Source organism: Trachypithecus francoisi, unplaced genomic scaffold (genome assembly GCF_009764315.1).
Source record: "Trachypithecus francoisi isolate TF-2019V2 unplaced genomic scaffold, Tfra_2.0 Lachesis_group14, whole genome shotgun sequence".
NCBI classification, from domain to species: Eukaryota; Metazoa; Chordata; class Mammalia; order Primates; family Cercopithecidae; genus Trachypithecus; species Trachypithecus francoisi.
In genome coordinates this window covers 40,716,239-40,787,796 of record NW_022681459.1, presented here as the reverse complement: position 1 = coordinate 40,787,796, position 71,558 = coordinate 40,716,239, and the positions used below count along the sequence as shown (strand labels likewise).

Genomic DNA, 71,558 nt, shown 5'->3' with positions numbered 1-71,558 from the left:
TGGTAGGGTTCGGGATTTATGAAAGTCATATATTAAAACATGACTTCATTATCTCTTTGAATTCAACTTTGATTAATGTTTGATCCTATTTATTAACTTAGACCATGAAATTCCCTTAAGTATTTTAAATGAGATTAATATATATCATATATTTGATTTTTCTTTTCATATACCAGTTGTTTGGCTAGCAAACAGACCTTCCAAACATTTAAACCATGCTTGTAAATCTAATAAATTAACCAAAAAATGTGAAGCATCTTTAATTTTCTGGATTTTAATATACTTTGTGAGCTTAGTAACATTTTTCTATTCCTTTTAAGATAAACTTAAAAAAAAAATTGGGGAACTAGGCCAGGTGCAGTGGGTCACGCCTGTAATCCCAGAACTTTGGGAGGCCGAGGCAGATGGAACACCTGATGTCAGGAGTTCAAGACCAGCCTGGCCAACATGGTGAAACCCTGTCTCTACTAAAAATACAAAAATTAGCCAGTGTGGTGGCACATATGTGCCTATAATCCCAGCTACTCAGGAGGTTGAGGCAGGAGAATTGCTTGAACCCAGGAGGTGGAGGTTGCGGTGAGCCGAGATTGTGCCACGACATTCTAGCCTGGGCAACAAGAGCAAAAGTCTGTCTCAAAAAATATATATTTATATTAATATTAAAGAGCACAATCTAAAGTGTAGGGGTGGAATGAATGAATGAACCCTTTAGGCAAGCGAGCAAAGGCTTTCAGGGCAGGTGTCCGTCATTCCCTTGAGCCAGGCCTCCGCAGGCTGAGCACTGAGCGCTGTCTGACCAGGACGTCATCCACTCGGGCAGCGCCCTCCTGGCCCCGGCCACCAGGGCGGCGTGGGAGCAGATCCAGTGGTGCGAGGGTGGCACGGCACAGCTGCTCCGGTGCCTCAAGGGCGACTTCAGCAACGTGGCACACAACATGCAGTGGAGGTACCTGTGGCCCTTTGTCATCGTCACCGCCAACATGAGTAAGGCACAGGCTGTGTGGGGGCTGGAGGCCTGCAACCCTCAGGGGTGCACCCAGGAGCTGGGACCCCATGGGTGGAGCACGTAGGCTCCTGGCCCCCGCTTGGCCATGCTCTTAGAAAAATGATTCAGAGGCTGGGTGCGGTGGCTCATGCCTGTAATCCCAGCACTTTTGGAGGCCAAGACAGGCAGATCACATGCAGTCAGGAGTTCAAGACCACCATGGGCAACATGGGGAAACCCCGTCTCTACTAAAAATACAAAAAGTAGCCAGGCGTGGTGGTGCGTGCCTGTAATCCCAGCTACTTGGGAGGCTGAGGCAGGAGAATCACTTGAACCTGGGAGGTGGAGGTTGCAGTGAGCCAAGATTGCACTCCAGCCTGGGTGACAGAGCGAGACTCTGTCAAAAAAAAAGATTCAGCAGCTAGGCCTCCATTTCCTCATCTGTAAATGGAGCCTTTGGGAAGACAGTCCGTGATGACACACCCATCACTCCCTCCCAGGGACAGGTCCTGGGCTTGGGAGATGGTGGGCCATGATCTTGGGGGTCCAGCAACCGTTCCAGACCCTCAAGTGTGAGACTCTAGAAGGGTGAGTGTTGAGGGTCCTGCCTCACTCCAGGCTCACTGCAGACAGGTGTGGGTACAGGTGGGAGGCAGGAAGTTGGAAGTCAATTCTGTTCTAAAGATGGTCAGTCAACCGGATGTGGTAGTTCACACCTGTAATCCCTGCACTGTGGGAGACCGAGGCGGGTAGATTGCTTGAGCCCAGGAGTTTGAGACCAGCCCAGGTGCTATAGTGAGACCCCATCTCTATTAAAAAAAAAATTGCCAGAGGTGGTGGCATGCTTCTGTATCCCCAGCTACTCAGGAGGCTGAGGTGGGAGGATCGCTTGAGCTCAGGAGGTTGAAACTACAGTGAGCTGAGATTGCACCACCGTACTCCAGCCTGGGTGACACAGTGAGACCCTGTTTCAAAAAATACATATAAATAAATAGGCTGGGCACGGTGGCTCATGCCTGTAATCCCAGCACTTTGGGAGGCCAAGGGAGGCGGATCACTTGAGGTCAAGAGTTTGAGAACAGCCTGGCCAACATGGCGAAACCCCATCTCTACCAAAAATACAAAAAATTAGCCAGGTGTGGTGGTGCGTGCCTATAACCCCAGCTACTCGGGAGGCTGAGGCAGGAGAATTGCTTGAACCTGGGAGACTGAGGTTGCAGTGAACAGAGATCACATCATTGCACTGCAGCCTAGGCAACACTGCAAGACTTCGTTTCAAAAAAATTAAGAATAAAATATAAATAAATAAATACATAAATATGGCCAGCCAGTGTCAGTGTGACAGTTGTGGTCATTTTGAAAACAGCAAGTGTTCAAGAAAGCCCTGAGAGTTATGTCTGATTAAAGGAACTGTCCCCTAGTTCTTGCTGTCGACATCTTTGACAAGTTCAGCTTCACGCGAGCCAGTGTCGCGCGGTTTGACGCCCTTCACAAAGAGTTCCCCGGGGACCTGGAGTCCTCCATCTCCTTCCCAGCTGACTTCCTCAAACCACCTGAAGAAAAAGGTAGAACTGCTTAGAAACCTGCTACTTCCCTCGGAGTCCCCAGCGTTCAGGGAGGGGAGGGTCCCACCTGCAACATCCCAGGAGGATGAACATGCCGTACTCCCTGCACTGAATGTCCGGGCCGGAGTGTTCCAAGTGTTCACTGGCACCAGGTCCTGTTGGTGACAGCGGGTTGTTTCGTCCAAGTGCTTAGGTGCAGGTTCGGCATCCTAATCCTGAAATCTGAAATGCTGCAGAATCTGAACCTTCTTGAGCACCAGCCTGACACTTAAAGGAAGTGCTCATTGGAGCATAAGTATGAAATGATACTTAAAAAAAAAAAAAAAATCAAAATCCAGGCTGGGCACGGTGGCTCATGCCTGTAATCCCAGCACTTTGGGAGGCCGAGGCAGGGGGACCACCTGAGGTCAGCAGTTCGAGACCACCCTGGCCAACATGGTTAAACCCCGCCTTTACTAAAAAAATACAAAAAATTAGCCAGCTGTGGTGGTGGGTCCCTGTAATCCCAGCTACCCAGGAGGCAGAGGCATGAGAATCGCTTGAGCCCAGGAGGCGGAGGTTGCAAAAAATCCAGAATGTTTCCAAGCATTTCAACTAAGGGATACTCAGCCATGTAACTAATAATGTGAGAAAGAAAAGATAACTGAAATTTGTATGTGAGCTGATTGTCTTTGATGTGCAGTGAAAAGCTGCTTCTAACCGGCTGCGATGGCTCACACCTGTGACCCCAACACTTCAGCCGGCTGCGATGGCTCACACCTGTGACCCCAACACTTCAGCCGGCTGCGATGGCTCACACCTGTGACCCCAACACTTCAGCCGGCTGCGATGGCTCACACCTGTGACCCCAACACTTCAGCCGGCTGCGATGGCTCACACCTGTGACCCCAACACTTCAGCCGGCTGCGATGGCTCACACCTGTGACCCCAACACGTCAGCCGGCTGCGATGGCTCATACCTGTGACCCCAACACTTCAGCCGGCTGCGATGGCTCACACCTGTGACCCCAACACTTTAGCCGGCTGTGATGGCTCACACCTGTGACCCCAACACCTAAGCCAGACGTGATGGCTCACACCTGTGACCCAACACTTTAGCCGGCTGCGATGGCTCACACCTGTGACCCCAACGCCTAAGCCAGACATGATGGCTCACACCTGTGACCCCAACACTTAAGCCGGGCGTGATGGCACACACCTGTGACCCCAACACTTTAGCTGGGCGCAATGGCTCACGCCTGTGACCCCAACACTTTGGGAGGCCGACACGGGGAAGATCACTTGAGCCCAGAAATTTAAGACCAACCTGGACAACATAGGAAAACCCCATCTATACTAAAAAAGTTTTTTTTTTTAATTACCTGGGCATGGTGGCGCATGCCTGTAGTCCAGCCTACTAAGAGGCTGAGGCGGGAGGATCGCTTTAGTCCAAGAGATGAGGCTGGAGTGAATTGTGATTAGGTCTCTACAGCCCAGCCTGGGCAGCAGAGCAAGAACCTGTCTGGGTGTGGGGGAGGCAGGGGAGGCTGCTTCTACATAGAAATAGAAATTTTGGAATCGCCTTCCCTTCCCTGCAAAAACAAACCAGAATGCTATCCATGTATGTACAAATCTTCAATCCTGGGTTGAGATTATGACACAAAACAGTTTGAACATTTTGAACTTTCTTAAGGTGCTTTTTTACAGATCCATGACAATTACTAAAAACTTCCCCAAATAAAAACGACATGAAAAGGTAAACTCCATAATGGACAGTTTAAAATTGGAAGCCTTGGTAGTAAATGGATTTTGTCAGGTATATGGTGTTATCTCCTGTGTCTTTTTTTTTTTTTTTTTTTTGAGATGGAGTCTCACTCTGTCACTCAGGCTGGAGTGCAGTGGCACGATCTTGGCTCACTGCAAGCTCCGCCTCCCAGGTACACGCTATTCTCCTGTCTCAGCCTCCCGAGTGGCTGGGACTACAGATGCCCGCCACCACGCCCAGCTAATTTTTTGTATTTTTAGTAGAGACGAGGTTTCACTGTGTTAGCCAGGATGGTCTCGATCTCCTGACCTCATGATTCACCTGCCTTGGCCTTCCAGAGTGCTAGGATTACAGGTGTGAGCCACCGCACCCAGCCCTCATGTGTCTTAAAAAGAGGAGTGACTCTGATGTGGGGTCATGCTTGAAACTGAGAGGACGAGGTCTCCGACTCTCCATTGCAGCCAGCTCTCTCTGGAACTAATAGAGTGAGAACTCGCTCATGACCAAGGGGAGGGCACCCCCATGACCCAAACAACCCCGACCAGGCCTACCTCCAACACTGATCACATTTCAACATGAGATTTGGAGGGTCAGACATCCAAACTGCATCAGATACATTCATGTCTAAGCGGTCTGTCCCCAGAACTTTTTTCAGCCTGCAGATCTGAAACTCTAGCCCACAAAACACCAACTCCCCTCCCCAGCCCCTGGTGCCCACCGTGTTGTTTCTGTCTCTGAATATGACTCCTCTAGGGACCTCCTATAAGTGGAATCACACGATACTTGTCCTTTTGTGATTGGCTTATTTCCCTGAGTGGAATGTCCTCTGGGCTCACCTGCGTTGTAGCAAGCATCAGACTTTCCTTCCTTTTGAAGGCTGAGTAATACTCCATTGTGTGGATGGACCGCGCGTTGTTTATCCACTCACCTGTTGACCCGGGCCTGGGTTGTCGCCACCTTTTGGCCTGTGTGAATGGTGCTGCTGTGAACGTGGGTGTAGAAATATCTGGGTCCCTGCCTTCAGTTCTTTGGGGTGTAGACCCAGAAGTGGGCTTGCTGGGTCATGTGGTAAATCCTATTGTTGATTTTTTGAGGACCCACCATACTGTTTTCGGAGGGACATCTGTTGGTTTTTGAAAAGCACCTGCTAGCACTGACAGCCGTCTTGGGGAACGCAGCTGCTCCTGCCGGAGTCCTCATGCCCTGCTCATGTTGCAGAAGACCCCTTGGTAAGGCCAGCTGGCCGGAAGACCACCACCCTGCAGACCACACACCCAGGGCCTGGCACCGTGGGGGAGACCCCGATCAGCAGGTGAAGTCGACACCCTGATGATGCTGGCCAGTTCACCTTCACTCTGGTCATTTACTGTACCCTGGAGCAGCTCCTGCTTGAGTGCTATGACCCCAACCACTGCAGCCTCCGGTAAGGCCTGGGCACAGGGCACATGGGGAGGGCCCATTCCGGAGGCTCCTAAGGCTCCCACAAGTCAAAATCCTGATCCTGATCAAGCACAGGTCTTCACAGTGACATGTCACCATGACCCTGGCCCAGAGACAGAGACCACTGCCCCGTGGTGTCCCTTGGAGGGAGGTTCTGGGTCTGCCACAGGACACCACACCCTGGAACATTGCACACCCTTTGCCTGGCCTTATCCCAGTGTTTCTGTCAAAAATGCCCCCTCCCCAGCATACACCCCATCTTGTGCCCCGAGGGACTCCATTCTCTCCCCACACACCTGATCTGAGGCTGTTGTGGGTAGTGCCTGCTGCTGGCCCCGGGATTAGGGCTGCTCAGCCAGTCCTGGCTGGAAAGGATGAATGTCCCAGAAGCAGCTTTGTGGCCTGTGCGGTGCGAGCGGCCCGAGGCTCTGCCCTTCCTCCTCCTGCCATTTCCCAGTTCCCTGGCTCTGGGTCCTCGTGTTCACGTTGTTCTCAGTGACTGGGTGATTCACCCCCATGAGCTGTCATTATTTCGGTGTCTTTTGCTGGACATTTAAGCCATTCCCTGTTTCTGCCATTAGCTATTATAGGCTGTAACATCTTTGCACCTGTGCCTTCTTTCTTTTTATATTTCTGAAGTACCAATTTGACCCAAAAGTGACACATCTCCCTGTATGTCCTGTCAGTGATAAAACCTGCTCTGAGGATGAAGATGCCGCAGGGCCCATGGGTCCAAGCTCTCAGAGTGTGATTCTGTCTCCCCTAGAAACACATCCATGTCATGTCCTCAGTACACTTGTGCATGGGATTAAGCAAATGTTTCCTCATCATGTTTGTCCCTGTGCTCTGACTTCTTGACCTCAGGCTGCCTCACTGGTCCATCATTAATACCCCGATGGTGAGCATGCTGGTATACAGTGAGGGGGCTCTGCTCCCGAGACCCCTGGAGAGGCCTGTCCTGGTGGAGTTCACCCTGCTGGAGATGGAGAAGCGAACCAAGCCCATCTGCGTGTTCTGGAACAATTCCCTGGCGTAAGTGTGATGCCGGGAGCCCTGCATCTCTATGTGAGGGCTTTGCCAAGGCAGAGAGAACCTGCAGGGTCGGAGGCTCTGTGGCACAGCATCCCACGGGGACAGTCTCGTGGTCTGTGTCTCCCATTTCAGTCCCCCATGGGGCAGTGAGCCTCCTGCTCTGCTTCTGTGGGAGCATCAGAGCCCCCCAGATGCCCACACACAGACGCGCACAGACCTGCACATGGAAACACAGACGTGTGCACATGCAGGCCCACACATAGATGTGCACAGACCTGCGCGTGGAGACACAGACATGCACAGACCTGCACGTGGAGACACAGACATGCACAGACCTGCACGTGGAGACACAGACGTGCTGCACGGTTTATGTGAGGTGTAGACTTACTTGAGTTACTCTGTCTTTACAGGGAGCTTGCTTTTTCTCTGCTGGTTTGTTTTCACTTTTGCTGTCTCTGTTTAGAAGAAAACATTAGAACCGGGGTGTGGATGGGAGCACGATCTGGGAGGGGAAGACCTGCTGTCCCTCCACATACCAGGAGGGAGTGGCAGGAAGGGGAGACACTGCACCGGACTCCGGGAGTCAGAGCGTGAGCACCCCCAGGCTCGAATCTGCTGAGCATTGTGCGCCCGTGCAGCAGGAACACTCTGCCCATCACAATTCCTCTGGCAACAGTGGAGAGCTGTGAGTGGGAGCTGTCCTGGGCACTGTGCTATGGTGAGCGAGCCCACGCCAGTGGCCCGTTCAGCCCAGCCTCATTCTCCTCCTGCTTCTGTGCTTTCCAAGTTCTAGTTAATAAGCAACCAGCACGGTACCTGGAATGTAATAGGCGCTTGTCTTATGAAAGAGAGAATAAAGGAACCCCTTTCACCACGAGGGACATCAGGCCCAGCCCTCTGTCCCGGGCATCCATCTTTGTTCTGGCAATTAGCTCCAGCTCTAATGACCTGCTCGCTGGTTTATGTTGCACCTATTGTTTCCAGATTGTAAAGCTGGTGGCAAATGTACTAATGTTCACATCCCATTTACAGATTAGCAAACTAAGGATCTGAGAGGTTATGTGACTTTCCTAGAGTCCGGTGGGGGGCAGGGCCCTGTCTGAAGCTGAGACACACCTCGTAACAGCTTGTTATTTGAGGCTTCCCATCAGTGAGGCGGGAGTCATAATGGGGCCCTGGCTTCTGGGCAGTTCCCATAGAACATTGTGCAATCTGAAGATGGAAGTGTCAGAGGAAGGTGAGGTGTTATTTCTGAAAGATCTGCCCTCAGAAAGAGACAGGAGTGCATCGCAGCTGGGTGAACCCCGGGTGGTGGTTCCAGCAGCAGGGCATGTGGTGGACGCGAGAGGGCCACGTTTGAGTTTTGCTGCTAGATGACACATAGAACTTGAACTTCAGAGGGTGCTCCTTGGAGGCCCTGACCAGACACAAAAAGGAAGGGAGACTGTTCCCATGGTCTTGCCTCTGTAGCAGCAAGCCTGCTGTTCTTGCAGCCAGGTGGCTGTTTGGTGCAGGGGGCTGGTGAGGAACACGATGGGGAGCAGCCTGCGAGAGTGCCGGGCTTTCAGCACTCATGTCACCTGCTGTTTGGTTTGGCCAGGATGGCCTGGGAGTCCCCAGGGCTGGGCAAAGACTGCCCCCAACAGACTCATGGACTGAGGTAACTATCTCTCCCTGGCCCCTTCTCCCTTCTCTCTTCTCTACGCAGTGTCAATGGGATGGGAGGGCGGTCTGCCCAGGGCTTCGAGCTCCTGTCTAGAAACTGGACACACGTTGCATGCCAGTGCAGCCACACAGCCAGCTTCAAGGTGCTCATGGACATCTCCAGGTGTGAGGTGGGCATCCTCCTGTGGCCACTATGCCCACCGAGCCTACCCCCAAACCTGCCCCTCCTCAATCTAAATCTTCCATTCTAAGCGCTTTGAACAAAGCAAATCAACCGATTAAAAATATATATTCCAGGATTGGCCAGAGTCTTTGATGATTTCCATAACAAAGCGTCGTTACAAGGGTTTTCAGAGAGCCCTGGTTGTGCATTAAACCCCAGGATGGCAGACCCCAAACTCAGGTTCTGAGGAGCTCCTGGAGTCTGCCCCTCACTTCAGAGCTGGTCTGTGCAACGGTGCTGCTATCCACCACTTTGATCGCTTTGATCATAAGGAAGGTGACAGCTGCTGGGGATGGTAGGTGCTCCCCCTCAGGGCCACATGCAGGGCCACAGGATAAAAGGCTGAGCAGCTGATGTTTAACCTCTGGCATTTTAAGCAGCCTGGGAGTGTGAGCCGGCCATTGTGGGCCTGCAGATTAATTGGGGAGTGGACCAAGTGCTGTTCTGTTATCCAGCCAGGAAGTGGATGGGAGCCAGCCTGGGCGTGGCCTACGTGGGACCTGGTGTCTAGGAGTCAGAACTAGAGGCCTGGGTGGCCTCCCCTGGCCCCTCCCCGGGGCTGCGCTGTAGCTCAAGGGCCCAGGCCACTGTCCTTCCTGAGGGCTTTCTGATGGGAAGTGGCCCTGGTTTCTGTCATATTCTTGGAAGGGTGAGTCAGCCCTGGGGCAGGGCTGGAGGAGGGCTGTGGCCTTCTGTGCAATGTGCAGGTGAAGCTGCCCTGCCTGTGCCCCCGTCTCATGGGCAAATGGCACTCCCCAGCAGGACCCACCTGGAGAGGGGTCAGTGATTAGTGGACTTTGTTCATACAAGGGTGGGGTTGGGAGTTGTCTCATGGCCAGGATGCCGGGCGACATCTGGGCCAAGGAAGCTGAAATTGAGGCAGAAGGAAGGAGGCTGGAGTGGGAGTCTGAGGCTCCCATGTCCCGGGTGCCCCAAAGCCAGTGGTCTCTGAACAGCCCCAAGCCAGTGGAGGGAGGCTGTGTTGCTGCTCCTGGCCCCAGGGACGCCCAGGGTCCAGGTCATTGAAGGGGCCTCAGGAGGGGCAGTTCCAGGCCCAGGGCCATGAGCACTTGGCCTCCCTGGCCCAGCCAGATCTTGCCTTCCCAGCTCATAGTTCCACATGGTAAGCAACACCTTCTAGAAGTTACCAGAGAACCAGAGCTTGTCGTTCCCCAAATGCAGAAACTCCCCAGGGACCTGGGTCCTGGACAAGTGTCCTGGTTTGTGAAAGCACAGGAAACACAGCAATGTGAACATACACACTGCTGAACTGTGCGCTTCAAAGTGGCCAAGATGATATGTTTTATGTCATGTATATTTTAGCACAACTTTCCTTTTTATTTTTATTTTTTTATTTTTATTTTTTTAATTTTGCTCTTTTCGCCCAGGCTGGAGTGCAATGGCGAAACCTTGGCTCACTGCAACCTCCGCCTCCTGGATTCAAGTGATTCTCTTGTGTCAGCCTTCCAAGTACCTGGGATTACAGGCTTCAGCCACCATGCCGGGCTAATTTTTGTATCATTAGTAGAGATGGGGTTTCACCATGTTGGCCAGGCTGGTCTCAAACTCCTGACCTCAGGTGATCCCCCTGCCTCAGCCTCCCAAAGTGCTAGGATTACAGGTGTGCGCCACTGCACCCAGCCTGTTTTTTAAAGACATGTTCACTGCCCGTAAGAAATGCATAATAAGGTTGGGTGTGGTGGCTCACACCTGTAATCCCGGCACTTTGGGAGGCCGAGATGGGCAGATCATTTGAGCTCACAAGTTTGAGACCAGCCTGGGCAACATGGCGAAACCCTATCTCTACCAAAAATACAAAAATTAGCCAGGCATGGTGGTGCATGCCTGTAGTCCCAGCTACTTGGCAGGCTGAGGTAGGAGGATGGCTTGAGCCTAGGAGGCGGAGACTGCAGTGAGCTGAGATTGCACCTCTGCAACACAGCCAGACCCTGTCTCAAAAAAAAAAAAAAAAAAAAGCATAATAAGGGATCTGGAATTTAAAAAGTAAGACCATATAACGAGCTATAATAGAGACGTGTGCAGCTGGCACAGGACATCCATCCGCTGGTGATAATGATAGAACATGTCATATTGCAGGATAAGTAGGAAAAACAGAACGGATGGGAAGGGTGTGGATGACCAGCGCCATAATAATCTGAAGCATTGAGTCTGCCAGTCCGCATCACTGAAACCTGAAGCTCTGCCCCTGCCCAGCTCTGTGACTTCCGGCAAGTTGTTCAGCTTCTTTAAGCAAGCATTGATTTTCTCACCTGGAAGATGAGGGGCGCATTCACACTCTCCTCATAGCTGTGATCTAAGGATGATATGAAACGATGCCCTTGGCAGGTCTATCAGAACCCCTACCACATAATAAGTGCTCAGTAAAAGGTTTTGCTGAACAAAGGAAATTACATTCATGTTGTATTACCACAATTACCCACTTTCTTTGTAAAGCGGGAGTAGGTCTTTCAGCCAAAAGAATAAGTCCATGATGGGATTAAGTGAAAGTCCAAGAAGCACTGCGTGCACCTTGCGGTGGGGATGTGTTTATGTTTTGCATAAGCTGAGGATGTATTTGGAAGGTTTCTGCCAGCCCAGAATTTCGGGTGGACAGGCTGAGCCTCTCCCGATAGCAGGATTCACTTGTGGGGTTGGTTTTGGGTAGACAGGCTGAGCCTGTCCCGTGGAGCTGTAGGAGCTCGAGATGGCATTTCGTTTGGGGAAGGAGCTCATCCAGGAGGACTGGGATCTCTGGTTATATGTGACTTTTGACCTCTGGGGATGGAGGTCTCTCTGTAGAGGCCCCGGCCTGGGCACGAAGGGAGAGAGGCCTCCATTGTTCTGCAGGGGTCTAAATGCAGATGGTGCATCCCCAGCGCTCTCAGAGACCCTTCTCTGATCATCAGGATTCTTCTGGACCCTGGGGTCCTTGTCCTGCTCAGGCATCCCTGCCCTGCTCTCCTTGAGGGCCATCAACACTATCTTCTCTGGACAGGAGCCTGGCACACAGCCTGGTGTTGTGGACCCCAAAGGGGTGACTCCCTGCTGCTGGGCCCCACAGAGATTCCTTGTGCTCAGTGCACTGGCTGAGCTGCAGGACACCCTGGAATTGCGAGCACACAGCGCTGGCTTGCTGTGGTACCTGTGCATTCAAATTGAAGGCAGGATGGCCAGCAAGGAACACAGGGCTTGCAGGATCACGAAAAAACCCTTGGAGTTGTCATGGCACACCACTGATGCCAAGTGTACACCACTGATGCCAAGTGTCCGGGTGCTTGTAGGATGGCCTGCCACTCCGTCCAGGGGTGGGAACAACGGGGAGATCCCACACGCAAAGTGAACTGGGGGATGGGGTGGGCGGGCTCCAGGCAACTGAGCCCTACTGGCAGGTCCTTGCCTCCCGGGCAGGGACAGGAATGAGGGGCACAGAGTGCCAAGGTAACCGCTCCTGGGAACAGTGGGGAACTATTGGACACTCAAACTCTCCAGAGCTGGGCTCTGAGCGTCCTCGTGGAGCTACCAACTAGGTCAAAGGCTAAGCGAGCAGTTTCTTCTGTTGCCAGGCAACGCATCTTTTAAACCTGAGCGAGTGGGTGCGTGTGCAAAGAATGGGCGCAAGTGACAGAGCGAACTTAACGGATTAGCGCGGCAAGGTACGCATGCAAGTCAGCTGCTGGCAATGTGGGGGTAGGGAGGGGGAGGCGCGCAATACTACTGGAAGGAGAGGCAGGCGCACAAAGGACTTGGGAAGAACACGTGCGCACAATGACATAATGGCTGCAGATCTGCCCGTGGATCACTGAAGATTCCTGCTCTCCTGCTGAGGCGGAGATTGCAGTGAACTGAGATCACACCATTGCACTAGAGCCTGGGTGACAGAGCAAGACTCGGTCTCAAAAAATAAATAAAATAAAATATGTACAATAAAATTACAAAATAAAATAAAGTAAGGGGAGATGACGTCTGGTCATGTTTTACTGCCATCTGGTAAGCTAGATTCTTCCCTTTGGTTTTGTTGCCAATCAGTGATTTGAAAGAAGCAATTTACTGTTGGCTTGTTTTTCCCCTCAACTAAATGTAAGAAAAGAAAAGAGTTGGCGGGGTGCGGTAGCTGACGCCTGTAATCCCAGCACTTTGGGAGGCCGAGGTGGGCGGATCACAAGGTCAGGAGATTGAGACCATCCTGGCTAACATGGGGAAACCCCATCTCTACTAAAAATACAAAAAAAAAAAAAATTACCCAGGCATGGTGGTGGGCGCCTGTAGTCCCAGCTACTCAGGAGACTGAGGCAGGAGAATGGCGTGAACCTGGGAGGTGGAGCTTGCAGTGAGCCGAGATCGCACTACTGCACTCCAGCCTGGGCAACAGAGCGAGACTCCTTCTCAAAAACAAAAAAAGAAAGAAGAAAGAAAGAAAGAAAGAAGAAAGAAAGAAAGAAAGAAAGAAAGAAAGAAAGAAAGAAAGAAAGAAAGAGTCAAAAATACTGAAGCTAATTTAAAAATGTATATATAGAGAGACATGGTCTTACTTTGTTGTCCAGGCTGGAGTGCAGTGGTGCCATCACGGCTCAGGGTAGCCTCGACCTCCTGGGCTCAGGCAATCCTTCCACCTCAGTCAACCAGATAGCTGAGACTACAAGTATGGGACACCACACCCAGCTAATTTCGTGTATTTTTTGTAGAGTCGGGGTTTCACCTTGTTGCTGAGGCTGGTCTCCAACTCCTGGGCTCAAGCGATCTTTCTGCTTCTACCTCCCAAAGAGTTGGGATTATAGGCATGAGCCGCCATGTCCCGCCTAAATATTTTTGAGATTCATAGAGATGAGTAGGTCATAATAACAGTTCACAACTTGTAGTTATATTTAATATCTTTTGAACTTACTCGGCCACCCCCGTTGTAATTTAAATGATTTGTTCCTGACCTGGTTTTACTTTGTTGGTGAGGGTTGCAGATCCCTTGAACAACATTCCCCGAATGAAGCAGTGATAACAAGCCTGCAGCTGCCCCGAGGGGGCGCTGTGTGGAGGTTCACAAAGGGACCTGGTGCTCCCTGGTGCAGAGGCAGGCGCTGCCTCCATTCTGCTTTCTGACACCGCCACTGTGGGGCCAGGCTTGATGTGACCCCATCACTGCTCAGTTCACTACACAGTTGCATCTTTTGATACGGAAGACTTGACTCCATCCACGTTCCTTAGGAGGTTACTGGAAATGACAGCGCTGTAAATTCCTGGGTAAATGAGCAGCCAACAGTTTTGGGAGCTGTCACACATCCACACTGCCTTTCCCACTGCCTGAAAACCTTTAGGCCTGATTGACCCGGAGAAAACCCACTAAACTCAGCCCCCACTGACTTGTTCATTCCCACTCAAACGTTTCTGACAGTCCCGACACGAGGCTTGTCCTCCAAGGGACAACTTGTAAACACTTCTGAGAGAGAGGGTTGACTGGGCCCGGTGGCTCACGCCTGTAATCTCAGCACTTTGGAAGGCTGAGGAGGGCAGATCACCTGAGGTCAAGAGTTTGAGATCAGGCCATGATCTTGGCTTGAAGAGGTAAGACCCCATAGTTTATTGAACATTTTAAGCCCACTCCTTGATCCATGAGCTGCAGAATGATGTTGTATTAGCAAAAATGAAAACAACTTTTATCTCCTTGTATCATCATTAGAGCTCCTGGCAGACTGGTTACATTTTCAATGAGCAGTAATATTTTGAAAGGAACAGTGGGCTTAAAATGTTCAATAATCTATGCTGTCAGCAGATGTGCTGTCATCCAGGCTTTGTTGTTCCATTTACAGAGCACAGGCAGAGTAGATGCAGCGTAACTCTCAAGGGCCCTAGGATTGTGGGACTGGTAAATGAGCATTGGCTTCCACTTAAAGTCACCAGCTGCTTAGCCCCTAATGACAGAGACAGCCTGTCCTTTGAAGCTTTGAAGCCAGGCATTGACTTCTCCTCTGTAGCTATGAAAGTCCTAGGTGTCATCGTCTTTTAATAGATGGCTGTTTTATCCACATTGAAAATTGTCGTTTAGTGTGGCCACCTTCATCGGTGATCTTAGCTAGATCTTCTGGGTAGCTTTCTGCAGCTTCTGTATCAGCACTTGCTGCTTCACCTTGCACTTGTATGTTATGGAAATGGCTTCTTTCCTTCAATATCATGAGCCAACCTCTGCTAGCTTCAAACTTTTCTTCTGCAGCTTCGTCACCAATCTCAGCACTCGTAGAATTGAAGAGAGTTAGGGCCTTGCTGTGGATTCACCTTTGGCTTAAGGGAATGTTGTAGCTGGTTTGACCTTTTATTCAAGGCACGAAAACTTTCTCCATATCAGCAATAAGGCTGTTTTGCTGTCTTATCATTTGTATATTCATTGGTGTAGCATTTTTAATTTCCTTCTAGAACTTTTCCTCTGCATTCACAACTTGGCTAACAGGCCTAGCTTTCAGCCTTTTGGCTTTTGCCATGCCTTTCTCAATTAGCTTAAGCATTTCTAGATTTTGATTTAAAGTGAAAGATGTGCGAGTCTTCCTTTTACTTGAACACTTAGAGGCCTTTGTAGGTTATTAATTGGCCTAATTTTAATATTGTTATGTCTCAAGGAATAGGGATGCCCAAGGAGAAGAAGAAAGACAGAATTGCTAGTCAGTGGATCATTCAGAACACACAGAACTTTATAGATTAAGCTCACTGTCTTATATGGGCACAGTTCATGGCACCCCAAGACAATTACTATAGTAGCATTAAAGATCACTGGTAATACATCACCATAACAGTTACAATAATAAGAAGAAAGTTTAAAATATTGCAAGAATTACCTAAATGACCCAGAGACATTGAAGTGAGCACATACTGTTGGCAAAATGGTACCAACAGACTAGTTTGATACAGGGTTGCCACAAACCCTCAATTTGTAAAAAACACAGTATCCATGAAGCACAAGAAGATGAAGTACAATCTGAGGTGCATCTGCATTTTCTTCCACATCGTTAGGTGTCTTCTTATAACCTAAGTTTTAAATTTTCCTAGACAATAACTTAAATAATTTTAGAACATTATAAATTACTTCTCCCTTGAAGGATCGCTTGCTTGTGCTCAGGAGTTTGAGACCAGCCTGGACAACATAGTGAGATCTTCTCTCTACTAAAATTAAAAAAAAAAATAGCCAGGCATGGTGGCAATCCTCCCACCTCAGACCAGCTACTTGGAGGGTTGAAGCAGGAGGATTACTTGAGTCAGGAAGTTGAGGCTGCTGTGAGCCATTATCACGCCACTGCACTCCTGCCTGGACAACAGCACAAGACCCTGTCTCCGAAGGGGAAAAAAAAATTACTTCCCCTTTGATTATAGAACTTTGCGATGTATCAAGTTTTTTAAATGGAGATAATTCAGGCATTAAGTATTTCATGCCTCTTGTGTTCTTCTAGTTTAAGTTCTATGATTCTATGATCTTAAGATATTTACCTTAATATATAGAGAGAAATATATATGCACACAAATTATTTCAATTAATAATTTGAAGTTTTTTTCCATTTACTTGGTACTTAAAATGCAAGGAGAAATATTATATAGGATGGTTAATCATACATAAGGAAAATTCTTTTTGTACACTTGACAGTCTGTGCTACAAATCCAATTCTCTGCTTTCTTACTTCCTTTGGACACTTCTTTGATGATATATATGTATGGCTTGGGGGAGGCATTTGGCTTTTGTTTCCTGTAAGACAGATATCTGAGTTCAATAGATATCTGTTCCTTCTCTTTCGAAGCAAAGAGAATACTGGTTCTTTTATTTCAAGATCTGTAAGTTAAAATTGGACAGTTTGAAATGCATAATCTTTTTCTTTTTGAGACGGGGTCTCACTGTCGCCCAGGCTGGAGTACAATGGTGCAATCTCGGCTCACTGCAGCCTCCACCTCCCAGGTTCAAGTGATTCACCTCCTCAGCCTCCAGAGTTACTGGGATTACAGGTGCCTGCCACCATGCCTGGCTAATTTTTGTGTTTTTAGTAGGGACGGGGTTTCGCCATGCTGGCCAGGCTGGTCTCGAACTCCTGACCTCAAGTGATATGCCTGCCTCAGCCTCCCAAAGTGCTGAGATTACAGGCATGAACCACTGCACCTGGTCTGAAATGTATAATCTTTTAAAACTGAAAGCCATGTCTAATAGCGCTCTTAATTTGTCAAGAATCATTTAAGAAGTGCCAGCGCCCTTTCCCTGTCTAGCTATAAATGGACGATCATGCCCATCCTTTGGAGCCAGCAGTTTTGGTACAGTCCTCTTGTCTCTGACTACTCACAGTCTGCAGGAAAGAGCAGGTTGTGACACTTGACTGGTTTATGAGAGCAGAAGCTGTTACGTGACACTTAGCACATACTGCTCCCAGAGGCTCCAGATGGGTCACTGATGCTTGGAACGTGCGTGCTTTATGAAGAAGCCGTCTAATCAATGGAGATAGATTCCCTAATACCCATATCATCTTTCATTAACTCTCTTAAGAGTCACCCTAAAATTACTGTGCTGATCACTGTAATTTCATTAAGCATCCATTACAAAGCAAGCCTTTATGAGTTTAGCTTTTATTTAACAAATACATTTTTCTCTTTTAACTTGTGCCCTTTATAATCCATTGAAGCTTTAGAATAGTAGAATATTCGTGTTGAAAACGTCTTGGCATTCTGGTTTATCATCAGGTTTACAGATCTGGGACTGAAACCCCCACAAGGATAAATGGCTGCCTCGAGGCTGTCTTGTGAGTCCAGGGCATTATGTAACCAGCTTTCAGCACTATTGCTCTAAGGGTTGGGTCTGCCTTTTTTTCTCTTCTTAAAAAATCAGTGCCTCTGCTTATACACAATTATGTTTTTAATTTAAATATGGAACTAACTCTTATAATTTTTACATGCTTATCATGAGAAGTGGTCATCCAGTTCCGTTTCCTTACCTCTAAAATTTCGCTGTCCAGAGACAACCACTTTTAATTTTTCTAGCTGTTGTATTTAGGGGTTGGTGGTACAAGACTGATAATACAAGAATAACTAACCGGAATAGAGAAAATGTTTATACATTCAGTAAACTTTTCTTTGGTTTTAGATTCTCTATCTATGAGCTTTGGTTGTGTTATCGTTTTCTTGCTCTGGAAAACCGTAACTGAATGTGATCAAGATGCCTCTAAAGGTTCAGCTGAGAGGGCTTTGTTTTGAATGAAAAATCTCATTGTTTCCTGATAAAACTCTAGACCTAGAAATGGATTGGTTAAATCTAAAGACTAATGAAATCACTTAATCTAGTACAAAATAGTTTTAATAAATGAACAAAAGATGTTAGTACTACTCTCTAAGGTAATTTAATCTCAGATTAACATTGAGAATGCAGTTTTATTAGGGGATGTCCTTCATTAATATGTGGGCCACAGAAGAAAATATTGGCTGTTTCTTTCTGGAGATGAGTGGAATTAAAAGAATTGATGGGCCGGACTGGTTTAGCAGGCACATATTTATGTGTTATGCTTTACTTGCATTCTAAGCTTTTTTTCCTAATATAAAAGTTAATAATTCATCAATGAGTAACCTCTGTGTCAGGTAGTGTGCTGAGTGTTTAAGTAGAAGTTAGGGAATAAAAATAGTTTCTATTCTCAGGAAGTTTATAGACTAGTCAGCAAAAAATACATCAGTAATTAAAACTCAGTAAAGTAAAACTTTTGTTTCTGGTTACAACAGAGTATCAGACCAAATCTCTGATGAGACTACTGTAAAAACTGTTTAAAATACAAAAATAAATATCTTTGAAGGCACTGGGGACTATCCAAGGCAGCCAGGTCAAATTTGGCAGGAGCCAAAATTGTAGAGAAAAATCCTATTGAGTTGAGCCATATTTATCCCTGCTTTTTTCCCTTAGGGTGGTGGCCAACTCTACACATAGGGTAGAGGCCAGACAAAGCAGTGGTCCAGTTTGTTTTGGAATCACTGAGTAGTGGGAGTAAAATTTGAATTGAGGGATTCTAAGGCAGCCAAGATTTGAGGGCTCAAGATCCTAGGAAAAAGACAACCTCAAGAGTAATAAACTCAGCCAACATGGTGGCACATGCCTGTAGTCCCAGCTACTCAGGAGGCTGAGGCAGGAGGATTGCTTGAGCCCAGCAGTTCGAGGTTACAGTGTGCATTGATCACACCACTGCACTCCAGCCTGGGCAACAGAGTGAGACACCATCTCTTTGGGAAAATAGAGAGAAAGAGGGTATTAAACTCAACATCTGACTTAGCTTTTACTGTTCAGGTATTTTTCAAATTCAGAAGGAGAAATTCAGTAGAAAATTATTACCAAAACCTAAAAAACTTAAGCACAGCTTTTGTTCTCACAGGAGTAGGTAGACAAAAAATTAGATTTCAAGGCCAGCCAAAGAGGAATGACAATGGGAAATATTCCAGGCCTTCGGTTGAGACCGCAAAAGAATTATGTCCTACAAATAAAGGTTGATCAGAAGTTATCCGCTTGAAATCCAGCTTCAAAACTTTGATTGGATGAGGTGATCAGCCCTTATTCTAGTTACCTGCCAGAAGAAACTTAGCCCCTATACTCTTTGAAACATAGTATCCTGCATTCCATCAAAATACTAGGCATGGCCAGGCGCAGGGCTCATGCCTGTAATCCTAGCACTTTGGGAGGCCAAGGTATGAGGATTACTGGAGGCCAAGAGTTCAAGACCAACCTGGCCAACATAGTGAGACCCTGTCTCTATAATTAATTAATTAATTAATAAAAATGCCAGGCATGCCCATAAGCAGGATCAAGTGAATGAAAATCAAGAGAAAGAATGAGTAACAGGAAAAGAACTTGAGGTGATCCAGATATTGGAACTCTTAGATAGGCTTTTAAAATAACTGATTTATGAGTTTAAGGAAACAGATGAAGAGATGGAGAGTTTTACCAGAGAACTGGAATCTATACAATAGAATCAAACAACAATTTTATTTTATTTATTTTTTATTTTTTGAGATGGAGTTTCACTCTTGTTGCCCAGGCTGGAGTGCAATGGTGCAATCTCAGCTCACTGCAACCTCCACCTCTCGGGTTCAAGTGATACTCCTGCCTCAGGCTCCTGAGTAGCTGGGATTACAGGCACCTGCCACAAGATCCAGCTAATTTTTTTTTTTTTTTTTTGTATTTTTAGTAGAAACGGGGTTTCGCCATGTTGGCCAGGCTGGTCTCGAACTTCTGACCTCACTGATCCACCTACCTGGTCCTCCCAAAGTACTGGGATTACAGGCATGGGCCACTGCGCCTGGCCAAATGACAATTTTAGAGCTAAAAAATACATTAGCTTGAGTTAGGAACTCCCATACATGTGTTTCACAACCACTCAATACAGAAAAGATTTGTGAATTAGAGGATTGATCAGTAAGAAATATCCACAGTGAAGCACTGAGAAATGAAAGGCTGAAAAAAACATAGTGTAATGGAGACAAGGGACATAATAGAAGGGTTAAGACACATACAGTTGGGTTCTACTAAGAGAAAAGAGAGGGCTCGGAGTGTCATAATAAAGTGCTAAAAGTCAAGGACAGTGAAAAAAATCTTTAATTGCTAGAGAAAAAAGATATTAGGTTAAGAGGAATAATAAGATTGGCAGCTGATTTCTCAATAGATAACAAAAAGAGGATTTGTCACCAGCAGGCCCATTCTGAAAGACAAAGGAAGTTCTTGTAATACTTGATTCATCCAAAAGACAAAGAAAGAAAATAATCCCACAGGGAAACAAAATTTCAGGAAGGAATAAAGAACAGTGGAAGAGGAAATGTGAAGGTAAATATATATGAATTTTGACTGCAGTGTAATAAAAATGTCTTATTTAAAGATACATGTAGGTTGAAAATTTAAGATAAAATGGTTCAGAAGTTAGGAGGGGGATAGTAAATGTAATTAAGGTGTTGCAAGGTCCTTGAATTGTTCAGAAGGTTAGGAAATTAATTTGTCATAGACTCTGAATAAGTGAAGGGCTGCACATTGTCAGGGCTACACTCTGCTACAGTTGACATCGGCTGCATGGAGTTATTGAGAAGTATAATGTGGCTATTCTGAATTGAAATGTGCTTTGATTATAAAATAAACACCAGATTTTGAACACCTAGAAGACTTAGTATAGAAAAAAAAGAATGTACAATACTTCATTAAAAAAATACTGATTACATGTTGAAATGATCTTTTTTTTTTTTTTTGGAGACAGAGTCTCGCTTTGTCACCCAGGCTGCAGTGCAGTGGCACGATCTCAGCTCACTGCAAGCTATGCCTCACAGGTTCACGCCATTCTCCTGCCTCAGCTTCCCGAGTAGCTGGGACTACAGGTGCCCGCCACCACGCCTGGCTAATTTTTTTTGTATTTTTAGTAGAGATGAGGTTTCACCGTGTTAGCCAGGATGGCCTCAATCGCCTGACCTCGTGATCTGCCTCCCAAAGTGCTGGGATTACAGGCGTGAGCCACCGCACCCAGCTGAAATGATTGTATTTTTAATATATTTTATTAAATAAGACACATTAATATATATTTTTAACTTTTTCAATGTGGCTACTATAATATTTAAAATCACATATTATTGAACAAAGTAATAAAATAATGGAAAACAAGAGGCTAATAGAAGATAAATGGAATATTAATACTTGATTCATCCAAAATGAAGCAGGAAAGGAGAGACAAGGAACAAAGAACTAAGGCTATAGTAATAGATGTAAACCCAAATATGTACAAATCACATTATAGGTAAATAGGCTGAATATTCCAGTTAAAAGACAAAGATTTTCAGATTAAAAACAATAGACCCAACCATGATTTTGAGACCCACTTTAAATGGAAAGACTGAAAGTAAAAGAGTTGGAAAAGATGTACTATGTGAGCACTAACCGAAGGACTGCTGGCAGAGCTATACTAATTTCAAAGCATCATTTCTCAGAAAGAAATATTACTAGAGATAGAGATTGTCCATAATGATAAAGGATTAAAACAATAACAATAGCCAAGGCACTCTTAGAAAACAGCATTGGAAGACTTCACACTGCCCAGTAAAACTTTAAAGGCACTTACAGCACATCACAAATTCATATGTATCTAGAAATACAGCCCCAGAGAATATAAAGGGAAACTGATAGAACTAAAAGGCGAAATAGGCATATTTGGAAATTTTAACACACTTCTCTCATTAGCGAGTAGAAAAAGCAAATGAAATTTAATAGAGTTATAGAACATGTAAGTAATGCTATTAACTACTTTGTCCTGACTGATACATAAAACACTGCACCAGACAACAGCAAATTGCACATTCCTTTTTTTTTTTTTTTTTTTTTGAGATGGAGTCCTGCTCTGTCACCCAGGCTGTAGTGCAGTGGCATAATCTCGACTCACCACAACCTCCGCCTCCTGGATTCAAGCAATTCTCCTGCCTCAGCCTCCTGAGCATCTGGGATTACAGGAATCACCACCGCACTTGGCTAATTTTGTATTTTCAGCAGAGACAGGGTTTCTCCATGTTGGTCAGGCTGGTCTCAAACTCTCGATCTCAGGTGATCCGCCCATCTCAGCCTCCCAAAGTGCTGGGATTGCAGGCGCGAGCCACTGTGCGCGGCCTGCACATTCCTTGTAATTGGCCACAGTATATTCATCACAATTGGCCACATGCAATCTCAAAACATTTCAATGAATTAAAGTCCTTCAGAGTAAGTTCTCAAAATGGAGGAAAAAATGTGATCTAATCAAAGTGATGAACAAAAGCATTTGATAAAATTCAACACCTGTTTATTAGTTTCCAAAAAAAATCCCACACAATAAATTTCTAACAAACTGGGAATAAAGGGACTTTTAAAAAGATGACAAAGGGCATCTACACAAAATAATATTTATGGTGGACATTAAGCTTAATGGTTACTTATCGAAAGCTTTCTTTCAGAGATGAGGAAATAGATAAGACCCTGCTCTCATCACTTCTATTCTGTGTAAAGCTCTATTGGGAGACTGAGGCAGGAGGATCCCTTGAGGCAAAGAGTTCAAGACTCACCTAGGCAACATAGTGACACACCCATCTCTACAAAAAGTTAAAAAATAAAGTTCTAGTCAGGGCAGAAAGGCAGAAAGAGAGATAAGAGGTATAATACTTAGAAAGAAAGAAATACAATTCTAGGCCAGGTGCGGTGGCTCATGCCTGTAATCCCAGCACTTTGGGAGGCCGAGGTGGGCAGATCACAAGGTCAGGAGATCGAGACCATCCTGGCTAACACAGCGAAACCCGTCTCTACTAAAAATACAAAAAATTAGCCAGGTGTGGTGGCGGGCGCCTGTAGTGCCAGTTACTTGGGAGGCTGAGGCAGGAGAAAGACGTGAACCCAGGAGGCAGAGCTTGCAGTGAGCCGAGATCATGCCACTGCACTCCAGCCTGGGTGACAGAGCGAGACTCTGACTCAAAAAAAAAAAAAGAAAGAAAGAAAATTCTATTTGCAGACATGATTATGATGTAGGAAATACTAACAAAGAAGCATGTAAAATATGAGAATTAATAGCAAGTGAAAAAATTTCAGGATCTAATTTTTATTAACATTTAAAAAAGGCCAGGCGCGGTGGCTCAAACCTGTAATCCCAGCACTTTGGGAGGCTGAGACGGGTGGATCACGAGGTCAGGAGATCAAGACCATACTGGCTAACACGGTGAAACCCCATCTCTACTAAAAACACACACAAAAAAACTAGCCGGGCGAGGTGGCGGGCGCCTGTAGCCCCAGCTACTCCAGAGGCTGAGGCAGGAGAATGGCATAAACCCGGGAGGCGGAGCTTGCAATGAGCTGAGATCCGGCCACTGCACTCCAGCCCAGGCGACAGAGCAAGACTCCATCTCAAAAAAAAAAAAAAAAAAAAAAAAAAATTTTAAAAATAAAGTACAGCCGGCCGGGCGCGGTGGCTCAAGCCTGTAATCCCAGCACTTTGGGAGGCCGAGACGGGTGGATCACGAGGTCAGGAGATCGAGACCATCCTGGTCTACACGGTGAAACCCCGTCTCTACTAAAAAATACAAAAAAAAAAAAAACTAGCCGGCGAGATGGCGGGCCCTGTAGTCCCAGCTACTCGGGAGGCTGAGGCAGGAGAATGGCGGGACCCGGGCGGAGCTTGCAGTGAGCCAAGATTGCGCCACTGCACTCCAGCCTGGGCTACAGAGCGAGACTCCGTCTCAAAAAAAAAAAAAAAAAAAAAAATAAAGTACAGCCAGACTTTGCTATGCCTGCAGCAGATTAGACACAGAATGCCTGATTTTAAAAGCTGATAATACCAAGTGTTGGCAAGGAAGCAGAGAAACAAAAACACTTGCACCCTGCTGAGAGGGCTGTAAACTGTTCTCGCCAGTTTGGAAAACTTTGGCAGTATCTGCTGAAGTTGAATAGTCTTCATAAGAGTCAAAAGCTGGAAACAACCCAAATAATCATCAAGACGTGAATGGATAAATGAATTGTGATAGATAAGGTACTACAAAACAAGCAAAAAAAAGAATAAACTGTTGCAACATGCAGCAACATGGATGAATCTCACACATGTAAAATTGAGCAGAAGCAGCCAGATGCACAGGAGTCTAAACTATGATTCCATTTAAATGAAGCCAAAGCAGTGGTGGGAATTAACCTATCATAATATGTCAGAATAGTGGTTATCTTCAGGGGAATCGAGGGATGCTTTCTGGGATTTGGTTACATTCTGTGTATCTTGATTTGGGGGAGGCGGCTACATGGTGTATTCACTTTGTGAAAATTCTTTTAGCTGTACTTGTCATTTGGGTACTTCATGTATATTATACTTCAGGAAAAGTTAATAAAAAAAATGGTTGGGATGGCCGGGTGTGGTGGCTCAAGCCTGTAATCTCAGCACTTTGGGAGGCCGAGACGGGTGGATCACGAGGTCAGGAGATCGAGACCATCCTGGCTAACACGGTGAAACCCCGTCTCTACTAAAAAATACAAAAAAAAAAAAACTAGCTGGGCCTGGTGGCGGGCGCCTGTAGTCCCAGCTACTCGGGAGGCTGAGGCAGGAGAATGGCGTGAACCTGGGAGGCAGAGCTTGCAGTGAGCTGAGATCCAGCCACTGCACTCCAGCCTGGGCGACAGAGCAAGACTCCGTCTCAAAAAAAAAAAAAAAAAAAAAAAAGATCCATTAGATTCATTTTCTTTTCTGTATAAAACAAATAATTTATACTATAGTGTATTGGTTTTCTATTACTATTGAAATTACCACAAATGTAGTAGCTAAAACAACACGTATTTTTCATCTTAGAGTTGTGTTGGTTGGAAGTCCAACACGGCTCTTACTGGACTAAAATCAAGGTGTCAGCAGAGCTGTGTCCTTTTCTCAAGGTTTTAGGGGAGAATCTATTTCCTTGCCTTTTTCGGCTTGTAGAGGCAACCATGTTTCTTGACTTGCAGCCCCTTCCTCCATCTTCAAAGCCAACGACACCTGGTCAAGTCATCCCATTGCATCACTCTGACCATAGGTTATCTGCTTTTAAGGCCTTGTGTGATTAGATTGGGTCCACCTGGACAATTCAGGATCATCTTCCTCTCCTTAAAATTCTTCATCACGTCTGCAAACTCTCTTGCCATGTAAATAAACATGTTCATAGATTCCAGAGATTAAGACATCAACAGCTTCTGGGGCTACCACAGATGATACCTTATAAAGTTATCTCCTGAAAGTTGGGTTTCTAGGATTTAGTTGTGTTTTTTTTTTTTTTATAACTTGCATGCCACACAATTCGCCAAGTTGGACAGTTCAGTGGTTTTTAATATACGCACAGAGTTGTGTAACCATCATCACAATAAATTTTAGAATATTCTCACCACCTCACAGCCTTAGGCAGCCACCATATGTTTGTCTGTCCCACACATTTCATGTAACAGGAGCCATTTGTGGTCTTTTGTCACAGGCGTCTTTCACGTACCGTATTTTTGAGGTTCTTCCATGAGGCATGTGTTAGTACTTCACTCATTTCTATGACTGAATGATTTTTTTTTTTTTTTTTTGAGACAGAGTTTCGCTCTTGTCACCCAGGCTGGAGTGCAATGGTGCGATCTCAGCTCACTGTAACCTCCGCCTCCTGGGTTCAAACGATTCTCCTGCCTCAGCCTCCCGAGTAGCTGGGACTACAGGTGCCCACCACCACACCCAGCTTATTTTTGTATCTTTTTTTTAGTAGAGACGGGGTTTCACCATATTGGCCAAGCTGGTCTTGATCTCCTGTCCTTGTGATCCGCCCGCCTCCACCTCCCAAAGTGCTGGGATTACAGGCATGCCCCACCATGCCCAGCCAATTAATCTTTTCTTTATGGGGTATATGTGTCTGTGTATGTGTGTTCGTGTGTGTGTGTGTGTGTGTGGTGTGTGTATTTTAAGAAATCTTAACCCATCCCCAGGTCGAGTGAAATAATTTCCTATATTTTTTTCTTTTTCTTTTTGTAGGAACAAGGTCTCATTATGTTGCCCAGGCTGGTCTCAATCTCCTGATCGCAGGAGATCCTTCTGCCTCACCCTCCCGAAGCCTTGGGATTATAGGCATGAGCCACCATGCCTGACCCCTACTTTTTTTTAAGTGTTTTTCTAAATTTCATATTTAGATCCTCAATCTGTCCAGAAATAATTATGTAAAAGCTTTTTATTTTGAAATAATTTTAGGCTTACAGAAAGTTGAAGGACTAGTACAAAGAATTCTAGTACAGTCTAAGATTCCTCACATGTTAACCTGTCATGATTATCACTTCACTGTATATACACATGTATACACACATAGTTTTTTTTGGGGGGGAGCTCTTTGAGCATGAACTATAGACATAATGCTTCTCTACTGCTGAATATTTTAGTGTGTATTTCCAGAAAAACAAGAACATTCTTTTTTATAACCATAGTAAATTGCAAAATCAGGAAATTAACATTGATAGGATGCTAGTATCTAATGTATAGCCTTTCTAAATTTTGCCAATTGTGCTAATTTCAGATATAGCAAAAGAGAAAAAAGAAATCCGTTTTCTGGCCCAGGATCCAATCCAGGATTATGTATTGCATTTAGTTGTTATGCTCCTCATCCTCTTTAAATTTGGGATAGTTTCTCACTCTGTTTTTTATCACTTTGACATTTCTAAAGAGTGAAAGGCAGTTATTTGATAGACTGCCCTCCAGATTTGGGTTTGGTAATATTTCCTTGTGATTAGATTTGGGTTATGCATTTTAGGCAGGAATACCACAGAAGTGTATGGAAACACACGGCTTCCATCTTTTCCATTGTAGGGGATGTTAACTTCCTTTGGCTAGGTTTCTCCACTGTCAGGTTTCTGTGTTCCCTCTTGTAATTAATAAGTCAGTAGCTTGTCAGAGATACTTTGAAACTCTGTACATATATCTATCCTCTTTTTCACCGGACTTTTCACCCTGATTTTAGCTTTTTTTTTTTGGCTAGTTCTTTGCCAAATCAGTTAGTACTGCGATTTTGCCACATGGTAATTTTCTAATTCCATCATTCCTTCTATGTGTATTAGTTGACATTTTGCTGCGAGGAAGAGTTTTTACTTTCCCTGGTTTATGTATTCATTTATATTATTGTGAATGCATAGATTCTTACTCAGTGTGGTATAAATTGTTAGGATCATTTAGTTTTATGCCCAGATTATCCCTGATTTGGCCACTGGGAGCCCGGTCAGGCTGGTTCCTGTGTCCTTTTGACATGTTCCTATTACTCTTTGAGCACTTCCTTCATTTCTGGCATAGTAAGTTTTGTACCTTTTCAGTCCCCAGCCCTAGAATCAGCCATTTCCTCAAAGAGGACACACACTCACACAGACACACACACACATACACACACACACATATCAATTTCTGTACCTGTTTCTCTCTATATTAAAATGTATGAGTTCACACTGATACTTCCAATTCCATTGACTTAAAAGGTCCCTAACAGCCTTTCCACATCCTATAATTGTAATCCGTTTATCCAACACTGAAACATCTGGTTTCCACCACCCATATTTACTTATTTTCTCCACCCTAGAATGTACAGATAATGGTTTTAGAATTACCCATACCACTGTGAATGTACAGATAATGGTTTTAGAATTACCCGTACCACTGTGAATGTACAGATAATGGTTTTAGAATTACCTGTACCACTGTGAAAAACAAATGTGTCAACTGAAGCTCAATATTTGCATACACTTTTTTTGTCTTTGTCTTGAGAGTTTGAGGATTTATGGGCAAAATACTACTGTGTTGAAAAAATACTCGGGTTATGCTGTTCATTTGAAATACAGTTAGTCTGTTTGTTCCTATCCTATTCCATTTTAGGCTTCTCCTATCTTTATTTAAATTTTATTTATTTGCTTATTTTCAGCATAGGAAACACTAACATGGCTCCACGAGTCAGAACGATATGAGAAGATACATTCCGAAAAGCGCCCCCCCCGTTCCCTCTTATGTGGTTCCCACCCACCCCAGAGGTTAACGGGCAATTTAGCTTTTATTTATTCTTCTCATGTTTCCTTTTGCATAAATGAGCAAATGCACATATATTTTTTACTTACCCTTTTTTACACAAAAAGTGGCAAAATATATTCTTTTGCATTCTGTCAATCTTTTCACTTATTGTACTCTGGAAATATCTCTCCACAGCAATTTGTAGCAGTCTTTCTTATTTTTTATTGCTGTTTAATACCTCATTGTATTCACTAAAGTGTATTGCATATGCTTTCCTGTGTATATAGGCATTTAAGGTGTACCAGTATTGTACAATGAAAAACAATGCTGCAATGAATAATTAGCCTTGTGCATATGTATTTTTGTATTATTGGAGGTGTATCTTCAGGTTAAATTTCTAGAAGTGAAGTTGCTGGGCAGAAGGTAAATACATGTGTAGCTTTGTTAGATATTGCATGATTCCTTTCATAAGGCTGTGTCAAGGTGCATCCCATCAGCAACTAAGGAGAGTGCCTGTTTCCCCATATTCTTCCCAAAAGAGCGTGTTTACCAATCTGTTAAGTGACAAGTGCTGCTTAATTTGCATTTCTCTCATGATGCATTAGGTTGATCATCATTTTCTGTGTGTGTGTGTGTGTGTGTAAATTGATTGTGTGATTCATTCATTTTGCTCATTTTTCTGTCTTCTTTTGGTCTTTTTCCCCTTGATTTTAAAGCATTTTGTATGTACTAGGGACCTTAACCATTTATCTGTGAGATATTGTAAATATACTTTCACAGTTTTTATGTTTTTAAATTCTGTTTATGATGGTTTTTTGGTCATGCAAAACATTTTCACTTTTTTTAATTACAAGCATATTTTATTTTTAAGATTTTATTTTGTATGTAGTCACATCGATCAAGTCTTTGTTTTACAATTTCTGATTTAAAATCATAGTTACAAAACCTTGGACTTTATGTTTGATATGGTGTGAAACAGGTCTCAGCATTTATTTTTGCCCCCTTTGTGTATACATTTGGCCTAGCACCATTTGCTGGAAGACTCTTGTTTTCTGCATTGCTGCTTTGTTTATAAATCAAGTGTCTATAAATATGCAACTTCTTTACGGACTCTGTTTCACTAGTTTATTCTTGTGCCAGTGCTGCACTGTCTTAATTATTACAAGTGCAAAGTTTGTGATTTGGCGCCCTTGTGTATATTTAACTTTGTCCTTACCCAAAGGCAAATTGTAACCAGAGAAATGTGATGAGTAATCCACGTTGACATGACAATGTAGCATGGTTTTCAATGTAATTATTATCAAATGAAAGAATATTTAACTTACGGAGGAAGAAAGATTAGTTCAAAGATAACTTTACTTTTATTAGCAGGATATAAAAGTAGATTGAAAATATAAGAATGTGTTGAGTTTATTTACTGGCTAACAGAGGAGGGACAAATTGGCAGGAAAGTGGTATGACTTTCATTGTGTGACTTTTTGACATCATAGTTGATGGCCAGTTTTTGTGAATAGAAACAAGTCTTAAAGAATATGAACAGGCCAGGCATGGTAGCTCACGCCTGTAATCCCAGCACTTTGGGAGGCTGAGGTGGGTGGGTCACCTGAGGTCAGGAGTTCGAGACCAGTCTGGCCAACACACTGAAACCAAACCCCATCTCTACTAAAAATACAAAAATTAGCTGGGTGTGGTGGTGCATGCCTGTAATCCCAGCTACTTGGGAGGCTGAGGCAGGAGAATCGCTTGAACCTGGGAGGTGGAGGTTGCAGTGAGCTGAGATTGCGCCACTGCACTCCAGCCTGGGCAACAAGAGTGAAACTCCATCTGGAAAAAAAAAAAAAAATGAACAGTCCTTGAAATTAATGAAATTAGTGCAGTGTCTCCCTCTATTTTTATATATTCTAGATTTCATAATGTGACAGCCCTAAATTACCAGAGTTGAATTCTGTTTAATTCATTGAAAATATTGATCCCTTTTTCTGCCTCTTTTTTTCAGGGGTGGTGGGGACAGGGTCTCACTCTGTTGCCCAGGCTGGAGTACAGTGGTGTGATCGCAGCTCAGTGAAGCTTTGACCTCCTGGGCTCAAGTGATCCTCTCATTTCAACCTTCCCAGTAGCTGGGACTACAGGCATGTGCCACTTTGCTCAGGTAATTAGTTTTTAAATTTTTTGTAGAGACGGAGTCTCCCTAATGTTGCCCAGGCTGGTGTTGAACTCCTGGGCTCAAGTGATTCACCTCGGCGCCTCCCAAAATGCTAAGATTACAGGCATGAGCCACCGTGCCCCAAATTTTCTGCCTCTTCTTAACCTAATGGTATTATATCAGAACTTTCATAATTGAATAACAGAAATATGCTCCATGTGGAGTCACTGACGTTTAGAACTGGAAGAGACTTTAGAGATTAGTTATTTATAAACTCTTTAATTTGTAGCAATGAATTCAGTATGATTATCTGAGAAAGGGCACGGTTCCAGATAGAAGACAGTGTAAATCGATTGGCTAACTCATGCCAAAGAGAGAAAACTTTTGGGTTCTTTTGTTAAAAAGTAGTTTTTCTTTTTTCCCCCCCAGATCTTGAACTCCTCTGTGTTCCTTTCATTTCTAGTGGAAGTGAAAACATTTCTTCACTACTTTTTAGAATAATAAATTTACAGCCAATTTATTATCTATATTTTTTAAAGCTCATATTTTAAAAATTGTCTTTATAAAATATAAATATTGCAGATGGTCTTTCTCAAATACGATCATTTACACAGCTTAACCCTTGCTCAAACTGTAAAGTCTCTAGTTTTTTATTAATATATTATGCATGATTTAGAAAATACCTCCTTTCAATGGTGACTAAAATTTGACTAGTATAGAATTATATGGTAAAAAACATAAATTTCAGAATAAATTATTATTATTATTTTTTCTTTTTAAGACGGAGTCTCGCTCTGTCACCCAGGCTGGAGTGCAGTGGTGTGATCTTGGCTCACTGCAATCTCCGCCTCCTGGGTTCACGCCATTCTCCTGCCTCAGCCTCCCGAGTAGCTGGGACTACAGGCACCTGCCACCACGCCCGGCTAATTTTTTGTATTTTTAGTAGAGACGGGGTTTCACCTTGTTAGCCAGGATGGTCTCCATCTCCTGAGCTCGTGATCCACCCACCTTGGCCTCCCAAAGTGCTGGGATTACAAGCATGAGTCACCATGCCTGGCCCAGAATAAATTCTTTTAGATACTGGCCTCATCATGGAATCACTTTAGAGCAATGCAGATTATTTGACTATCAATGATATTCCTTTCTAGAAATTGCAAGATGACACTTCCTGTGGCAGTATAGGATTTTCCCAAGATAGCTTATGTGCTAGCCCCCATCATCTGAATCCAGCATGTGTGGACACATAGCAGGCTTCCATGAAGTCTTTGATTACATGTATGATTTTATTACTTTAAAAAGAAGTACGTGATTTGGCCAGCCACAGTGGCTCATGCCTATAATCCCAGCACTTTGGGAGGCAGAGGCAGGCAGATCACAAGGTCAGGAGTTCAAGACCAACGTGGCCAATGTGGTGAAACCCTGTCTCTACTAAAAATACAAAAATTAGCCAGGTGTGGTGGAGCATGCCTGTAATCCCAGCTACTTGGAGGCTGAGGCAGAAGAATCGCATGAACCGAGGAGGCGGAGATAGCAGTAAGCAGAGATTGCGCCACTGCACTCCAGGCTGGGTGACAGCCAGACTCCATCTAAAAATAAAAATAAAAAGAAGTACGTGATAGTTTACAAACCTATAAAGTTTTATTTCTGTAGCGCAGTATGGTGTGCTGCTTACTGCCTGTCAGAAAGGTTTGGTAATAGGGCTCTTGAACTCAGTATAAAAATCAAGAGCTGGCCAGGTGCAGTGGCTCACGCCTGTAATCCCAGCACTTTGGGAGGCCGAGGTGGGTGGATCACGAGGTCAGGAGATCCAGACCATCCTGACTAACACAGTGAAACCCCGTCTCTACTAAAAATACAAAAAATTAGCTGGGCATGGTGGTGGGCGCCTGTAGTCCCAACTACTCCAGAGGCTGAGGCAGGAGAATGGTGTGAATCCGGGAGGTGGAGCTTGCAGTGAGCCAAGATTTCACCACTACTCTCCAGCCTGGGCAACAGAGCCAGATTCCGTCTCAAAAAAAAAAAAAAAAAAAAAAAGAATAATTCAGTGGGGTTGGCTGGTGTTGCCTTGGGTCAAGCAGAATACTAATAGGCGGGGGAATGCACCTGTAATTACTGGGCGCTACTGCCGGCCTGAAGAGGAAGTGGCTTGACTCTTGACCTTGGCTGGGGTTCCTGAGGATGAGCTAAACACTCTCCATGTACTAGGGGTTAAGGCCACAGCATCAGACGCTGAACTGAAGAAGGCCTATAGACAACTGGCAGTGATGGTTCATCCCGACAAAAATCATCACCCCCGGGCTGAGGAGGCCTTTGAGGTTTTGTGCGCAGCTTGGGACTTTGTCAGCAACGCTGAAAAGCGAAAGGAATATGAGATGAAAGGAACGGCAGAGAATGAGCTGAGCCGGTCAGTAAATGAGTTTCTGTCCAAGCTGCAAGATGACCTCAAGGAGGCAGTGAATACTTTGATGTATGGCGGATGCCAAGGAAAGCATAGGAGGTTTGAGGTGGACCAGGAACCTAAGAGTGTCAGATACTATGCTGCGTGTAATAGGCTGCGTCCCGCTGAGGAAGGAGACTTTTGGGCAGAGTCAAGCTTGCTGGGCTTCAAGATCACCTACTTTGCACTGATGGATGGAAAGGTGTATGACAACACACAGTGGGCTGGAGGCCAGCGTGTAGTTTTCTCCCCAGACCCACAGAGTCCCCTCACATCTCTCATTTGGTTCTCGGATTCCAGGCACCAGAGGGCGGCAGAGAGCTACCCCGGACGCCCTTCCTGCTGATCTTCAGGATTTCTTGAGTCGGATCTTTCAAGTACCCCCAGGGCAGACGCCCAGTGGGAACTTCTTTGCAGCTCCTCAGCCTGCCCCTGGAGCCACTGCAGCCTCTAAGCCCAACCGCACAGTACCCAAGGGAGAAATCAAACCGAAGCGGCGGAAGAAAGTGAGGAGGCCCTTCCAACGTTGAAGGCCCCTTCTCTTTCCTCACAGCAATGTCAGGGAGTGGAAAGGACTGTGTACAGCGCAGGATGGAGTGTGATTTCTCCCTCCTCCCCCAACACCCAGGAACTGAATTTTTTGTTGTTGTTGTTTGGACGGAGTCTCGCTCTGTTGCCCAGCTGGGGTGCAGTGGTGTGATCTTGGCTTACTGCAACCTCTGTCTCCTGGGTTCAAGCAATTCTCCCATCTCGGCCTCCTGAGTAGCTGGGATTACAGGCACGCACCACCACACCTGACTCAACTAATTTTTTTTTTTTGGATTTTTAGTGGACACGGGGTTTCACCATGTTGCCCAGGCTGGTCTCAAACTCCTGAGCTCAGGTGATCCACCCGTCCTGGCCTCCCAAAGTGCTGGATTACAGGCATGAGCCACCGCGCCCAGCCTGAATCTTGTCTTTTGAAAACACCGAAGAAATAGGGGGTAGCTAGAGTAAAGAACCTAGGGCCTGGACCTGGGCTGGATAGTATATCCCTTTAGGTGTGGGAACTGGGTATTTCCCTGGGGTCTCTATGCCTTTGTCTTGCCATTTGCTTTTAAGGGCAGATGAGACTTTTTCTCACCCTTTTAAAGCCACAAGTCTATTTTCTTTCTTGACCCATCTCAGGAGGGAGCCCTCTCCTTTACCCTGATACAATATTTAAAAGACAGAACAAGAAAGCATGTAGCCCTAATGATAGGAGGTTACCGCATAGAGTTGAGAGAGTGGAAACGGAATTTTCCCTCGACTTTCACTTTGTGGGTAAATCACCCAATTTTAGGCTCTTTTCTGCAAGGATGGCCAAAATTAATCATTTTTTAAAAGTAGATTCATGCCCACTGCCCTTGGGTGAGGGGGAAGGATACGGGGATTCCCAGAAGCCTCCATGTGGTCCAAGGGTTTGTATTTTTTTAAAGTTTGTTCATATTTGTATGTACATACCTATTTAAAGCCAGGGGATTATTCATCTATAAATGTATACTGGCAAAAAAAAAAAAAAAAAAATCAAGAGCTGACCGGGCGTGGTGTCTCACGCCTATAATCCCAGCACTTTGGGAGGCCGAGGTGGGTGGATCATGAGGTCAGGAGATCGAGACCATCCTGGCTAACACGGTGAAACCCCGTCTCTACTAAAAATACAAAAAATTATCTGGGCCTGGTGACGGGCGCCTGTAGTCCCAGCTACTCGGGAGGCTGAGGCAGGAGAATGGTGTGAACCCCGGAGGCGGAGCTTGCAGTGAGCTAAGATCCGGCCACTGCACTCCAGCCTGGGCTACAGAGCGAGACTCCGTCTCAAAAAAAAAAAAAAAAAAAGTCAAGAGCATTGTTGAGTCTCAAAATATTAATCTTGCTTCATCTAGTAAATTTGCTTTTATTTTCTGTTGCTTCTAGACCAAGAGCAGTGATGACCTTTTAGCTGGAATGGCCAGAGGGATAACGGTGACTAATGGTGTTAAAGGAAAGAAAAGCACCTGCCCATCTGTGGCATCTTCAGCATCTGCCCCTGCCATGACCACCGTGGAGAGCAAATCCAAGATTAGCACAGGTACGGGTGACACTCAGTCTGAGACTTCAACTGCGTTTTTGTTGGAATAGGCAGGATGCATTGGTGTTTACACCAGTGTTTCCTGTAATGAGATGGAACATCTCATTACAGGAAATTTTCAACATACAAAAGCAGATGGATTGATATTTCAGCCCAATATGTTCATCACACTCATCACCATTATCAACTCACAGCCAGTTGTAATTCCCTGATACCCACCCTCCCCTCTTATTATTTTGAAGCAGATTCCAGACATCATATCATTTCATCCATAAATATTTTATTATCTTGGAAAGAGAAGGATTCTCCTCTTTTTTTTGAGACAGAGTCTCGCTCTGTCGCCCAGGCTGAAGTGCAGTGGCGCGATCTCAGCTCACTGCAAGCTTTGCCTCCTGTGTTCACTCCATTCAAGAAAGACTCTTTTAAAAATATAACCATAATACCATTATCAGTCCTTAAAATAATTGATAATCATTCCTTAAATCATACCTTATTCAATGAGTATTTAAATTTCCAACAATCTTATAAATATTTCTGTTTTGCTTACTGTCTATTTTTATGTTTGGATCAGGACTCACATAGGTCCATATATAATTGGCTGATGCGTCTCTTAAATCTTTTTTAAATCTATGGGTTTAACCTGATTCTTTTTTTTTTTTTTTTTTTTTTGAGACGGAGTCTCGCTCTGTCGCCCAGGCTGGAGTGCAGTGGCCGGAGCTCAGCTCACTGCAAGCTCCGCCTCCCGGGTTCACGCCATTCTCCTGCCTCAGCCTCCCGAGTAGCTGGGACTACAGGCACCCGCCACCACGCCCGGCTAGTTTTTTGTATTTTTTTAGTAGAGACGGGATTTCACTGTGTTAGCCAGGATGGTCTCGATCTCCTGTGAGAGTCTGGATTTTGATATCACAGTATCCCCATGATGTTTTTGCCCAACACCCTTTGTTGTCTCTATTTATTGTATATGGCAATGGAGTCTTATGGGATAGATTCAGGTCCCCTGTCCCCCCATTTGGAAAAAAAAACAACCAAAACACCATGTTGGCTAGGCTGGTGTCAAACTTCTGACCTCAGGTGATCTGCCTGCCTCAGCCTCCCAAAGTGCTGGGATTACAGGCACGAGCTATCGCATCATTTAAATGTACTGAGAGGCTGGGCGCGGTGGTTCAGAGCTGTAATCCTAGTACTTTGAGAGGACGAGGCAGGCAGATCACCTGAGGTCGGGAGTTCAAGACCAGCCCGGCCAACATGGTGAAACCTTGTCTCTACAAAAAAAAAAATAAAGAAAAAATTAGCCCTGCGTGGTGGCGTGCGGCTCTAGTCCCAGTTACTCGAGAGGCTGAGGGATGAGAATCGTTTGAACCCTGGAGGCATAGGTTGCAGTGAGTTGAGACGGCACCACTGCACTCCAGCCTAGGCGACAGAGCAAGACCCTGTCTCTAAATAAATAAACATTGCCGGTAATTCCAGCACTTTGGGAGGCTGAGGTGGGTGGATCACCCGAGGTCAGGAGTTCGAGACCAGCCTGACTACTATGGCGAAACCCTGTCTCTACTAAATATACAAAAATTAACTGGGCATTGTGGCATGTGTCTAGTCCCAGCTACTCAGGAGGCTGAGACAGGAGAATTGCTTGAACCAGGAGGCGGAGGGTGCAGTGAGCTGAGATTGAGCCACTGCACTTCAGCCTGGGTGATAGAGTGAGACTCCATCTCAAAAAATTAAATAAAATAAAAAATAAAAATAAATGAATGTAGTAAGATTGCAGAGTTGTGCAGTGGAAGCATGCTGGTTCTATCCATGTAGTGAAGGCAGATTTCATACACAAATCTCACAAGAAGTTTTAGCCCCGGTTGCCTTCCAAAGAAGCAGTACATGGACTAACGCATGGGCTGTCCCAAACAGCTCTGGAAAGAAAAACAGAAAACAGAAAATGACACGCTCAGCCCTTGAGGCCAAAATGCCCTTCCCCAGAGCAGCTGCCTGAAGACAGGGAGCAGGATCAGGTTGGGGGTCACTTCTGGGTGAAGGGGAGAACAGTCAGACCCAGGGCAGGGGTGTTGGAGCCTGGTCCGCCTCACTGGAACAGAAGAGAGATGCTTCATGATGCTCAGCTGACTGGCAGAGCCTTGCATAACCCAAGTTCTCACGGTACAGAGAGGCCAGCCAGTGCGGGGACTGAGACAGGCATGCACAGAAATGGTTTCCTGGAAGACAGGGGCCAGCTGCATCTCTCAAATGGGACCAGATCGGAAGGGAGACCAGCTGCTTTGGGCAACTGAGGTTGCTTCTGGGCGAGCTCCCAAACTAGACGGTGCCGAGGGCCCTGAACCTGGCAGCTGGACTGGACATCACATGACCCTGTATTCCAGGAAACGGCATCTCAGCACTTGTCTGGCCAGTTCTCCAAAAGAATCATCCACAGGCCATTTTTCCATTCCCCTCCTATGCACAGACTGGGCCAGGCCTGACCAGAAACTCTCCCTTAGGGTTTTGAGTCACTGCCAAAACTTGAGCCCAGCAGTGAGGATGTGATGTTAAAATGTGACTCTGGGACAGGCAGTGGCTCATGCTCGTCAACCCAGTGCTTTTGGGAGGCTAAGCTGGGAGAATCACTTGAGGTCAGCAGTTCAAGACCAACCTGAGGAACACAGATCGCTACAAAAAAATAAAAATAAAAATTAGCCAGCTCTGGTGACATGCACCTGTAGTCCCAGCTACTCGAAAGGCTGAAGTGGCTTAAGCCCATGAGTTCAAAGCTACAGCTATGATGGTGTCACTGCACTCCAGCATGAAAAACAGAGTGACACCATGTCTTGAAAAAAGGAGCAAACTAGGCACAGAAGAAACATACCTGAAAATGGCCAGGCCCAGTGGCTTACGCGTGTAATGCCAGCACTTTGGGAGGCTGAGGTGGGTGGATCATCTGAGATCAGGAGTTCAAGACCAGCGTGTAGAGATGGAGTCTTGCTCCATTGCCCAGGCTGGAGTGCAATGGTGCGATCTCGGCTCACGGCAACCTCCGCCTCCTGGGTTCAAGCAATTCTCCTGCCTTAGCCTTGTGAGTAGCTGGGACTACAGGTGCCTGCCACCACGCCCAGCTAATTTTTGTATTTTTAGTAGAGATGGGGTTTCACTTTGTTGGTCAGGCTGGTCTCGAACTTCTGACCTCAGGTGATCCACCTGCCTCGGCCTCCCAGAGTGCTGGGATTACAGGTGAGAGCCACCACGCCGGGCCCGGGGATTAGGATTTTGAAATACGAATTTTAGAGGGATATGCCAAAACATCTGTAACCCCCTGCAGGAACTGTCCTAGTGTGATACAGAGATGATTGCAATACAGTTTCCTGTCCTCACTGTGCCTAGAAATGAACTCGTACCTCTTAATTTCTAAACCAGTTCCAATAATAATAGCTTTCTGATAAAAAATAACAATAATCGGCCTGGCACAGTGGCACACGCCTGTAATCCAAGTATTTTGGGAGGCTGAGGCGGGAGGATCATGAGGTCAGGAGATCGAGAGCATCCTGGCTAACACGGTGAAACCCTGTCTCTATTAAAAAATGCAAAAACTTAGCCGGGCGTGGTGGCAGGTGCCTGTAGGCCCAGCTACTCAGGAGGCTGAGGCAGGAGAATGGCGTGAACCCAGGAGGTGGAGCTTGCAGTGAGCCGAGATCTTGCCACTGCACTCCAGCCTAGGTGACAGCGAGACTCCATCTCAAAAATAAAATAAAATAAAATAAAATAATAATCGCAATCCCAGTAATAATTACAATTAGCATTTATTGGGCACCTACTTTGTCCAGGCCTGCCTTGTCCCAGTATGTTAGCCATGAGTCATAAGTGCTTATCTACATTTCAATCCAGTGAAATTTAAATTTAATTTAAAATGCAATTCCTCAGTCACACTAGCCACATTTCAAGTACTCAATAGCCACGTATGGCTGATGATAACATGTGGGACAGCACAGGTATAGAGGGTTTCCCAAAAAGCCTGTCCTGTTCCAGACAGTATGCTGTGCACTTTGTATGCATTAGTGTATATAATGTCAAAAGAAAGCAAACCAGGCTGGGCGCGGTGGCTCACGCCTGTAATCCCAGCACTTTAGGAGGCCGAGACGGGCGGATCATGAGGTCAGGAGATCGAGAACATCCTGGCTAACACGGTGAAACCCTGTCTCTACAAAAAATACAAAAAATTAGCCGGGCATGGTGGCAGGCACCTGTAATCCCAGCTACTCGGGAGGCTGAGGCAGAATGGCATGAACCCGGGAGATGGAGGTTGCAGTGAGCTGAGATCACGCCACTGCACCCCAGCCTGGGCGATAGAGTGAGACTCTGTCTCAAAAAAATAAAATAAAAAATAAAATAAAGAAAGCAAACCCAAAAACCGTCAGAGGGAACAGATGAGGGAACTGAGGCCCGAGGTCATCCAGGAAATAGCAGAGATTGACCTGTTTGTGGTTTTACTTACCCAGAGTGCCTCCCTTGATCTGGCATCGGCTGTGTGCTGGGTCCTGTTTGAGGCCCTCTGCCTCTATTTATTATCCCATTTTACAGATAAATACTGTAAATTGCAGCACAGAGAAGTGAAGTGACTTGCCCAAGGTCACACAGCTGGTACGAGGTGAAGACAGGATTTGAAACCAGTGTTAGACACACTTATTGGATTGCTCCTCCTTCTAAGGTCAGGTGGAGGTGGTTAGTCCTTCTCCAGAAAGATAATAAGTACTGTCTGATGTACCTGTGCGTGTTTGAAGCAACCATTTGGGAATTTCCTTTTTCCGTTTTCTGCAGCTGCCCAAACCACCTTCCCCTCCACGCCCCCAAGTTTGGCCATCTTCCAGGGATCTTGGGTGGGCTTTGAGTCTGTGTGTATCTTCCTCATCCATGAGACCCCTGGGTCAGTGGAGATGGGGGTGCTGCCAGGGAAGCCAGATGCAAGCAGTGGGCAGGCACGCAGGAGGAGGCTGGCCAGTCTCCAGGGTGTGGGCTGGGAATGGAAAACGTGCAGGCAGTCTTCTCTGGGGATGGAAGGAGGCCGGGGAGCATCTTCACAGCTCCATCCTCTCCTGTGCATGGGCGTGGCAGCCTGAAGGACCTTTATACAAGGATGTCCTCGGGAGAATGCCTTGGAATCAGGCCCAGGGGGAGCCTTCTGGTCAAGGAGAGTCTGAGGAACCTGGGCACGGTGATAAGGGGAGGCTCATTTGTAGGAGCCCCAGCCAGGTTGGCCGGCCCTCACACTGTCACAGAACAATGCTGGTGCCTATTTATAGCAAGCCAGTAAATGATTAACTGGGGCCAGGCTGGCAGCAGCCAAGTTAGTGGTGTTTGCTTCTTCCGTTAAGCCTCAATAACCACATTTAGGGCAGGTTATGTGGCGAGGAATTGGAGGAAGAATTTTTCTGATACTCTAAAGGTCCATAGGCTCTATCGTTTTTCATTCCGCCCTTCCCACTCCCACTTCTCCCATGACCAGGGCTGTAGGCCACCCCTGTGTGGCTTTGTTTTTGTTACCTATGCTGTGTGGAAGTGACAGGAGAGATGGAAGGGTGTGGGCAGGAATGGTGGGGGCATGTCTGTCCTGAAACTGCCTGTGAGAGGGGTCCAGGACAGGAAACTCTGATGCATTCACCAGCATTTGCTAAGCACCTACTGTATGCCAGGCTCTCTGCTGGGCATGGGGGAGACAGCAGTGAGCACAACAGGTGAGACCCCTACCTTCAACCTAGAGGGCAGAGGTGGATAATGACCATGCAAACAGATGAAGAAATGCGATGAATTCAGAAATGGATGGGAAAACAGCAATGCAGTGGGGAGAGAGGCTGGGGTGAGTTGGGTAGGCGTCAGCTTACCTGGGCAGTCATGGTAGGCCTCTCTGAGAAGGTGGCATTTGATCTCATATCCTTTCCTTTCTTTTCTTTCCTTTCCTTTCCTTTTTCCTTTCTCCTTTCTTGATGGAGTTTCACTTTATTATCCAGGCTGGAGTGCAATGGCATGATCTCGACTCATTGCAATCTCCACCTCCTGGGTTCAAGTGATTCTCCTGCCTCAGCCTCCTGAGTAGCCGGGATTACAGGTACCTGCCATCATGCCCAGCTAATTTTTGTATTTTTAGTAGAGATGGGGTTTGACCACGTTAGTCAGGCTGGTCTCGAACTCCTGACCTCAGGTGATCCACCCTCCTTGGCCTCCCGAAGTGCTGGGATTACAGGCGTGAGCCACCGCTCCCAGCCTGAGTTAATATCTTGATGATGAAAAGAAGAAGCTGTGTAGAGAACTAGGAATGGCAGAGGGAATGGCAGGAGCAGAGGCACTGAGGCAGGGAGGAATGTGCAGCATTGGAGGAAGGCAAGGGAGCAGAAAGTGAGGAGGAGAGAGATGGGAGACAGGCCAGAGACAGGGTGTTCCCCTGAATGTCCCCCTAGGGAGGTGGCAGGGAAGATTTCTGAGCTGACACCACCAGACACCTTCTCTACAAAGGCTCCAAAGCCCATTTCAGGTCGTGGTGGACTGCAGGCACAGGGGATCCCTTTGCGAAGGAGGCGCTTAGCCTGTCTGCTGAAAGTCGGGATTCCTGCTAACATCTTCCATGACTGACAGTGTGAGGAAAGGACATTGCTTTCTTATTTCCCCCTCCACGAAGTCTGTATTTAAGACTTATTAAAGTCATGTTAGACCAGTTTTAGGTTCTCAGAAAAGTTGAGCAGAAGGTGCAGAGATTTCCCATATATCCTCAACCCTTCCAAACGTGTAGCCTCCCCCACTGTCAACGTCCTCAGCCAGAGTGGTACTTTTGTTAGGGTTAATGAACCCACATGGATGCTTATCCCCCAGAGTCTGCAGTTGACATTGGGGTTCACTCTTGGTGCTGTGCGTTCTGTGGGTTTGGACAAATGTCTGATGGCATGCATCCGCCATCACAGTGTCATGTGGAGAATGTTTCCACCGCCCTGCAAACCTCCAATGCTCTACCTGTTCATCTCTCTTTTCTTCCCAACCCCTGGCAGCCCCCGATCTTTTCACATCTCCATAGTTTTACCTCTTCCAGGATGTCATCTTATTGGAATTGCATGGTACATAGCCTTTTCAGATTGGCTTCTTTCACTTAGTAAAAGGCATTTAAGATAGAACATTTCTTTTTGTCACCATGATTCCTCTTGGGGAGCCGATGTGGAGCAGAGAGGGTGCCAGGTGGTGCTGGGCATGCAGGGAGAGGTGTACTGTGAAAAATGATAGCCAAAGGCAGAGGTGGATCTGGCAGGTGCCACTGTCCCCTGGCTCTGGGAGCAGCAAGTTGACTGTGACTGTGACGTTCGGCTTCAGAGGGCTAAGGGAGCAGGTGCATTGGTCGCCCTGCTACTGGGGTCTTCATTGCAATGTGGGGCTCCAGAACACGAGACTTTGGTTTCAGTCTCAGCCTCCTCACAGGTCTGATGGTGTTTGCCTCTCCCAGGATGGCTGCGTTATTGGGAAAATGGGGATGATAACAATGACACCTACAATGCTCGTGAATCTCTGGGCTCAAATGTGTAAAGCACCCAGTTGTGAAAAAACACCCATAGGTGTCTCTTGAATGAATGAACAAACCTACTGTGTGCCAGGCTCAGTGCAGGAAGGACAGTCCTGGATTTGAATCTTGCCCTGCCATTTCCAAGCCTTGTGCTCTTGGGCAAGTCATTTCATCTGACCAGAACTCAGTTTCCTCATCTGTAAAGTAAAGAGGGTAATTGTACCCATTTCACAGAAATACTATGGAGATTAGATGAAATCATACCCCAAGGCATGGCGCCAGGCAATCAGTAAACAACATTTTATAAATAAATGCTGGCCATGACGACTTAAAACAAATGTATAAAACACTTAGCATGCAGCAGCTATGGTGCCAAATGTTTTAAATGTATTGTCTTGGCTGGACACAGTGGCTCATGCCTGTAATCCCAGCACTTTGGGAGGCTGAGGTGGGTGGATCATTTGAGGTCAGGAGTTCAAAACCAGCCTGGACAACATTAAAAAAAAATTAGCTAGGCATGGTGGTGTGTACATGTAGTCCCAGCTACTCAGGAGGCTGACACAGGAGGATTGTTTGAGCCCAGGAGTTCGAGGCTACCGCAAGCCATGATTGGATAACTGTACTCCAGCCTGGGCAACACACTATCCCTAAAAATAAATAAATAAATGTATTATCTTAACGCCAGTGAGGCAGATGCTGATATCACCCATTTCACAGATGGGAAAGCTGAGGCTCAGAGAAGGGACAGGATTTACCCAAGATCACGCATGGATTAGCTGGGATTGGAATTCTGGGAGTCTGAGTCCAGAGCCTGATGCAGCAGGTGTTACTCTAGAAGCTCAGAAGAGGGCAACCTGCATGGACTGCTGGGCTCAGAAAGGGTTGCGGAGAGGGGCACGTGACTTGGCCCTGGAGGATTGGGGGATTTTTCCAGAGCTGGAGACAGAGCTAGGAATGGGCGAGGATATCAAGTGGAGGGGACTGCAGGAGCAAGGACCAGGAGGTGGGAGTCATCTGGGTCACACAGAAGGAATGGCATGTGTGACCAGAGCCCAGAGTGTGGGGAGGGAAGGAGACAGGATTCAGCAGGGAAGGAAGGTTTGGCCACAGCATAGAACCAGGCACAGCTTGCAGGGCTGCGGCACTGTCTCTCCCCCTCCCCACACCCCAAGTCTGTTTGTGTCTGTGCTTTGGAGCTTCCCAAAATACTCCTGTCCCCACCCCATCACCATCACCAGCCCCATTCCAGCTCCTCCCAACTGTCACCTTCTGTGTGCCTCACCCTGATAGATTTAAAAATTAAAAGCCACCAGCTCTTTCCATAGACTGTTTCTCCCTGATACAATGTCCTTACATCTCTTCCTTCCTTTGAGCTCCACGGTGGTTATGTGGGGGCAGTCACAGGCGATTTTCTTTGCTCGTTTACAGTGGAAGAAACTGAGACCCAGAGAGCTGATTTATATTTGTTCTTCACATCTTGAGCCATCACCACCTTCAGGAAGCCCTCCCTGACCTTCGCCACCGCCCTGTCAGGTCTAGTTTCTTTGTTATTCTCCTAGAACCAAGGTGCAAAGAACTGGTCTCACTTTGTAACGATTTACCCATTTTGTGATTCCGTTTATGTCTTTCCATCTCCCTGGACTGTAAGGCCTGTGAGGATAGGGACCATGTCTGCTTGCTCCCCGGAGCCTGACTCACAGGAGCACTCGAAAAATTGAGTGCATGAACGACAGTTTTGGTTCCTGTGATATTTGCAGAGAAGGAGATGTTAATGGGACGTAGAGGAGGCACACTTGTCCCAGCTTAGGGGATGGGGAGTCCAGGAAGGCTTCCAGGAGGAGGTGACACGTTGACGGAAGCTTGAAGCCTGAGTTGCAGCTAGCCAGCTGGAGCATTTGGGGAGGGGCATCTGGCAGAAGGCAGCACATGAGCAATGGTGCAGAAGCGAGCACTTAGTGCCACCTTTGGGGACCAGGGCTGAGGGTCAGTGGTCCAGGCAGGGCTGGAGATGCTGGTTCATGCTTCTTGTCCTGAGAGTCCCAGGTGCCTGTGAGAGTGACAGAGTGGCACAGCCTGGCCTCCGCTCGCTCCATTACTCCAGTGGTTGTTGAGGGACCTGTGAGTCACCCCCTCTTCTCCCCACTTTGCCCACATACTGAGTTATTTTTATTATTATTATTATTTTTGAGACAGAATCTCGCTCTGTCACCCAGGCCGGAGTGCAGTAGCGTGATCTCAGCTCAACACAACCTCTACCTCCTGGATTCAAGTGATTCTCCTGTCTCAGTCTCCCTAGTAGCTGGCATTACAGGTGTGTGCCACCACACCTGGCTAATTTTTGTATTTTCAGTAGAGACGGGGTTTTACCATATTGGCCAGGCTGGTCTTAAACTCCTGAGTTCAGGAGATCCACCCACCTCAGCCTTCCAAAGTGCTGGAATTATAGGCGTGAGGCACTGTGGCCGGCCTGAGAGTTATTTTTAAAGCCACCCTGCAGGGCCCTCCAGGCATCCCAATGTAACCATCCTCTCCACTGCCAGTTTCCTCCGGAGGTGAGCGTCAGGAAGCCCGTGTCATGAGTGGGTGCCAGCTCAGTGGTCCTCACCCCACCTGCGTGGTGCCCCACCTCAACCACCAGAGACCCCGGGTGGGGAGTAAAGGTGGGACGCTCTGACTCAGCAGGCCTCAGAGGAGCATGGGACAGCTGGCCTGGGTGATTTTTATTTAGACCTACTGTGTGCCACAACCACTGTGCTGGGTGCTTTAAACCAGGGGTGTCTGTGGGCCAAATCCCACCTGTTTGTACCCACCCTTTACATTTTTAAAGATTGTAGAAACAAAAGACACCATGGGATAGATTGTATGTGGCCTGAAAATAGGTTTGCCAGTTTTGGCAAATAGAAATTTAACAAATAAAAATAATTTGCCACATGTGGCAAATAAAAATTCAGAATGCCTTGTTTAAATTTGAATTTCAGAGAATCAATCAATTATCCATGTAATATTTGGCGCATACCTATACTCAAAAGATTAGTCCATGTTTATCTGAAATTGACATTTAACTGGGCATCCTGTAATGTATCAGGCAGTCCTACCCCAAACCTTAAAACATTTGCTACCCAACCCTTTACAGGAAAAGTTTATTGATCCCAGCATTAAACACATATCAATGGAATCTAGAGCCAAGGGGGCTTAGGACACTGCCTGGAACCTAGCTCAGTAAGCATTAGCTGCTGGTGTTAGTGTTACTAACGTAGCCTGATTGATCCAATCGTCAGCATTTACTGATCTCCTGCTGTGTGGCCGGACACTGTCCTAGGGACTGAAGCTCTTCATGAGAGAGATGGAGGCTAAATGAATAAGCCCAGAGATGTATAAAGAGAAGTCAAATGCATGAGTCCTAAGTAAGAGTACGCAGCAGAGGAAAAGGGTAGTGATGGCAGGTGTGAGGCCCTGTTTTAGACAAGGTGATCAGGCAGGCTCTCCGAGGGGGAGATTTTTGGAGCCGACTACAGAATGGAGTGAGGATGTGGCTTTCTGGGGACTACCCTGTCTCTAGCCCTCATGGTGTGCCCGGCCCTGTTCGAGTGCTGTGTGTGTTTTGCTCATGACATCCTCACACAGCAGTCTTATGAGGTGATGCAGGTACCATCCCCATTTCACAGATGAGGAAACTGAGGCCCGAGGTCACCCAGCCAATGGCAGAGCTGGAGACTGACCTGTTTTTGTTTTTACCCCCTCCCTGCTCCCCCCCCGGTCCCCCCTCCCCCACACTCTCCCCGCCCCCCCCCCCCCCCCCGCCTAGAGTGCCTCCCTTGATCTGGCACCAGCTGTGTGCTGGGTCCTGTTTGAGGCTCTGCCTCTATTTTCTGCAATCTTTATGACAGCTCTGCACCCTGGGGCATGTGAGTCTCATCTCGGGTTCAGAGGAGTAAAGTCAACCCAGTGTGGGGAGGCAGGGACGAGTAGCAAAGTTAATGTGGAACCTGGCAGGACTCAAGGTGAGCAGCAGAGGGTGTGGACAGGTGGCAGGTGAGAGGACTGGAGAAGACAGGGCAGGCCCAGGAGACCCAGAAGTCCCCCTTCCTGCCTCACAGATTGCCCTGGGTTTCCCTGCCTGGAATTAGCGCTCACTTGCCCTGAGTCCCTCCTGAGATTAATCCTGTTTTTATGCTGTTTAAATATTTGCAGGTAGAGAGAGGGAGGGAGGGTGGGGCTGGTTTCTGAATGGTTGCAGGGTGGGGCTGGAGGTGGTTGGGCAGGTGCTCAGAGGCATGATGTGGAGGGACAGGGCTGGGCTGCAGTCTCAGAGGCCAGCTAGGTCCCGACTAGCCAGGAGGTGGGAAGCCCAGGGAAGGCAGCACTGAGCTGAAGGATGCCTTAGCAGCTGGCCATTCACCTGACACTCATGGGCATCTCCTGGGTAGTCCGTGTCATCTCAGGCTCCTCTATCATTTGAAGAAACCCTGCTGTGCATCAGGCACCATCTCCAGGATCTCATTCAGGCCTCTCACCTTACCCCTAAGAGGGAGGGGTGCTGGTTACCACCCACCTCACTTTACAGATATCCACATGAGGTTGGAAACTTGCCCAACATCACACATACAGTGAGTAGCTGAGGATTCGACCCCAAGTCAGTGACTCCACATACTGGGCTCTCAGCCTCTCTCAGCTGCCCCCTGACACCCTGTTCTTTATGCTAATTTGCTGGTTCCAAAGGGAATGAGCTCCCCATCATTGGAGGAATGCAAGCAAATGTTGGAGCACCCCTTAGAATGGATGCTGCGCAGGGATAAAAGCCTCCTGACCACCTGGACCTTTGTGGACCCGCGTCTCCTGAAAGACCCCCTTTGGGTGTGATTGGTGCAGTCTCGTCGGGCGCCCCAGGTCTGCTAACTCCCAGTGCGGTGTTTCTTTTGTTCCTCAAGTTCGGAGAAGCCGAGGAATCCCTTCTCACGGGTTTCCTAGCACCTTGATTTTCAGATGCCCCAGTTCTGGGTGGGACTGGAGGCTATAAGGGCTATAAGGCAGGCCATCAGAGAGGCCTAGTTTGAGTTCCAGCAGTGCCCTTTCCTGGCTGTGTGACCCTGGGGAAAATTGCATAAACTCCTTGAGCCTCAGTTTATATACCTTTAAAATGGAGTAATAATGCTCTTTAGAGGATTAAATAAGAATTCTATAAAAGCACCTGGCACATAAAGTATGTTCAAGTAAGGAACTTAAATTTGCAAGGGAAAAAAACCTCATTAAAAAGGGGGCAAATGACATGAACAGATACTTCTCAAAAGAAGACATACATGTGGCCAACAACCATTTGAAAAAAAGCTCAACATCCCTGATCATTAGAGAGATGGAAATCAAACCACAGTGAGCTGCCATCTCACATCAGTTAGAATGGCCAAGGTTGCAGAGAAAAGGGAATGTTTCTACACTTCTGGTGGGAGTGTAAATTAGTTCAGTCATTGTGGAAGACAGCAACAGTTCCTCAAAGACCTCAAGACAGAAATACCATTCGATCCAGCAATCCCGTTACTGGGTATATACCCAAAGGAGTAGAAATCATTCTGTCATAAAGACATATGCGACTGGGCATGCTGACTCATGCCTGTAATCCCAGCACTTTGGGAGGACGAGGCGGGTGGATCACCTGGTCAGGAGTTCGAGACCAGCCTGATCAACATGTTGAAACCCCTTCTCTACTAAAAACACAAAAATTAACTGGGCGTGGTGGCACGCACCAGTAATTTCAGCTACTCAGGAGACTGAGGCAGGAGAATCGCTTGAACCTGGCAGGCAGAGAGGTTCCATTGAGCTGAGATCGCACCATTACACTCCAGCCTGTGTGACAGAGAGACTCCGTCTCAAAAAAAAAAAAAACAAAAAACAAAAAACAAAAAACAAAATATGCACACCAATGCTCACTGCAGCACTATTCACAATAGCAAAGGCATGGAATCAACTTAAATGCCCATCAATGGTAGACTGGATAAAGAAAATGTGGTACATATACACCGTGGAATACTATGCAGCCACAAAAAAGAATGAGATCATATCCTTTCCAGGAACATGAATGGAGATGGAAGCCATTATCCTTAGCAAACTGATGCAAAACAGAAAAACAAATACCACGTGTTTTCACTTACAAGTGGGAGCTAAATAATGAGAACACATGGACACAATGGGGAGCAAGACACTGGGGCCTATCGGAGGATGAAAGGTGGGAGGAGCAGAAAAAATAACTTGGCTAATAGGCTTAGTACCTGGATGATGAAATCATCTATACAACAAACCCACGTGACATGTTTACCTGTATAACAAACCTGCACATGTACCCTTGAACTTAAATTTTTTTCTTTGAAAGGAACATGTTGAAATAAATAGTCTCTTACTTTATCATTTGGTTCAAAATAGCCTCCAGCTTCTGCTGTGAGACAAGGTGTTCATTAGAACAAGGGCCCATTAGAACAAGGGCCACCTTTGAGTAACCTGGGGTAGATTATATGAAAAGAAAAAATCCGTGCCTCAGTTTCCCCATTCTAAAATGGAATAATTTGGGGACTTACATCATCAGGGTTGTTGTGGTTACACACAGTTCCTGGAGCATAGTGAGTGCCCAAAAAAAGTGAATAATGAGCTTCACCACCATAAAGTTCCTGCACACAGGCCACAGTGATCCCAGACCACCACTGCCTCGGGACCACCCCAGACTCCCTGGCATCTGTCAGCCTTCAAAGTGGATCAAGCCCAAGCCCACGTCTGAGAGGCTGGAATGGGAAAAGAGTGAGCTGAATTCCAGCTCTTCCTTCCAGGGCTGCCTGGCCCTCTTCCCCCTGTCCACAGTCTGGTTTGTGCCCCGGGATGGGTTTGGAGGAGTGTGCAGCCTCCTCTCTTCCTGCATGGAGACAATGCCCTTTTCTGCAGTGTTCAAGGGTAATAACCTGTTACCCTCCTTGCTAATTACCAGCCTTTTCAATTTCATCTCCTGGCCTTAGGCTGTCAGCCTGTCATTAACTCCTGGGGAGATATTCTAGCAGATAGCTGGGATATCAGACTTCTGGGGAGATATATCCAGTACTGGGTAGCAAAGGTGGGAGAGGTCCTCACTTCTCCCAGCCCGTCCCTCAGGCTGAGAACTACATGCGCACTTAACATCAGCAGCTCCAGATTCTTTCCCAAGGTAAGAGGTTTACAGCCAGCTTCCTGGCTGTGTGACTTCAGGAGAGGAGCTTAACCTCTCTGAGTTTTGAGATCCACAGCTGTAAGTGGACAACCTTCTCCACTCTGCAGCGTTTGGACCTGAGACAGTGTGAATACTGTCATGATGGCAACAGGAAACGGCTCCTGCAAACTGAGTACATTAAGGCAAATTTAATAAATGGGCTATTGACTGGTGGTGGGAGGGAGGGCCTGGTCCAGCTCTCAGATGGATGCGTGGATGTGCCGGCATGGTAGGAAGAGGTGGCAGGAAGGGGATGTGAGGAGGAGAAGGAGGTGGCACCCCAGTGCATCAACAGTGCACTTCGGGGTGAGGCCAAGGCCATCTGGGAATGCAGAGCCTCTTGGAATTCCCATGCTTTGTCCTCGCCCACAGCAGGGGCAGCTCATCTTCCTCCTGCAGCTCTAGCACCCAGCATGGATGCACAACAGGAGAGACACAGGTGCCAGGACTACCTGGGCCCAGTGGCCCTGATAACATCTGCTGCAGGGCCCCCCTCTATGCCTTTTGTGTCTGGGAGGAAGCACAGCTCACCAGGCTCCCTGTTCTCCTCCGATCCCCTTCCTGCCACCACTTCCCACTCCCGGGCCTCGGCACCATTCACCTTGCTGACCCCTGCCCCCTCCCCAGCCCCAAGCATGGACTGCACCAGGAGAAGCCCAAGCCCTGCCTCTCCTGCTCCTGCAGCTGCTTCAGCAGCCCCTTCCCCACTTCACAGTCAACCCCACGTGGGGGTCCCCTCTGAACGAGGAAGACAGAGACCCTTCACATTCCTGGGCCTCAACCACAGCTGCAGCAAGAGCTGGCTTTGCCTTCCCCGTCTCTCAGCACCAGCAGGATGGAATTCCCATCCCCAAAGTGCATGGATTTTCCTGTGTTCTCCAGACAGAGCCCCACATTGCCCCCGACTCTAGTGGTCCTCTCTGCCATGGTCTGTGGATTGCTGTATCTGGAGCCAGTTCCAGCCCTGCAGCCAGCGCATCTGCTAAACTGGCTCCCCAGCCAACAACTGACTTGGAGGTCACCCCCATGGATACCAGTCCCCCTTCTCAGCTTGTCCTCCTGGGGCCTCCTGCTGGCTCCGGTGGAAGCTTCTTTCTATCTACCCAGGCCCTTTTGGTGCCCCACAGCGACAGCACAGTCCCAGCCAAGGACACCACCGGCCTGGCTGACCTGAGGTTCTCTGGCTTCACTCCAACATTGAAACTTTCTGTTAGACTGCAGCACAGTCCAGGCCGCATCTGGGATCCCGGATGTGCAGCAGCATGGAGCCCCCACCTGTAGAAGCTCTCTCCAGTTTCTAGGCCTGGCATCTCCAGCTCCAGCCCCGGCCTCAAACTCTGCTCCAGCCAGCCAGGTCGGGGCACCACAGCATACTCAGCCATAGGGGGTTCAATACCCACCACTTCCACCTTGGGCACCCCTGCCAGTACCCAGCTGCCTTTTGCTGCACCCCTGGCTGTATCCCATCCTGACCCATCCACTGCCTCTGCCTGTGAGCTGCTGCCCACAAACCCCTCCCTCAGCCAATATCCTCCCCAGCATTAGGCGGCTCTGCTCAGCATTTGGCAGCAGGAGTCCAGCCCCCTCAAGCTTGGTGGTTTCAGCCGCACTTACAGGCTTTGGGAACAGAGAGGTGGCCCCAGCTCTGGGTTTCAGAAATGAATCCCTCAGCAGCAAAGCGGCAATGAGAAGGGCCCTGAGCACCACAGACAGCAGTGAGATGTGGGGGCCTGAACCCCAGGGGCCCCCCAAGCAGAGCACCCCCATAATGACAGGAACCCAGCATGAGGAGCAACTCTGTTGGGAGGCACTGTTTCAATCACATCACCCGTGGGGGATCATTAAGTAGACACCCCCAGTTACAAGTTGGGGACCCAGTGCCACTGCAAACAAGGCTGGCTTCAGGTGCAAGTCTGGGCCGGCCTCTGACCCTAGCAACCCCACTACCCGCGGGGGCACAGCGAGTAGGAGCCTGGCCTTTTGCGTCCCCTGGTCTCCTGTCCAGGGTTCTGCTGAACACAGGTCTGCTAGGCCATCCTCCAGTTCATCCTATAGGATAATTTCCCCATGTCAGACTTGAGCTATAAATTTTAGCTATAAATTATTTGCCTAGACCAAGGTCCAGAAGAGTTTTCTCCATGTTTCCTTGTAGTATTTTTGGAGTTTTGGGTCTTATGTGCAAATCTTTGATCTATCCTGAGGTAACTTCTGTATTTGGTGGAGCACAGGGACCCAGTCTAACTCTTCTGCTTGTTGTTATCCAACCTTCCCCCTACTGTTGAACAGGGTGGCCTTTCCCCGATGTGTGTTTCTGTCGGCTCTGTTGAAGATCGGTTGACTATGCATTTGTGGCTGAGTTCTGTCCCTCTTACTTTGCAGGGTTCAGCTTCCTGGACTATTCTTACAGGTTATTGAGTGACTGCAGGTTTTCCAGGTGCAAGCAGGGTGCAAGCTATCAGTGGCTTTACGATTCAAGGGTCTGGAAAACAGTGGCCCCTTTCCCACAGCACCACTAGACAGTGCCCCAGTGGGGACTCTGTGTGGTGATTCCAAGCCCACATTTCCCTTCCACTCTGCCCTAATAGAGTTTCTTTGTGAAGGCTCTGCCCCTGCGGCAGGCTTCTACCTGGATATTCAGGCTTTCCTATACATTCCCTGAAATCTAGATGGAGGCTCTAGCTATACCTGGGACCCTTTGATCAGAGACAGGAGCCAGAGCGGCCAGCATGTGGGGAGCAGTGTGCCAAGGCTGTGCAGGGCAGTGGGGCCCTTGGCCTGGTCCAGGAGACATTTCATTATTTCTAGGGCTGCTTCTGAAATATGCGCAGAGTATACTAGTTTCCTTACTCCTAAATGAGAGCTAAGCTTTGTGGATGCAAAGGCGTAAGAATGACACCATGGACTTTGGGGACTTAGGGGGAAAGGATGGAAATGGGGTGAGGAATAAAAGACTACAAATTGGGTTCAGTATACTGCTCAGGAGATGGGTGCACCAAAATCTCACAAAAACTTATGTAACCAAATACCACCTGCTCCCCCAAAACCCTTGAAAATAAAAAATGTTTTCAAAAAAAGATAAAACTGCCCTCAAGGAAAACTGTTTTTGCAGGACACTGCCAGCCTGGAAAAAGGGAAATGCCGAACCTCTATCCTTTTAGTCTCACCAAAGAGGGGAAAACTGAGAGGCACACCTGGAGGTCACAGCACATGGCCTTGGACTCCTAGAAGAGTTATCACAGGACTTGAAAACACTTTTTTCCTCCCTCCACATCACACCACCCCATCCTCGGGACCCCTGTATATTACAGGGAGTGCAACAGAAGGAACTGCCAGTCTCAGGTCTTACGACAAATCTCTAGTGAACCCCCCCCAAACAATAAGGAAGACAAAAACATGACCAGGTGCAGTGGCTCATGCTTGTAATCCCAGCACTTTGGGAGGCTGAGGTGGGCAGATCACCTGAGGTCAGGAGTTCAAGAGCAGCCTGGCCAACATGGTGAAACCCCATCTCTACTAAAAATACAAAAAAATTCTGGGCATGGTGGGGGTGCCTACAGTCCTAACCACTAGGCAGGAGAATCACCTGAACCTGGGAGGCAGAGGTTGCAGTGAGCGATCGTGCCACTGCACTCCAGCCTGGGGAACAGAGAGAGACTGTCTAAAAAAAAACTAGTGGTTTCACCACCATGTGACCTTGGCCATCCTTTTGTTCTTTCTGCATCAGTTTCCTGCATAAAATGGATAAGATGAGGATAACACTGCAGGGTTTGGAATGGTGCTTGGTATTAAGCAGAGACTTGGCGTGGGTTTTATTTGTGTTGTTTGTTTTTAAGACAGCCTCACTCTTGTCCCAGGCTGGAGTGCAGTGGTGCGATCTGTGCTCACTGCAACCTCCGCCTCCCAGCTTCAAGTGACTCTCCTGCCTCAGCCTCCCAAGTAGCTGGGATTACAGGCATGTGCTACCACACCAAGCTAATTTTTATATTTTTTATAGCCCACTTCTTATCCTCTTGTTTTTTGTTTTGTTTTGAGACAGAGTCTCCCTCTGTCACCCGGCTGCAGTGCAGTAGTGCGATCTTGGCTCCCTGCAGCCTCCACCTCTTGGGTTCAAGAAATTCTCATGCCTCAGCCTCCCACATAGCTGGGACCACAGGTGCATGCCACCACTCCTGGCTGACTTGTTTTTCCTTTTTTTTTTTTTTTTTTTTGGGATGTCGTTTTGCTGTTGTTGTCCAGGCTTGAGTGCAATGTTGCGATCTTGGCTCACTGAAACGTCTGTCTCCTGGGTTCAAGTGATTCTCCTGCCTCAGCCTCCCAAGTAGCTGGGGTTACAGGCATATGCTACCACACCCAGCTAATTTTGTATTTTTAATAGAGATGGGGTTTCACTATGTTGGCCAGGCTGGTCTTGAACTCCCGACCTCAGGTGATCCACCCACCTTGGCCTCCCAAAGTGCTGGGATTACAGGCATGTGCCACCATGTCCAGCCTCCTTATCCTCTTTTGCCTTTAAAAAAAAACTGCTTTTGGGCCAGGCACAGTGGCTCACAATCCCAGCACTTTGGGAGTCTGAGTTGGGGGGATCACTTGAGTTCAGAAATTGGAGGCCAGACTGGGCAACATAGCAAGATACCATCTCTTTAAAAAAAAAAAAGACTGCTTGTAACAGAGGTTGAATTAAGCACTCCCCAAGCACTCCACACTTGGAAGTGTGTCTGGGGCAACTGTTCTCAACCTTGGCCCAAATAAACTCTGTATTAATTTTGCCTCAATTTCTTTCTTTAGGTCGACAGTCCCTGTAACAATACACCAGAGGCACAGGTATAAAAACATGGCCTTACATTTTTCATTAGTGTGGAAAATAAATACTGTGTATACAAGGTGAAAAAAAATCTAAACAATGCAGGGAACGAACCCCAGGCTAGGGGACATTGAAGTTGTGCTCAGCCTTTAGCTTCTTTAAACACTGTTGTGCTGTGTCAATAAGTTCAGGTTAACCTGGAGGAGAAATTCGCAGAAGTAGATTGGCTGGTTAAATGGCACAAGCATTTTCTATCTAGAGTTGTACCAGTTGACGCCACCACCAACCTACAAGAGAGCCTGGGTCCCCACGCAGTCACTGGTGTTCGGAGCCTTCTCCTTTTTGCTCTTTGCCAGCCACCATGTTGTTGGGTGGCATGACATTTCCCAGAACTCCGTTTCCTGCGTGTTTCTGGTTAGGGTGAGCCACAAGAGATTCCTGTGCAAGATTTGGCAGAAGTGAAACACAAGTCATTTTCTTAGCTCGCTCTCCAGTCACAGGCAGAGGCCAGGCCTGCAACTGTTCTGCCTTTCCTTGGATCTGCCTTCAGCTGTGCCGACTCCTGGGCCACATGTGTGACAAAAGGTCCCAGCTTTTCAGGAAACCCTTGTCACCCATGGCAACAAGATAGGACCACTCGTGATGGCTCATACTTGTAATCCCAGCTATTTGGGGCGCTGAGGTAGGAGGATCACTTGAGGCCAGGAGTTTAAGACCAGCCTGGCCAACATAGTAAGGCCCTGTCTCTACTGAAAATACAAAATTAACTGGGCATGGTGGCACATGTCTGTAATCCCAGCACTTTGAGAGGCTGAGGCGGGTGGATCATCTGAGGTCGAGTTCAAGACCAGCATGACCAACATGGTGAAGCCCCGACTCCACTAAAAATATGAAGTTAGCTGGGCGTGGTGGTGACACCTGCAGTTCCAGCTACTTGGGAGGCTGAGGCAGGAGAATCGCTTGCACCCAGCAGAAGTTTCAGTGAGTTGAGATTGTGCCGGTGCATTCCGACCTGGGCAATGGAGCGAGACTTCATCTCTCAATGAATAAATATTCGGGCATGCTGGTGCGCACCTGCAGTTCCAGCTACTTTAGGAGGCAGAGGCGGGAGGATTGTTTCAGACTGGGATGTCAAGGCTGCAGTGAGCCGTGATCCCAACACTGCACTCCAGCCTGGGTGACAGAGTGAGACCCTGTATCTAAAAAAAAAGAAAAAATTTCCGTTTTTCATTTCTTTTTTTTTTCTTTTGAGACAGAGTTTCTTGTTGCCCAGGCTGGGGTGCAATGGCACCATCTTGGCTCACTGCAAATTCCGCCTCCCGAGTTCAAGCAATTCTCCTGCCTCAGCCTCCCAAGTAGCTGGAATTACAGGCACGAGCCACCATGCCTGGCTAATTTTGTATTTTCAGTAGAGACAGGGTTTCACCATGTTGGTCAGGCTATTCTCAAATTCCTGACCTCAAGTGATCCACCCACAAAAGCCTCCCAAAGTGCTGGGATTACAGGAAGGAGACACTGCGCCTGTTCAAAAATGCAAGTTTTTCTTTTTTTTTTTTAGAGACAGTTTCGCTCCTCAGTCAGCCTGGAGGGCAATGGTGCAGTCTCAGCTCACTGCAACCTCCGCCTCCTGGGTTCAAGCAATTCTTCCACCTCATTCTCCCAAGTAGCTGGGATTACAGGCATGTACCACCATGCCCGGCTAATTTTTGTATATTTAGTAGAGACGGGGTTTGGTCACGTATATGTGTGTGTATATGTATATATATGTGTGTATATACATATATATACATATACGTATATATGTGTGTATATATAGAGAGGGAGAGCGTGCAAGGGAGAAACAGACACTGAGACTGGGTCTCACTCTGTCACCCAGGGTGGAGTACAGTGGCGCAATCAACGGCTCACCTCCTGGGCTCAATCGATCCTCATGCCTCAGCCTCCTGAATAGCAGGGATTGCAGGCATGCACCACCATACCTGGCTAATTTTTGTTTTTTTTGTAGAGATGGGGTTTCACGATGTTGCCCAGGCTGGTCTCGACCTCCTGGACTCAAGCAATCCTCCCAACTCACCCTTCTCTTTTAAATTTTGAAGCCCTCAAAATCACCTTTGGGGACAGGCACAGACCATAGGCTGCTCCTGTGATTCTGTTTTTTTTTTTTTCCTCCTGGGCATTGTCCTTAACCTTGGCAAAGTAAACTCCTAAACTGATTGAGTAAACTCCTAAATTGATTGAGACCTGTCTCAGATGCTTTCTGGTTTACACTACTACAAGCGATTTTACTTCAGAAAAGGTTTTTTAATTTGTGGCTGGTAATGTAGAAATACCATTGATTTTTGCATATATTCCTTGATTCCAGTTGATGCAGCTTTGATGACTGGAGGAACACCAGGGTTTTTGTTTTGTACTGATAGGATTAATGACACCAACACACATGGAGTGGTTTTTTGTTTGTTTTTAGTTTATTTTTTTGAGACAGAGTTTTCACTCTTGTTACCCAGGCTGGAATGCAATGGCATGATCTCAGCTCACTGCAACCTCCGCCTCCTGGTTTCAAGCAATTTTCCTGCCTCAGCCTCCTGAGTAGCTGGGATTACAGGCGTATGCCACCACACCTGGCTAATATTTGTATTTTTAGTAGAGATGGAGTTTCACCATGTTGGTCAGGCTGGTGGAGTGGTTTTAAGGAGCAAAAGGTGTAATAGGCAAGAAAGAAAAATAAATACAGAAGACAGAGAGAGGAGAGAGAGAGAAAAAGAGAAAGAAAAAAGAAGAGAGAAAAAGCTTCTCCGTACAGGGACAGAGGGAGGGGAATTTGAATAACTAGAATCCATGTGTGAGTCAGAAAAGTGGTTGCTTTTATTGGGATGCTGGAGGAGAAGGTGTTTGATTTGCATAAGGCTCAGGGGATTGGTTTGATCAGGTGTGTTATTTACCTAGCCAGCAAAAACTGGCCCTTTTACTTTAGCCCTTTAATATGCAAATGCACATTGCCATGTTTTGAACACATGGTGTTATTTGGAGGTGGTCATGACACTTGATACACCTGGTGACAGATGATGGTGGAAATTGCCATATTGAGTGAACCCAGTTTTTAATGGCTGGTCTTTGCATATTAAAGGTTGCTGGCTAGGCCCTTTAAGCTGCTCTTTTTTGTTGTTGTTGTTAGAAAAGAGATGGTTTGGGGGTTGTTTTTTATTACAGGAAAATTTTTACCAAGAACCTTTACCTTTATTATTTGCCTAAAAGTTATTTTTAATAACTTCTGTATTACAATGACCTGCTCTCATTCACCTAAGTTTCTCGAGTATCTACAAATAATGACTGTAAAAGTTAAAGAAAGAGGAACAAAACACGAAAAGTGGCTCAACAGTCAAAGACAGATTTATTTTGGAGAATAAATCTGAGAGGGGCTTCTGGCTGATTTCGGTTAGGGGCGCGCTCTATTACAAACTAAGAGTATTTATTGGTTTTTTTAGGGTGAGAGGGCTTATCACTAGCTTGGAATGTTTCTGTGTGGGGGAGAAGTTTATGGTGGGGTTGGAAATCTGGTCCCAGGGGAGGTTATCTTGGGGCTAATGTCTCTCTGGCCGGAGGGGAGGTTATCTCGGGGCTGGCATGTCTCCAGTCAGGGAGGGTTTAGAATGTTTCTGGTCGGAGAGATTATTTGCGGTTTATGGTCATGCTGACCTTAGCCATTAGGCTGATGCCCTTTGGATTTAGGCAGTTTTTGATCAAGGTGAACTTTAAAATGACGGTGCTTGTCCAAGATGGCGATGTTCCTGCTCTGTCAAAGAAAGTTTCATGTCCTCCTTTCCAATCTTTATGGGTTTTGTTTTTCTCACCTTATTACATTGGCTAAGACTTCCCCTATACTACTGAAAGGAAATAATGAAATAATTCTTAGCTTGGTTTCCATCTCAAAAGGGAGGCTTTTTATGTTGTGCCTTTAAGCATGACACCGTAGGTTTTTGTAGCCGCAGTTTATCAGATTAAGGAAGTTTCCTTTCATTCCCAGTTGCCGAAAATTTTTATTGTAACTGAATGTTGGCGAATTCTATCAAATGCTTCTCTGCATCTACTGAGATGGTGAGTGACTTTTCTTCTTTTTTCTGTGAGTGTGGTGAATTGTGTTGCTTGATTTTCTTTTTTCTTTTCTTTGTTTTGTGACAGGGTCTGGCCGTGTCATCCAGGCTGTGGGGCAGTGGCGTGATCTTGGCTCACTGCAGCCTCCACTTCCTAGGCTCAAGTGATCCGCCCACCTCAGCCTCCTGAATAGCTGGGACTACAGGTGTGTGCCACTATGCCCTAATTTTGCATTTTCATTGCTGGTAGAGACAAAGTTTTGCCATGTTGGCCTGGCTTGTCTCGAACTCCTGGGTTCAAGGGTTCCGCAGGCTTCAACCTCCAAAAGTGCTGGGATTACAGATGTGAGCCTTGATTTTCTAATGGTCAGTCAATCTTGCATTCCTGGAACACACCAAAATTGGTGGTGATTTTTTTTTTTTTTTTGCTTTCTGTGTCCCTGGATTTGGTTAATTCATGTTTTGTTTAAGAGTCATTCATCTCTAGGCCGGGTGCAGTGGCTCATGCCTGTAATCCCAGCACTTTGGGAGGACAAGGCGATTGGATCACGTGAGGTCAGGAGTTTGAGACATGGTGAAACTCCGCCTCTACTAAAAATACAAAAATTAGCCGGGTGGTGACAGGTCCCTGTAATCCCAGCTATTTGGGAGGCTGAAGCACAAGAATCACTTGAACCTGGGAGGCAGAGGTTGCAGTGAGCCAAGATCGAGCCACTGCACTCCAGCCTGAGCGACAGAGTGAGACTTTGTCTCAAAAAAAAAAAAGTTATACAACTGTTTATGAATCAAATAGACTTTTCCTTCTTGACATTTTTTTCACTAGACTTTGCTTTCAAAGTTTTGCTTACTTAGAGAACTAGGGAAGAAGCCTCATCCCAGAATCCATGATTGGGGTAAGGCAAGGAGGCTTGAAATGTGCTCAAGGCCATGCTTTTCTCTCCTTTCCCAGGACACTGGAGCTTTGGCAGAGAGCACAGTGCTCCCACTTACATTCATACCCAGACACCCTCCAAGACCCATACACACAAGCCCCCACCACCTAGAGGGAATGCATCTGCTTCCAGAGCCTGCAGAGCATTGTTGATAACCTAGGATATCAACTTCTTTAGCCACATTTCCAAATAAGACAAGCAACCTCCTACTGGCAAAATCTGGGTTCTCCTCTTCTGATTTGTCAGTAGAAGACTTCTCCAATAGACCTTGGGGAATTTGGAGGACACAGAGTCACTCTCAGGAGATTGGTGGTGCTGCTCATGAATTACTCAGAGTTTGCTTGACTTGGGCAGTGGCTGGAGTGAATGGTGGTGTTGGTCGTCAAGCAGGAAGAGAGCTGCTGCTGTCCTCTTTGGCAGAAGAAGCATGACCAAAAAAAGAGAAAAAGGAAAGAAAAAGCAGGACATGAATGAGAAACAGAGTTCTTGGCCTTGTAGCTAAATGCCACCTAATGTAACACCAATAGTCTACATATGGCTCTATCTCTATGCGGTGATTCAATCGTAGCATTCCTTCTGTCCTCCTGCCCTGTTTGAAGTCCAACTAAATTGACACTATCTTCTTTACATCTTCCAAATCCGTGAGTCCACATATGCTGCTGTTGCGTCCATCTGCTGTAGAGGATTCGTGCTTGATGGAAAGCCAACTTTAATTGAGAGGACAGGGATCAGTTCCAGGAAAAGCATTCTATTCTATTTAGTATTCCTATGTCAAAAATATAATCATTTATAGAAGATTGGAGAAAAGTTATCCTATTGATGAAAACCACCACTAATCATACGCTGTGTTTCTCCCAGTCCTCATTTTCTGTACTGTGTGTGTCCACTGGGTTGGTGGCTGTGCAGGCCACACATGTCAATCAGCAGTGAGACTGTTCATGATGGAGGAGAGGCCAGGTGAGTGCAGAGGGTCTTGAACCAGATGCACAAGCAAGTTGCAACAGATGAAGGAAACCAGACTAGTACTCAAGTGATACTTTGAGTTCCTTTTTTTTTTTTTTATTTGAAACAGTCTCACTCTATTGTGCAGGCTGGAGTGCAATGGTGCGATCTCAGCTCACTGCAACCTCAGACTCCCAGGATCAAGAGATCAAGAGATTCTCCTGCCTCAGTCTCCTGAGTAGCTGGGATTACAGGCATGCACCACCATGCCCGGATAATTTTTGTATTTTTAGTAGAGAAGGGGTTTCACCATGTTGGTCCGGCTGGTCTGGAACTACTGACCTCGTGATCCACCCACCTTGGCCTCCCAAAGTGCTGGAACTACAGGTGTGAGCCACTGCGCTCACTCCTTTGTTTTTTGAGAGGGAGTTTCGCTCTTGTTGCCCAGGCTGGAGTGCAATGGCATAATCTCCTCTCACTGCAACCTCTGCCTCCTGGGTTCAAGCGATTCTCCTCAGTCTCCCAAGTAGCTTACAGGTGCCTGCCACCACACCTGGATAATTTTGGTATTTCAGTAGAGATGGGGTTTCACCATGTTGTTCAGGCTGGTCTCTTAACTCCTGACCTCAGGTGATCTACCCACTTCGGCCTCCCAAAATGCTGGGATTACAGGTGTGAGCCCCACTGGATTCCAGCTGGCAGAGTCAGAGCTTTCCCCTGTGCTCCGAATGTGACCCAATGGCCTGGTGCTCTCAAGGCCTGGCAGAGTCCTGTGTGTGTGTTCCCAACAGCTGCTCCCTGCACAATGCTGCTGGGCCTGCACTCAGAGCAGCCCCTCCCTCAGCCTCCTCTGTCCTGAGGTCCCCTCTCAGATTCCTGAATCAGTGATCAGGTAGGGTCTGAGGGATCCAGGAGAGGGGAAGTGAATTTGCATGAACAGCCCCTTCTTTTCCCTGGGGGCAGGAGGGAAATTAGACAAGCCTGAGACAGCCCAGCCCCACTGTGAGGGTCAGGGGCTGTGTCCACCACAGCCTGGATTCCTCTCCTCCTCATATCCCTCTCTCACTGCACAGGTAGGGACAGGCCTCAGAGACCCAGGGAAGCCCCCAGACTCTTTTCATCTCTTCTGGGTCTGGCCCTGAGAATCTTCACCCTGGTCCTTGACCCAGCCCAGTGACTGACTGTGTCTGCAGGTTCCCTCTCCAGCCTGTGCTGACTCGGCTGCCCTCCCTCTCTGCAACCCTGGGAGCAACTGCCAGACTCCCCTGCACCCTGAGCAGTGGCTTCAGTGTTGGTGACTGTGGGACACGCTGGAGATGGCAGAAGCCAGGGAGCCCTCCCCAGCATCTCCTGAGCTACCACTCACATTTAAATAAGCACCAGGGCTCCAGCATTCCCAGCTGCTTCTTTGGAAGCAAAGATACCCCTGAAAATGCAGGGATTCTTCACATCTCTGGGCCCCTGTGCCTGGACCAGTGACGCTTCTTACAGTGACACAGGCAGGTGAGGAAGGGGGACAAAACCTACTGGCCCCCCAGATGCTGGCCCGTCTCTTACTTTGTTGATGTTAAAATGTATCTACACCACTGATACCGCTTTAGAAATTCAGAATTTTTTTCCATTTATTTTTGTTTACTAAGTATGAAGACTCAAATGACCAAAACACTTTTCAAACCAACACAACTATACATAGACATAGTCTTAGAGGAATGTCTGCTGTTAATTACCTTTGGATCTAGAATTCACATCCAGAGGGTAGCCTATAAGGAATTGTGTCCAGCCTGCAAGTGAACAGACCTGTCATCCTCTCCCCAGGAGCCTCCCTCGTGCCTCAGAGACTCCACGTCGGCCCCAAGGAGACTCCCTGCTCTCCCTCCAGGGACTGCAGCGGGGACAGCACCAGGCCTTGTCCAGAAGAGACTTCCATCTCTTATCAAAGCAGGATGATTTTTTTTTCTTTTTTAGGCAGTCTCCCGCTGTCGCCCAGGTTGGAGTGCAGTGGTATAATCTTGGCTCACTGCAACCTCTGCCTCCTGAGTTCAAGCAATTCTCCTGCCTCAGCCTCCCTGAGTATCTTGAACTGCAGGCAAGTACCACCATGCTTAGCTAATTTTTTTTTTTGTATTTTTAGTAGAGATGGGGTTTCACCATGTTGGCCAGGCTGGTCTTGAACTCTTGACCTCAGGTGATCTGCCCATCTTGGCCTCCCAAAGTGCTGGGATTACAAGTGTGCTCCACTGCACCCGGCCGCATTTTTTAAAAACCCAATTTATTATTAAAACATATAAAGGAGAAAAGCACACTTTTTACATTCATGGTTAATTCAACTATATATTAAAATGAATCACAGTGGAAAACATCGGTAACTCCATAACCTTGCCACTGACCTCTTATTCAGTTAAAGGAGAGATAGTCTTAAAACAGCTGGTGGTGGGGCCGGGCGCGGTGGCTCACGCCTGTAATCCCAACGCTTTGGGAGGCCAAGGCAGGCGGATCACGAGGTCAGGAGATCGAGACCACCCTGGCTAACACGGTGAAACCGTCTCTACTAAAAAATACAAAAAATTAGCCAGGCGTGGTGGCGGGCGCCTGTAGTCCCAGCTACTTGGGAGGCTGAGGCAGGAGAATGGCATGAACCCAGGAAGCAGAGATTGTAGTGAGCTGAGATCACACCACTGCAACCCAGCCTGGGTGACCGAGCAAGACTCCATCTAAAAAACAAACAAAAAAACAAAAACAGAAACAAAAACAGAAACAGAAAACAAAACCAGCTGGTGGTGGTTCACATTAAAATCAGGAGAAAGGTGCTACTGTACACAGATGATTCTTCTCAAATGTCATAGATTTCTTCTGTACTTGCTTAATTAGTGGCTGAAATGATAGTAATTGTACTTTTTGTTATTTCCATTTCAAATCATGAATAGAATGATTTTTTAAATCAAATTACATCATTGTTGAAGTCCAAGTGAACAAGAGGTATGACAAGTGAGTACTCATCTGTCAGAGTGGCAGGGTTACTGAGGAGGTGACAGTCATTCACTCACTCTGAAACAACTCTTCAGGACTCCTAACATAGAAAGGAACGTCTGGCCTTTACAGGCTTTGATAAACAGGATCTATTCCTGTTATAGCAGAGGCCTCGTTCATCTCCAAAGCGCATGGAGGATCCTCAGACCTGGGCCAGAGACCCTCAGGGTACTGTGGTTTAAGGTCTAGTGACCCAGAGACCCAGGGAAGGCCCCCACAACATCAGATGGAGCCCACCACCTGGTGCTTGGGGAGGTGGCCCCTGCCCAGTGCGGGAAAGGGCGTGGAGGCGGCACATATGCAGTGGGAGGGGGAGGGGGAGAGGAGGGGAGAAAGGAGGAGCCTGGGTGCCCTGTGGGGACAGCAGCCACCATCCTCTGTGGACATCCTGTCGCTGCCTCCATTCTTGCCCTACCCAGAGGACTGGGGGGAGGCCAGTGAGATGCTGGCCTTGGTGCCAAATTTAAGAGGGGCCAGAGATCTCAGGAATCAAGGTTAATAATATTTTAATATGATATTTAAAAATAAAAATTAGGCCAGGCACGGGCTAATTACGGGCTCATGCCTATAATCCCAGCACTTTGGGAGGCCGGGGCAGGCTGATCACTTGAGGTCAGGAGTTCAAGATCAGCCTGGCCAACATGGCGAAATGCCATCTTTACAAATAAAAAAATTAGCTGGGCATTGTGGTGTGCATCTGTAATCCCAGCTACTTGGGAGGCTGAGGTAGGAGAATCACTTCAACTTGGGCGGTGGAGGTCACAGTGAGCTGAGTTCATGCCACTGCACTCCAGCCTGAGTGAGAGTGAGACCCCACCTCAAAAAAAAAAAAAAGAAAAGAAAAGAAAATGTAATTCAAAGAAGTTCACAATGGACAAAACAGTAACTCTTTAGTGAAAGCTAGTGCCTGTCCAGGCCCCTATAGGGGTTGATGCTTCTCCTCACCCCTCGGGCTTGTCTCCTCCACAGGCCTCAACATTCCATAAACTCTCTCCACCCTTACCTGCCCCACAGGCTCTTGGGGCTGGACTGACCACTTCCCTCCCAGGCTTCCAGCTCCAGCTGGGAGGAGCCAGGTGGGGTCTGTTAATGGGGGAGCCTTGCCTCATTGTACGTCTCCCAGTACCTGTACCCCAGCTGTGCCATGTGGAGCCCCCCTTCCCACAGAGCCCCAGGTCCCTTCAAGACCCCTTGGCCAGAGCCTATGGCTTCCTGTCGCTTTTAGTTGGGGCACAGCTCTTTTTGGTATGTGAGACACTGGCCTACACTCTAGCTCTTCCATCTCAGAGTTGAACCCAAGCTCTTCTCAAGGGCTCGTCAGACCAGGCGTGAGTCTCCAACCCCTTTGAAATATTTTGGATGGGAAGGGGGGGCTTTCTTGGCTCCCCTACTCTGGGGCGGTGGAGGGAAGAGCGGAGGGTCTCCTGGTGTGCCTTGGCCCCGCAGCAGTGAGCTGCTGGACCTCCCAGGGGTGGCTGCTGCCTCTCAGGCCACTGTCCCCTGCTATGGCAGATGTCCCCTGAGATGCCAGCGACCAAAGGCTGGCCCTTCCTGGGTCCTCTGAACCTTCCCTCTCAGCCCCTGACATGGCTTCCCCCACAGCCTCCTGCTGGCTTCTCAGGCCCCTGGCCAAGCAGCTTCAGGGGGTGACAGGGAACTTGCAAGTTCTCTTTTCAAACCCACCCAGTTGCTCTGCAAAATCCTTCCTGAGCCCTGAGGCCAACCAGCAAGGGAGGGGGTGTGGCCGGTCCACCCTCAGTGCCCTTTCCTGTCATGCAGGGGCCCACGGTGTCATCAGCAAGGGTCTGATCCACTCACTGGTGTGGAAGCTGCAGAGGAGCAGCTCCAGGAGCTCATCCTGGACCCGCTGGCCTCTGCCTGCAGAAGGATGCAGGAGAGGGTCTGGGCACCTCCTCTCGCTGAAGAAGGCGAGAACAGGAGAAGCACTGGTGATGATCCTGACACTCAGCGGTCATCGAGAGCCTCCTGTGTGCCAAGCATTGTCTCCAAACCTCACATTTAGACAACCCTCCAGCGAGGCGATGTCTGCCTTCACAGGTGAGGAAACGGAGGCGCAGTGTCTTGTCTCTCACCCCAGGCCACACGGGATCACAGTCTACATCCTGGTCTCAAAACTGGGGGAGCACAAAGACTCAGAGCTTGTGGTGGTTGGGGGGTGTTCCCACACTGGGCCCCTCATTGTGAGGATGGGCCGGTCACCGACCCCCAGAGTCCCTGCCTTGGCTGTGGTCATGTCCCCTTGCTGGGGGGGCCTCTTGCCTTCCCTAAGTCCTGGCTTCTCTTTCTTCTGAGAGTCTCATTAGAGACCCGGGTGAGTATTTCTCCAAGTGTGGCCCCTGAACCAGACCCCGGGTGGTCTGTGGAAATGCATGTTCCCAGGCCCCATCCCGGCCCCATCATTCTTAGGTTTGCACAGAGGTCCCTTTCCGTGGGACCAGGAGAGTGGCTTTCCAGGAGAGAGCTTTCTCTCTCAAACTGCGGCCTCCCCAGCCTTCCCACATCCTCCTGTGTCCACTGTGACCACCATCCTTGCTGTCACTTTCTGTGTCATCCCAAGTGGAGCTCCTGAGGACAAGGCTTTGCTCTATTTGCTGCTCCAGACCCAAAGGTCACAGCAGGGGAGCTTTGGCCCCAAGTTGAGAATTACCTGGCCCAAAAGAGTGCTGAGGTGGGAAACGCAGCTCTTGCCTCAGTGTCTCGCTACATGAATGAATCAGGGAATCCCTGCAGCTAGGGGACAGGGTGGCACCTCCCCTGAGACTGCAGGCACGAGGGTCAAAAGAGGGCTAGGGTGTGAGGGGGTAAGAAGAGGCCCCCACAGGCTGTTAGAAATTCCGTGTTGGTGGCCTGCCGAGAAGTATGTGGCCCTGGATGCACAAGCCATCAGCCTGCTCCTGAAGCTGCTACACTCATCCATGGGCAGGGTGTGCCTGAAGGCCCCCAAGGCCCTCACCACGCTGCCAGAGGCCCCTGAGGGTTGCAAGGTTGTGCAGGCCCACGTGCACATCTTCTGTATCCTGGAGGAGGACTCTGACAGCAAGGCTTACGAGGACAAGACCTTACAGCAGGCGACCCAGATCGCCATCGATGTCTTTGAGTGGAAACCCTGAGCCCCTCATTGGGTCAGACCTGATCAGCCACCTCTGCACCTGAATCAATGTGCTCAGTCTCTTTATTTCAAGTGGGAATGGCCTTCTGTTCCTTCTTACTCTCTTGCCAAAGGTGAAATGCCAGGCCCAGAAGCACCAGGTCCTGGATGGTACAGGCCGAACCCAGTGCTGGGGATGGGTGGGAGGTGGCCTTGTAGTTAGTTTCAATTAAGAATGTAGAGGAGATGGAGACCTCAAGGGACAAAGCTGGGGGCCCTGCAGTGTGTGCTGCTGTGGTCTTTGGGTCAGCTCCTCGGATGGCCATCGACCTGGATGAAGAAGAGACAACCCCTTTTCAGTGAGTGCAGGCTCCCAGCTTTGTGCACTGTGATGTCATCCCACTAAGCAGCCTCCACACCAGCATCTCCTGGGCTCCTGCCTCTGCAGTCCAGGCTGAGGAGAAATTAGAGATGTGGGAACTCATCAGCCAGGGACAGAGGTGCCTCTGTTACAAGGGGAGGGCCAAGAACACAGCCTGTGTTGGGACCTAGAAGTCCTGAGCACCAAATTATTGCCTCCATTCTCCAAGGCCCATTTACCACACCATTATCAGCTTCTGGGATTTAACAAGCTGTTGCCAGGGGAGGTATGGGAGCCAGCCTGGAAGAGGCAACTGATCGTTCACCTGTGGCCCAAACACACAAGCTGCCACCCCAGACAGCTGAGGCTGGACAAGGGTAGTGGGACAACCAGTGGCTATCAGCCCACACTGTGGAGGGAGCCTGCTGTGTTGAGACCCCAGCTCTACACCGACTGCTTACCTATGGAGCCTGGGGCAAGCTGATTAACTGCTCTGTGCCTCAGTTTTCCTAGCTCTAAAGTGGGGATACTAATTGTGCCTATCATAAGTGGGTATGATTTTGGCAGTGCCAGGTGCATCATACTGAAAGTAAGTGCCTTGCACATTGTGGGTACCCAAGAAGCCAGTTTACAGCCCCTCAGAGGAGACGCATCAGCAGGCATCTGAGGGAGCCTGGAGCCCTTTATCCTGCAGGTTCCTGGGGTCCTATGCCCAAGAGAAGCTTCTCCCTCACTCCACAGCAGTCTATAGAGCACCCCCTGACCAGGGGTACACCTGTTAGTGCAGGTGTCAAGAGGGAGCCGTGAGCTTCTCTGGGCTCTGACCCACCCTGGCAGGACTGTAGATGGTCCAGAACCCTGCCTTCTCCCAGCCAGGCCCTTCCCTCCCTTTTCAAAACTCACAGCCTCCTCACCACTCTCTGCCTCAGACTCAGGACTAATCTCACTATGTCCTTCATCCCTGTTTGCATCAGGGGCTGTAAGAAGCTCAGCTCACCTCCCCCTCAAGACCCTGAATACTCCTTTTCTTACTCCATCTGCTGAAACCTTTTTTCCAAGCTCCCTGGAGGCCCCAGGGCCTTAGCCACTACCTGGAACATTCTTTCCTTTCTTGCTTGGACTGAAACCTAGCTCTCCTCAGACCTGCTTCCTCACCCTGGGCATCCTCCTATGTGGGGCTGCTTTCCTCCCTCCCTGCCCCTCATACCCTCACTGGAGTAGGACAGGTCCTTACAGACCATCTCCTGTGCCTGTTTGGAGGAGCCCTCTGGTTCTGAATCCCTGCACAGGTCTGTAGTCCTGGCCCTCTCCCCTCCCCAGCACCACACCACCAGATTGCTCTTGTAGGGTACAACGTGCTTTCCACGTGGCTGACCCCAACCGCCAGTCCTCAGACTTCATCTTTCTTTAGCCTTGAGCATTTCCCCAGTGGAGCCTCACCACCTCCTGCTCCCTGAGGAAATGAGGCTACTTCTTTGCAATTTTGATTTTTCAGTAACGCGCTATTGTGCTCTTTAAGAAACTGATACACATCATGGTGTGTTTAAACCTTTAGGGAAGTGGGAGGATACTGGGGGCTGCTGTGTGAGCCCCTCTATGCCATACCAAGTCAGACCAGTGAGGGAAACTGGACCACTAAACTGCAGGGCTACCTCCCCCTCCAGGATGCTTTTCACATCTTCTATGATCCCCTCACTGGAGACCTTCCATGGCCCGGACTCATCTTAGGCCTCCCTGTTCTCTCCATGTGCTACTGGGGTGCCTGCAGATCAGATAATGAGCGGTGCTGTCACTGAACTGACTGCCCACGGGGACTCGTGGTCTTTGGTGCATTCCAGGCTCCACCACAGTCTCTGCATCCACAGGCAACTGTGGTCCTGGCTGCTCTCTGCTATCAGGTTTCCCTTCCATTTTTACTTATTGCCTAAAGAACTTCATATAAAATTCTATTTAACAGCAGTTTATCTCAGACTCCCATATAGAACACATCAACTATTTTAATTTTTTTCTTCTTTCCTATCACTGTCTAAAAGCACATTTTAGATCAGTGTGGTTGACTGTATATAATTTTTAACCTATTAGATGGGCAATTTTTTTTTGAGACAGAGTATTGCTCTGGGTGATTCTCTTTGATTCTCTCTGTTCTCATTCCATGAGAACAACCACATGCTCTATGGAAGCATAATCCTTCAATTGCGCTCATATAACCTGTAACTTTTCAGTCCCTGAACCAAGAGCCTCTCCATCCGAGTTTCAGCAAGACCAATTTCTGAGCCATGGAGCAATGGGTAACACCAGCGCTTACTAAGCTCACATGCCCAGCTGTGGAAGCACATTTCATTTTATGGTAAGTCTACTTTGCCACTACAGGCAGTGTAGCATGTTAGTTCATAGACTAGCCTTTGGTGTTAAAGAGATCCAACTCATGGTGTGTCTCATGAGTAATTTACTTAGCTGAGACTCACATTCCTCATCTGTATAATGACTATAACTAAACTAATTCTGTCCCGAAGTGATTGTGACACTTCAAGGAGGCAAGACAGAGAAGTGTCCATATAAGATCTGATACTCAATTTATATCTATTATTATTTGCATTCTTATAACTTAAGCACCTGCTTATTAACTACAGTCATATGTGGCAGAATGACATTTTGGTCAATGACAGACCACATGTATGACAGTGGTCCCGTAAGATTATAACAAAGCTGAAAATTTCCTTTTGCCTAGTAAAGTCGTAGCTGTTGGAATGTTGGAGCAATGCATTACTTACGTGTCTGTGGTGAGGCGGTGTAAACAAACCTACTGCGCTGCATCATTAGAGTCAAACAACATTTCTTTTTGGTAAACATTTTAAGTAATACGTTATACAAATGAAAGACTAAACAAAGTGATGGTTTTTAGAAGGAGATAAAACGAAGAGTCAATGAGGATTTGGAGAAATGGCTACTCACGTGTGCTGTTAGAGAGCATGAATTGGTGTCATCATTTTGGAAAAAGTTTCGCATTATCTATGACAATGAATGATATGCCCCCTTCTAATAGTGTACTCGGCAGAAGTGAGTGCTTGTGTTATTCCAAAACCACTGACAAAAATACTCAAAGCACCATTACTTGAAACAGCCACAATTATATTAAAAATAACCCTGGCCAGGCACGGTGGTTCATGCCTATAATCTGAGCACTTTGGGAGGCTGAGGCAGGCAGATTGCCTGAGGTCAGGAGTTCATGACCAGCCTGGCCAACATGGTGAAACCCTGTTTCTACCAAAAATATAAAAAATTGGCCAGGCATGTTGGTGGATGCCTGTAGTCCCAACTGCCGGGGACCAGCCCTGGCGTGGTCAGGGTACCCCAAAGGGGAGAGGCAAGGCGGCGAGAGACAATAAAGACACCAGACACAACATGCAAGAGGACACAGACAAGACTGCAGCCCAGCAAAGGGCTGACAGCCCTGAATGATTTTTACTATAGGCTTATACAGTATTTTATAGAACAATTGTCAATCAGCAGAGCATCAGGCGATTACATCATTATATATAGAACAATTGTCAATCAGCAGAGCATCAGGCGATTACATCATTATATATAGATTATCAGGATATTCTCAGAAGTTCATCAAGAACAGTTCTCTTCATGGATGGTCAGTTTGTTCTTCTTTCCTTGGTTACCTGGCGCAGGCCATGCAGGAGAGGGACGGCCCGGACCCTGATCGCATAAGGCTGCTCCTGAGCAAGGCTCAGAGCCCTCTGGATGTTGGCAAGGCCACTTCCAAGGCCTGTGCAGCAGGTGGCACTGGGGGACTCTCCTGTATCCCTGAAATAATCTATGCTATTTTGCTTTGCATTTGGTTGATCATATATATGCAGACAACTATTGGAGGGGATTCACGGTGAGGTCTGGGGAGTGTTACTCATTCGGTAATAGTACTGCCCACCCCCACTCCAGATCCTGGAAAACGAGGCAATACCCATGAGCTGGAAAGATAGAAGAGAAATCTCACCACATTACCCTCAGAAAATTTGGCCCTGGGCCTGTCCCTTCCATATGGGTTAATGGCCAGTGGGGGTATGTGATGGGAACACATAAGAGAAAGGGAAATATGATATCTCCCTAAAGGCAGAAATTATATGCACAATTTGTCATGGTAAAGTTCCCATCTTATTTCATATTCAGGGGATTATATATATATAGTGAAAGAATGGTGTAAATAAATAAAAGGTTAATTCCATGAAAAGATTTGAGTTTGTGGGATACAAAAAGAAGACAAGGATGTTAAACTTGATGCCCTAAACAAAAGAAAGAAAAATTGTTGTACATAGTTATACAATCAATGTTAAAATATAACTTTGCACTCTATACACTTTAAGAAACTGCTGCGTCAGTTCAAAGCTTATAAACAATTGTGCTGCTGTAATTGTCCCTGCAACCTTTTCCTCAAGGCCACACAGGTTTACTTCAATAGTCCTGTTTAGCACCTGTAACCGCAAGAGCCACCAAGTCTGAAATAAGACTTTGTTATGTTAACCATTAAGCTTGCCTATCTAGTTCCATAGAAAGAAAATCAGGATTCCTCAAAAGGGTAACCAAGGAAAGAAGAACAAACTGACCATCCATGAAGAGAACTGTTCTTGATGAACTTCTGAGAATATCCTGATAATCTATATATAATTATGTAATCACCTGATGCTCTGCTGATTGACAATTGTTCTATATATAATTATGTAATCACCTGATGCTCTACTGATTGACAATTGTTCTATAAAATACTATA

At 47.2% G+C, this 71,558-nt stretch overlaps 2 protein-coding genes and 1 long non-coding RNA gene across 3 annotated transcripts in view; 2 read left to right on the top strand and 1 right to left on the bottom strand.

Annotated features, from left to right (window-relative positions):
• Positions 1 to 2,844, top strand: part of LOC117096527 — a 19,107-nt gene extending 16,263 nt beyond the window's left edge. Inside the window, exon 4 of the mRNA XM_033233945.1 lies at positions 2,407 to 2,844. Within this exon, the coding sequence (XP_033089836.1) occupies positions 2,407 to 2,564 (158 nt within the window). The 3' untranslated portion in view covers positions 2,565 to 2,844. The remainder of the gene's footprint in view (positions 1 to 2,406) is intronic.
• Positions 2,845 to 32,385: 29,541 nt separating this feature from the next.
• On the top strand, positions 32,386 to 33,341 carry LOC117095999 (dnaJ homolog subfamily C member 14-like). The gene is given in 3 exon segments (XM_033232875.1): positions 32,386 to 32,949; positions 32,951 to 33,101; positions 33,103 to 33,341. Coding segments are annotated over 3 exon segments (681 nt in total). The 5' UTR covers positions 32,386 to 32,536; the 3' UTR covers positions 33,220 to 33,341.
• Positions 33,342 to 45,592: 12,251 nt separating this feature from the next.
• LOC117096009 lies at positions 45,593 to 71,325 on the bottom strand. The gene is made up of 3 exons (XR_004442309.1): positions 70,456 to 71,325; positions 51,138 to 51,144; positions 45,593 to 45,603 (listed from the first exon to the last, which is right to left on the bottom strand). It is a non-coding gene; the product is annotated as an uncharacterized LOC117096009 (long non-coding RNA).
• Between the last annotated feature and the right edge of the window lie 233 nt (positions 71,326 to 71,558).